Source organism: Mobula birostris, chromosome 8 (assembly GCF_030028105.1).
Source record: "Mobula birostris isolate sMobBir1 chromosome 8, sMobBir1.hap1, whole genome shotgun sequence".
Taxonomy (NCBI): domain Eukaryota; kingdom Metazoa; phylum Chordata; class Chondrichthyes; order Myliobatiformes; family Myliobatidae; genus Mobula; species Mobula birostris.
The window spans coordinates 124,101,196-124,173,284 of record NC_092377.1 but is presented as its reverse complement, the minus strand read 5'-3'; the positions used below and the strand labels follow the sequence as shown (position 1 = coordinate 124,173,284).

Sequence of the window (72,089 nt, the reverse complement as noted above, 5' to 3'; positions counted from 1 at the left end):
GGAGGCCCAGGGAGAAGGAAAAGGGGAAGGGGGGAAAGCCCAAAGGATGGGCAAGGGGTATAGTCAGAGGGACAGAGGGAGAAAAAGAAGAGAGAGAGAGAAAGAAAGAATGTGTGTATATAAATAAATAACGGATGGGGTGCAAGGGGGAGGTGGGGCGTTAGCGGAAGTTACAGAAGTCAATGGTCAAGACAAATGCTGTTGCGCATAGAATATGAAAGAGTGTTGCAGGGGTACAGTCGCTTTTGCCCACAATGCTGTATCGAACAAATTAAATTAGTAAGCAAATGGTCAATAAACTAATTCCTTCTGCCTGCACATTGAATTCCCTCACATCCACGTATCAATCCAAACGTCTCCTATAAGTCCTTAATGCTACTGTCTCTTCCACCATCCGAGCAGCACATTCCAGGCACCCACCACTCTTTGTCTTAAAAAAAACTTCCCACTCATGTCTTCTTTGAAATTACTCCCTCTGACTTTAAATGTATGTGCTCTGATATTTCAACATTTCAACACAGAACAAGATAACGATTCTTCCCTATGCCTCTTATAATCCTATAAATCTTTATCAGATCTAAAGACATTGAAACGTTAAATATTTTTGAGATTTAAATGCATATTAAACATCGAAAGCAATCTGTAATCAATAAGGGACGATAGTATATTTGCATAAAGTGAATGTGGGATCTGTACAGAAATGACGGTTTCCACTTGACATGTACTTGAGCGGGAAGGCTTCCTAGTGCTAAACGGTGAGGTTTAAGATAAAGGAAGATGGGAAGCTCAGTGCCAGTACACTTAGTGGAGAGGTTGTGGAGACTCATATTGTTACGACCATAAACAAAGCCAAGAATCAAAAGGCTGAGTTGCGTATATTTCAATGCAAGAGGTATCGTAGGAAAGGCGGGTGAGCTCAGTGAGGCCCTGAACCAGAATGGCTTTCAAAGGCAGTTTAACATTAAAGACAGTATCCGGAATCTTGAATCTTCAACGAACCAGATGTAACAAATGGATGGGCTAATAATAATAAAAACAAAGTTGGAGGAATTCAAATTTGCGTTCGAAAAACATTAGCAGTAAAAGTGAGTGGGAGGTTCCCAATGTGAAGAAAATAAAATAATAGAATTGATCGAAATCAGCTGGGCTTCATAGCTGCAAAGTGCATTACATCACAGAACAGGCATTTGGGCCATGCTGTTGTTCTGCATGGTCGGCCGCAGCTGGATCGGAACACACCAACACCATCCATCCAATTGCTTTTAGAGTCATAGAGTCATAGAAAAGTACAGCACGGAAACGGGCCCATCGGCCCATCTAGTCCGTTCCAAACCTTTTAAACGGTCTACTCCCATCTGCTTACAATAGGATCATGAACTTCCATACACCTGCCACCTATGTACCTATACAGACTTCAGTTAAGTGTTGGAATCGGGCTCGCATTCACCTCTCACAACCCTGTATGTGAAGCCGTTTCTGCTCATGTTCCCCTAAAGCTTTCACCTTTCACCTTTAACTGCCACGGGGACCGTGAAATCCGCAATCTGGCTCACGGTCCGGTCCGTGAATTCCGTATTCTGGCTATTCCTTTTTTCCATTGTTCCTTTGGGTTCCTTAATTGAAGCAACTGATTCTCGTTTCGGGCTGGCAACGTAAATAGCTCCGGGGTCCAGTGATTCCATGCTGAACCGTACTCGTCAGCAACCTCACCAGCATCCTCGCCGGAACTGGTCAGTCAAGTTAACGTTCTGGAGTGATCAAGAATTGCTCTCTGTAATTCTGGGGCTTAATGGAGAGCTCACCGCTACTTGGAGCCAATTTATGCCAAGATAAAAGAACTGTCTACTGTTGTGTGGTTTTGTCTCTTCGTGTCCTCATCTCCACTGGGTAGGTTCGGCCGTTTGCCACTACCCTGAGGGGAGAACGGTCTCAGTGTTTTGTGCCCTCTGTCTAAGAAAAGTCCCGGCTCTATGTCCTGTGTGCAAGGAGGACCCCCGCCTCAGTGTGCTGTGTCCTGTGTCTAAGTCAAGTCTGAGCCTAGTCCAAGTCAAGAGTCAAGTTCCAAGTCAAAATTTAGAGCCAAGTTCAATGTCAAGTCCGAGCCAACTCCGAGTCTAGTCAAAGCCGAGTCCAAGTCCAAGCCAAGACCCAAGTCTATACCCAGGGACCGAGTCCCTGCCGAGACCCGAGTCCCGAAACATGACCCGAGTTCCCTGTCAAGTTCAAGTCCCAAGTCCAAGTCCAGGTTTTCCGGATTGTTGCTCTTCGTCTACCTTCGTGTTATCATTTTGTCCTCGCTTCTTGGCTTCCCTAGCATTCTTAATAAACATAGTGTTACATACCTCAAGGAGATCTTGTGACTTTCTTGTGAAAATGATGTAATGGTCTTCTGGAGGTCACCTGATTAATTTTCCCGCCGATGTGAGGTCACGTGATGTCATGTTCACCACGGGTATAAAAGGGAAGACCTCCGATGACGCAGATAGTTTTTTCAGCTGAAAACGTTAGTCAGGGTCTCTGTTCCGTTGCGTGTTTGTTTTGTGACGCAGTTTCACTTTTACAAGGAGTTTTACGTCCTATTGTAAGGTACGATATTGCTGGACTGGCAGTTTACTCAATTTCTGCCAAGTTTGTTGATGTTCCTTTTCAGTAGCATTGGAGAGTGAAGAATTTATCGAAGTACAGGATATGAACGATTAAGAGAAGTCGGTAATGTTCAGCAGTTTAACAAAGGATCGACCTTATTGGGTCTTCGTTGAAGAAGTAGCGACCTGCATCGTAGATAACTCCTGCCAAAAGAGCAAGGAAGTTCATGCAAGGTTTGCTGTCTAGAAATAAAGGTCAGTTGTTTTAAGCCGTTTATTTCCTTCATCGTGGATCCTTTGGACGAAACCAGCAGGAAAGTCGCATCTATGAAGAAATCCTTCTCCAGAGAAGTCTCTCCCAATTGAATATATAAATCTGTTGGACTTTCGAATTTACTTCTTTAAGAACTGTGTTTGACTTTACCGCTTTAAGAACTGTTTTCGCATTTATCGCTTTAAGAACCAGTACCGAGAGAAGGTTTGTTGAACGGCCGCATAGCGTTTAATTTCCGGTTAAGGTTTTCGTTTGTTTTTTTATTGTTTATCGATGTTTAATAAATGTCTGCCCTCAATCTTCTGTTTTCCAAGGACCAAGTTCCAAATTTATTCTTCTTTCTTTGTACTCTTTCAAATTTATTTACATCTTTACCGTAGGTAGTTGACCTACACTGCCCACAATACTCCAAATTAGGCATCACCGGCGTCTTATACAACAGCAACATAACATCCCATTTCCTATACTCAATATGTTGATTTGTGAAGGCCAATGGACCAAAAGCTTTCTTTGCATTACCTACCTGTGACGCCACTTTCAAAGAATCTTGTGGCTGTGTTTTTAGATCCCTTTGTTCTATAGCACTCCTCAGTACCCCACTGTTCACTGTGTAGTCCTGCCTGTTTGCTCCTACGGAAGTTCAACACCTTGCATTAAATTAGGTTGCCATTTTCAGCCCATTTATTCAGCTTGTCCAGAACCCGCAGGGAGCACTGATAGTGTTCTTTGCCGTCAATTTAGCGCCCAATCATGGTGTCATCTGCAAATTTGTTGATACAGTTAACCACATTATCATCCAGATCGTTGATATGAATGACAAACTTTAAGGGACCCAGCACCAATCACTGTTGCATTATAATAGACACAGGCCAGTCAGAGAGGCTACCATCTACATCCACACTATGGCTTCTTCCACAAAGCCAATGCCTTATCCAGCTTAATACCTCATCTTGAATACCGAGCGACTGAACGTTCTTGACAAATTCCCCGTGTGGGACCTTGTCAAGTGCCTTGCTTAAGTCCATGTAGACAACATATAATGCATTCATTTCATCGACTTTACAGGTAGTTTCCTCGAAGGAACACTGTAGGATTGGTTAACATGAACTACCACGCACGACGCCATGCTGACTATATCTAATCAGTCCATGTCTATCCAAATGCTTATGTATCTGGTCCCCTAGTATATGTTCCAATAACTTTCCCACTGCTTATGTCAGGCTCTTCGGCTGATAACCTGTTGCTAAGAATGATTTAAATATCTCTTCTAGGCAGCCTACAATTTCTGCACTTGCCTCCCACAATCATTTTGCTCATAACATACCTGTAGAATCCTTGGGATTCTCTGTCACCTTGTCTGCTAAGGCAACCTCATGTGTTCTGTTAGCCCTGCTGGTATCTTTCTTAAACGTTCTCTTGTATTTCTTATACTCCGTAGGTGCTTCATTTGTTCCTGGCTGCCTATACCTGCTGTGCACCTCCTATTTTATTCATAACCACGGCCTAAATATCTCTAAAACTAAAGTCGCTAAACGTGTTATTTTTACTTTTTATTCTGACATTTAAGCTTTATACAATCAAATTTTCATTTTTCGAGGCATCCCACTTAACAATTACCCCTTTGCCAGGAAACAGCCTGTTCCAGTCCTCACTTGCCAGATTATTTGATGCCATCAAAATCGACCTATCTCGAATTTAGAATCTCAACCCATGGACCAGACTTGTCTTTGTCCATATTTACTTTGAAACTAATAGTATGATGAGCAGTAGATGCAAAGATTTCCCATACACAAACCTGTGACCTGCCATGTCTCATTCCCTCATCGCAGTTTGGATGTTGCACAGTGTCTTGCTGAGAGTTCCAGGTACTGATTAAGGAAACTTTCCTGAACATGTTTGACAAACAGATTCATCTAGTCCTTTTCGAAGCACGAGAATGTTTGTATATGCTGGAAATCCAAAGCAACACATCACAAAATGCTGGAGTAACTCAGCAGGTTAGGTAGCATCTATGGAAATTGATAGACAGTCAGCATTTCGGGACGAAACCCTTCTTCAGGACTGACAAGGATCTTGACTTGAAAGGTTGACTGTTTACTCAATTCTATGCATACCTCCTGACGTTCTGAGATACTCCAGCATTAACTGTATGGATTATTTAGCCCTTTTAGAGTATGGGACTCTCGGAAAATATGTGGTAGGTTCAAATCGTCTCCTGTAACAACCTTATGTTTCTTGCAACAGTTAGGGATGTGTATACAGATGTGTTCCTCTAAGTCCCATAGACTTTTGGGTGGTCAGTAATATATCTCCGTTAATGTGACCACCTCTTTTTTCCTTCTCGCTTCCACCCATAACATCTCACTAGACTGATTATCCAATCTAATTGACTGAGCACTGTCGGGAAATTTACCATGATTGGTAACACCACCCCTCCTGATTTAATCTCTCCCACTCTGTGGCATCTAAAACAACGGTACCCTGGAATACTGAGCTGCATGTCCTGTCCACTCCAGGACATTAACTTTGTTGTTTTAAGCCATTGCTGTTCAGCTTGGGGCTCTTTACCTGCTGGGAAATCAATCATCTTCCAATTTTCGTTCAGACTGCTTCAGGTTTTCCTCCAGAATTTCCTTCCATTTTGCTGCATTCATTTTACCCTCCACCTCCACAAGCCTTGCCAAGCCTGCTGCAGTGAAGCATCCCCAGAGCATGATGCAACCAACACCATGATTCCTGGGAGGGTTGGTATGTTTTTAATGATGTGCTGTGTTTAGCTCACATTTGGTTTCGTCAGAACTTTCTTCCAGGTGACTTCAAATTTTCCTACATATCTGCTGAGTTTTTTTTTCCACCAGTGACTTTCTCTTTGCCAATCTCCCACAGAGATTGGACTGGAGAAGCAGCCAGGCAACGGCTGATGTAAGCATAGTCTCTCCAACAGCAGCTACTAAAGCTCGTAACTCCTTCAACGTTGTCATAGGTCTCTTGCTGGCCTCCTCACTCGCGCCCTTCTTGCACAGTCACTCATTTTTAAGGACGGGCCGCTATATGCAGATGGACAGCAGAGCCATATTTAATCCATTTCTTGATGCAAGATTGATCTGTACCCCAGGTGATATTCAGTGACTTGGAAATTTTCTTAAATCGATCTCCTGACTTGTGCTTTTCAGTAACCTTTTTGCGGAGTCGCTTGGAGTGTTCTTTTGTCTTCGTGATGTAGCTTTTACCAGGATACTGACTCTCTCGCAGCTGCACCTTCCAAATACATGTGTATTCAATTGAAACACTTTGACTGCACACAGATATCCATTTAACTAATTATGTGACTTCTAAAACCAATTGGCTGCCCCAGTGATGATTTGATGTGTTATGTTAAAGGAGTGAATACTTAGTAATCAGTTATTTTGTGTTTACATATTTGTAATTAATTTGGATCATTTTGTTCACTGATCATTCTGCTTCACTTTGATACGAAAAGCAAATCTTTTTCTGGTGATCAGTGTCAGAAAAAGCAAATCAAATCCACTGTGCTTCAATGTTGTTGAAGAATAAAACATGAAGACTTTCGGGTGGGGTGGGGATGAATGCTTTCTGAAAGTCACTATAAAAGCTAAAAGACGGGTATATAATAGAGCAAAGGAATAATGGAAAGTTAGAGGTTTTGGAAGCTTTTAAAACCAAAAGAAGGCAACTAAAACGTCATCAGGAAGGAAAAGATGGAATACTAAAGTAAGCTATCTAATCATATTAAAGATGATGTCAAAAGTTTCCTCTGATATATAAAAATAAAAGAGAGGTGAGAGTAGATATTGGGCTCAAGTGGTTGCGAAGATGTTGAGTCGGTTGTTAAGGATGTGGTTCCGGTGTACTTGGAGGCTCGGGATAAAAGAGGCCAAAGTTAGAATGGTTTCCTTAAGGAACTGTTGGAATTATTTGAAGAAATAACAAACTGTATTGACAGATGAGAATCGGTGGTTGTTTGGTTTTCAGAAGGCCTTTGATAACGTACCGTATTTGAGTCTACTTAATAAGTGAAAGCACATGATACTACGATATGACAGTAGCATACATAGACCATTGGCTGATTGGCAGGAGGCAAAAAAATGAGAAGAAAAGAAATATTTTTCGTGTGACTGCCGGTGCTAGTGGTATTCCACGTGTATCTATGTTAAGGCCACTTTCTTCTACATAAGATATTAATCCGAGTAATGAACTATCAAACGCAAACAGGAATTCTGCAGATGCTGGAAATTCAAGCAACACACATCAAAGTTGCTGGTGAACGCAGCAGGCCAGGCAGCATCTGTAGGAAGAGGTGCAGTCGACGTTTCAGGCCGAGACCCTTCGTCAGGACCTGACGAAGGGTCTCAGCCTGAAACGTCGACTGCACCTCTTCCTACGGTTGCTGCCTGGCCTGCTGCGTTCACCAGCAACTTTGATGTGTGTTGTTTAATGAACTATCAATTCAAGTTCCCTTTGATTTTTTTTTTACTTTCCACCCTTAAACTATGACCTGAAGTTCTATTTCCACCCAACTTTAAAGAAAAAAAAAACAACCTGTCTCAATTTGCCTTATCTATACCCTTCATAAATTTATATACCTCTAACAAATTTTCACTCATACTCTTTATGGGGATGTCGAAGCAGATTTAACCTTTCCTTATAAGTCAGGTCATCCAGTCCCAGAAACATCCTTGTAAAAGTCCTTTGTGTTCTTTCAAACTTATTGACATTGTCCTCCGTCGCTCCGCCGCTGGTGAAGCATAATTGGTGCATTGTATACAGTTTAGGTCACCTACCAAGAGGAACGTTATAAATAAATTTAAAGTGTACAGAGAAAATTTGCAAGGATGGAAAACCTGAGTTACAGTATAATGAAAGATTGAATAAGTTGGGACTTTAATCTTTGGAAGGTAGAAAATTGTGAGGAGATTTGAGAGAGCTGTACAAAATTACGTGAGGTATATATACGGAAAATGCAAGCAGGCTTTTTCCACGTAGGTTAGGTAGGAATACAATTAGGGGCTATGGGATTAGGCGGAAAGGTGAAAACGTAAGTTGAAACGTCTTCTCTCGGAAGGCCGTGAGAGTGTGGAACGCGCTGCCTGCGGTGCATGTGAGCACGATATCAATGTTTAAGAGAAGTTTGGATAGGTACATAGATGGCAGGGGTATGGAGGGTGATGGTCCGGGTGCAGACCGATGGAACAAGGCAGCTTAAATGGTTCGACAAGAGCCTGTTTATATGACCCTATGATTTTCTAACTCTGGAACTTGAGGTCCTACTTTTCAAATTCCTCCCCAGCTTCCTATATTCACTAGAGTACTTTATCCCTTTCTACGTATTTCATTGCCACCAAGCTGTACCGCGACTTCTTATCGATCAGTTTCGTGTTTTTAAATGTGTGGATCCGTTCTGAGAGTCCCCTACTGATAGCACCCGGGAAACAGCATATCATTTGGCAGTCACTTTCCCGTCACAGAATCCCTTGCCTGTTTCCTGAACATCTCCTTTCCTCATCGTTCTCCTCTTTTCGCTAATTTCCTTCTGAACCGCATTTGCAGACTCTGCACCAGACACCTGGTCACTAATGGCCATGAAGCACATTCTGATCTTTGTTTATTGAAGCCGGAATATTTCCGCTGACCTCTCTTTAAGCTCTCTCATATTCAGTCATTGCATGCACATGCATTAACAAATCGATAACGGCTTTGTTGTACAACTTTGAACTATTATCAGCTGTTCAAGCGTTACAGCCCCAAACCAAGACAACCGCCCTTATATTTCAACCAGATATCCGCTGTCGATACCCAGAAAGATGCACGGATTACTCCAAATGCAGTGCAGCTGCACCGGGCAAAATAACGCTGTGACATTGGACAGTTAATGCTAGTGAACAGGTGGCTATGCAATGACAATATCTAATATTGAACTTAAACAAGGATTTCAAACTGTGACAGCAGCTACCAGAATCCCAACAGCTGAAAGAACAGCATAGAAAGTATCTTCTATCAGCCAAGAATCTTCTCTTGAGTTATGGTAACTTCACATGCTTAATGACCCCAAACATATGGAACTTCCAGCATACTGCTAGTGTTGCCCCGTGCAGAATGACTCAAAACTCTGATTCAAATCATCTGCCATTTCCTTATCCTCCATTACTACCTCTCCTGCAATGTTTGCCAGTGGTCCGATATCCACTCTTTCCTCTCTTTTACACTTTATGTATCTGAAGAAACGTTGAATATCATGTTTAATTTTATTGTCTAATTTACTTTTCCTTCTTCATAACTTATTTATTTGCCTTCTGTTGTTTTTTTTTTAATGCCTCCCAATCCTCTAACTTCCCAGCAGCTTCCCTGTTATATGCCCGCGTTTTGGCTTTTATGATGGCTTTGACTTCTCTTGTTAGCCACGATTGCATCATCTTGCCTTCAGGATTGTTCTTACTCTTTGGGATGTATCATCCTGTACCTGCCGAATTGCATTCATAAATTTTAGCCTTTGCCACTCTTCCGTCATCCCTGGAAGAGTTCTCTTCCAAACAAATCTCGCCAACCCCTCTCTCATACCTCTGTAATTCCCTTTACGCCACTGTAATACTGATACATCTGACTTTAACTTCTATTTCTCAAATTTCAGGGTGAATTTGATCATATTATGATTATGTTCTCCTCAGGGTCCTTTTACCTTAAGCTCTGCAGTGAATTCTGGTTCATTCACAAAAACCAGTGCAGAATAGTTGATCTCCTAGTGTACTCAACCTCTCCTGGAATCCATCACCAAACATTTTTTCCTACTCTACCTATGAACGGCATCCACTTGCTCATTTTATCTATTCTGCCCATCATTTCTTCAAAGAATTCCAACAGATTTGTCAGGTAAGATTTCATGTTTGTTTCCGTCTATTTTATCAAATCCCTCCAAGTAACCCAAAACCTTATGCTTAACATTAGACTCTCTTAACAAACATTTAATTTACGCGAACTGGCCTATAATATCCTGTTTTTAGCTGTAAAGACTGGAGTGACTTTTGTGGTTTTCCAATTCTCAAGAACAATTGTACAATCAAGTGATTGTGTGAAGATCAGGAGGGCTATAAGGGGCTCTAGCATATGAGATGAAGAAATCCAAAAGCATCTACAGACATAGTAAGAACAAAAAGATAGTAAGGGACATAACTGGTCAACTTGAAGAGTAATCACTTATGCATGGCGCAGAAAGAGACGGGGAGGGACCTTATTTACTTGATCACATATAGAGTCAATAACAGTGCAGGCAATAGCGGTGAGGTTATGAATAATATATGGATTAGAGGAAGAGATGCTTGCTGTCTTGACGCAATCAAGCCCCCGGGATGGGCAAGTGTCGTCTCCGCCCTTGTGGGAGGTTATTAAAGAAATTTCTGGGACCCGAGATCTTCGAGGAAGTTTTCTGGAAGGCTGATGCAAAAAGATTAGAGGGTGCTGCCTGTATGAATTTTCAGGGCCTTTGACATTCAAGATGATGCTCTAAATTGGATTAAACATTGGCTTCGCGGGACAAGCAAGAGTTTGGTAGTAGTTCGATGCCTCACTCACTGAAATCCTGTGTGTCACAAGTATTGCTGCTGGGTCTGGTGCTGTTTGCCATCTGCAGTATATTAATTGTATGGACGATGATGTGGGAAACTGGGTCATAGATTTGCGGATGTCACAGAGATTGGGGATATAGTGGAAAGTGATGAGGGCTACCAAAACTTGCATCGGGATCTGAACCCACAGGAAAAATGGACTGAAACTGGCAGATGGAATTTAAGGAAACTAAATTTTATGGATGAAGGTTCGTTTCAACATTTAAGAGAAGTTTGGATAATCATATAGATATGTATAGGGGTATGACGGGTTATGGCCCTGGCGGTGTTTGATGGGACTATGCAAAATAATATTTAGGCACCGATAAGACAGGCTTAAAGGTCTTTATCTATGCTGTAGTGCTCTATGATCCACGATGACAATTTTATAGAAAAATGTGCCAACTGTACAGAAAATACGGCAATATTTGGAGAGGCAAGCATTGTGCAGAAAAATGGATAAAGAAGTGTCAGATGTAATATAGTCAGTTCTGATGAAGGGTCACTGTTTTACTCTTTTCCAGAGATGCTGCCTGGCCAGCTGAGGTCCTCCGCCAATTTCTGAGTGTTGTTTAGATTTCCCAGTATCTGCAAATTTTCTCTTGCATGCAATGTAATATGGTGTCGGGAAATTGTGGTCATTAAAAGGAATATAGGTACAGACTACTTTCTAAAATGGGAGAATATTCAACAACCAGAGGTACAAGGAGAATTGGGAGTCCTGGTGCAGGATTCACCAAGTATTATATTGCAGGTTGAGTCGGTGGTAAGGAGGTAAAATGCAATGTTAGCCATAATTTTAGAAAGTAAAAGCAACAATGTAATTTGAAGCTTTATAAAGCATTCAGCAGACAGTACTCAGAGCATTGTGTGAGGTTTAGAGCCCATTATATGAGTAGGATTGTGCTGGCATTAGAAAGGGTATTAAGGATGTTCATGAGAATGATTCCAGGAATGAAAGGTTTAGCGTTGAGGAGCGTTCGATAGCTTTGGGTCTGTACTTGACGGAGTTTAGAAGAATGAAGAGAAATCTTATTGAAACCTATCAAATATTGAAAGACCTGGATAGAGTGGATTTGGAGAGGATGTGTCCAGTAGTGGGTAAGCATAGACCCATTAGACACAGACTCAGAAAAGAGCGACGTTCATTTAGAGCAGAGATTAGGAGGAACATCTGTAGTTAGAGTTTGATGAATTTGTGGAATTCATGGTCACAGACGACTTTGGAGATCACATCTTGGGTATATTTAAAGGGAAGGTTGATGGATTCTTGATTGGTAAAGGAGTCAACGGTTACGGGGAGAAGACAGGAGAATGGAGTGCAGAGGCAAATAAATGTGTCATTATGGGGTGGAGGAGCAGAATCCATACACTGAATGGCCTGATTCTGCTCCCAAGTCTTCTAATCTTATGGTGTTTTGGTCTAATCACAACTAACGCCTCGACAGTCTCTTAGCGTACCTCGTTCAGAAAAAAAACATAATTCATGTTTTTGGATTAACTATTTGGAAATTATCCTATGAAGAACTTTCTAAATTCATCAGATTTAATTTACATTAAAAAAGATGGATTATCGTTGTTTACCTTTCTTTCAACAGTTTTTGACGATGAACAGAGTGACCTAAAGCTCACACACAGGGTAAAGGCAGTCCGTCTTGTTTATGTCCTATGTAAGACCAAAAGCCACAGTAGCAGAATGCGGTAAATCATCTTATTTGCATCTTAAAGGAGCGTCCTTTTATTCTGAGGCTAGGCCCTCTGATTTTATACTTTCGCACAGTAGGAAACATCGTTTCCACGTCCACTCTAACAAGGCCATCTATATTCGGTGGATTTCAATAAAATCCTTTTGCGTTCTTTTAAACCCCATTCTCTTAAAGCCATCGAATGCTGATCATACATGATAGAGACGAATATAATTCCAAATCTAAAAAAAATGATTAGCTACATGGGTAGAGAAGTTGCAGAGATACATAGGCAAAACGCTGCCACGGAGCAGTCACTCGGATAGACATCTTGGTAATCCTGTGTGATTGGAGCCAAATGGCCTCTTTTCGTGCAGTAAAATTGCATTACACTGTCTGTGTATTGAGGAATACGAGTTTTCCTGCTGAAGGAAAGTTATCAGAGTCATTCCGTGCAAAATGAGTAATGTGGCATGATATCGCAATGAGCAAGGTTATAGCGAATAGCACGCCCTCTCTACTTTCTCACTGAAATTGCTTATTCAGGAGATTGTTTCTTACCTACAAAGTAATAGAGCTTTGACCAGAGACCAATCCAAACATCATAACTTTGAGAGGAGGAGGGGTGACTTCAGAAAGCGAAATTTTAAGAGTATAAACCTTGTATGCTCGTGTCAGAATAAAAGATAAACATAACAAGTGCAGGGTACCTTGGTTTTCAAGATGTATTGAGGCCGTGGTTGAGTAAAAGCAGGTGCATGGTAAGTATAAACTTGTGGAAACAAATGAGGTGCTTCTGGAGTACAAGAAATGGAAAAGAATATTTAAGAACAAAATCAGGAAAGCCAAAAGAAGGCATGATATTGCTCTAGCAGACAAGGTGAAGGGAAATCCTAAGGGAATGTTAAGATAGAAGGATTGAAAGGGAAAAGGTTGGTCCTCTAGCAGACCAGAATGTTAATCCATTACTGGAGCGTAAACAGACGGGAGAGATCTCAAATGTATTCTATACTTGGGAACTGATACAGAGTTTATCGAAGTGAGCTGTTACGATCTGGCTGGAGGGTGCTGACTCTGCTCTTCAGCACCAATTCCAGCACACAGACTGGAGCATGTTTGCTGCCCATGCCACCACAAACTCTCAGATTAACATTAACTTATATACCAACTCTGTCCTTGAGCACATCAACAAGTGTGCAGATAGAGTGACATCACTAAAACAAATAAAATCTTTCCCCAATAAGAAATCGTGGATGAACAGAGAGGTTCGCCTCCTGCTCAAAGCCAGAGATTCGGCCTTCAGGTCTGGAGACCGGGAGACTTACAGCTCAGCCAGGGCCAACATGGGGAGGGGAATCTCTCAGGCTAAACACATATACAAACAGAGAATCGAGGAGCATTTCAACTCCTCAGACCCCAGTGCATGTGGCATGGCATACAGGTCATTACAGACTTCAAATCACCAAGTACTGTGCCCCCTTCCAGCTCTGCTTCCCTCCCTGATGAGCTCAATTACTGCTACGCTCGCTTTGACTGAGAGAACAAGGAGGTCACCCTCAAAGCGGATCTCCCACCTGGTGAACTGCCTCTCTCACTTTCCACCTCTGATGTTTGCGCCACCCTGAGCAGGGTGAATGTACGGAACGCAGCTGGTCCGGATGGAATACCTGGCTGTGTGCTCAGTCTGTGCAGGGCAGTTGGCCGGGGTCTTCACTGATATTTTCAATCTGTCCCTGGCCCAGGCACTTGTCCCCACAAGCTTCAAGATCACCACCATCGTGCCAGTGCCGAAGCATTCCACTGCCACGGGCCTGAATGACTTCCGCCCAGTTGCACTCATCCACATCATTGCAAAGTGCTTTGAGAAACTGGTTCTATCACATCTGAAATCCTATCTTCCCACTGCCCTGCACCCCCATCAATTTGCCTATCGCACCAACAGGTCAACAGCGGACGCCATCTCCACGAACTCTGCCCTGACCCACCTGGACAGCCCCAACTCTTACATCAGAATGCTGTTCATTGGCTTTAGTTCGGCATTCAATACTGTAATCCCCTGCAAGTTGATCGCCAAACTTCGCCAGCTTGGTATCAGCTCATTCCTCTGCAATAGGACCTTGGACTTTCTGACTAACGGACCCCAATCGGTTAAGTTAGGCAACCTGTCCTCCTCCACTCTCACCCTGAACACCACCGTGCCTCAAGGCTGTGTGCTGAGCCCTCTTCTGTACTCCCTTTTCACCTATGACTGCGTTCCTGTACATGGGTCTAACTCCATAATCAAGTTCGCAGACGACACCACGGTGGTTGGCCTGATCAGAGGGGAAGTGCAACGGCTTACAGGGACGAGGGCCAGCAGCTGGCCGCGTGGTGTGCCAACAACAACCTGGCCCTTAATTCCCAGAAGACCAAGGAGATAATTGTGGACTTCAGGCATGCTAGAGGCCACACTCACGTCCCCATCTACATCAATGGAGCTGTGGTGGAGCGTGTATCAAGATTCAAATTCCTTGGTGTCCACATTTCTGAGGATCTCACCTGATCCCTGAACTCCTCCATCCTGATCAAAAAGGTGCAATAGCGCCTTTATTTCCTGCGGAGCATCAAGGACGCTCACCTCTGTCCCAGGATACTGACGGACTTTTACTGCTGTACCATTGAGAGCATACTCACCAACTGCATCTCAGTGTGGTATGGCAATTGTCCCATATCGGACCTCAAAGCACTCCAGCGTGTGGTGAAAACTGCCCAGCTGATTATCTGCACCTAATTGCTCACCGTTGAGAACATCTACCATAAACGCTGTCTGGGAAGGGCGAAAAGCATTATCAAGGAAGCATCTCACCCTAACCATGGACTTCTCACTCTTCTCCCATCCGGTAGGCGCTATAGGAGCCTCAGCTCCTGCACCAGCAAGCACAGGAAGAGCTTCTTCCCTGAGGCTGTGACCCTGCTGAACCTCATATCACAGTGCTAAGCAGTATTGCACCCATATTGTACTGTCTCAGTACTTTGGTATTTGTGTACTGTAGCACTTACTTTTTATTCGCAGTTATTTTGTACATAACACTATACTTTGCATTTCTGGTTAGATGCTAACTGCATTTCATTGGCTTTGTATCTGTACTAAGCACAATGACAATAAACTTGAATCTAATCTAATCTAATCTAAAGCAGCATCAACTTCATGGACCTCTTCACAGCTTTTGAAGGAGGGGGTGTCTGTTACTCTGAGGCAAATCAAAGTGGATAAATCCCCAGGGCCTGACAAGATGTTCCATCGGACCCAACGGAAAGCATGTGCAGAAATTACCGGGGTCCTAGCAGAGATATTTTAAAAATCCATAGTGACAGGTGAGGCAACAGAGGATTGGCAGATAGCCAATGTTGTTCCACTGATTAAGAAGGCTCTTCACAGAAACCAGGAAATTATAGGTGTTAGTTGTGGGAAAGTTAATGAATGGTATTTTAAGGGACAGGATGATTAAGTATGTGAATAGACATGGAGTGATTACGGATAGTCAGCATGGCTTCGTGCATGATAGGTCATGTCTGAACAACCTTATAGAGTTTTTACTGCAAGTTACCAATGAAGTGGATGAAGGCAAGGCAGTGGATGTCGCCTACATGAAATTAGTATTGCATTTGGTAAGGCCAGTCAAGAAGGTTCAGCTACCCAGAATTCAGGATGCGTTAGTAAATTGGATTAGGCTTTGGTTTTGGAGAGGAGCCAGAGAATGGTGCTAGAGGCCTGGAACTAGTGTACCCTACCAGAATCGCTGCTGGATCGTTTATTGTTTGTTATCTCTATCAATGAATTGGATGATAATGTGAATAACTGGATCTGCAAATTTTTGGATGTCACCAAATTTAGGAGTATGGTGGACAGTAAGGTTAAGGCTATGAAGGCTTGCAGAGGGATGTGGAGCAGCCGGTAAAAAAAAAAAGGCTGAAAATGGCAAACGGAAGTTAATGCAGACAAGTGCGAGGATTTGCACTTCGGTAAGACCAACCACAGTAGGTCTTATACAGTGAACTGTCGGACATTGAGGAGTGCGGTAGAACAGAGACCTGGATTACATGTGCATAACTCGTTAAAAGTGGCTCAACAGGTAGATAGGACTGTAAAGAAAGCTTTTGACACATTGGCCTTCCTAAATTAATGTATTGAGTGCAAAAAATGGATGTTATGCTGAAGTTGAATCAGAAGTTTATGAGGCCTAATTTGGATTATTGTGTGCAGTTTTGGTCACCTAAAAATAGAAAAGATGCAATCAAGATTGAAAGAGTGCAGAAAAAAATTACGAATATGTTGCCGCTTCTGGAGTTCCTGAGTTATAAGAAAGATTGAAAAGATTCGGACTGTATCCCTTAGAATGTAAAAGATTTAGAGGAGGTTTGATAGAGGAACACCAAATTATGAGGGGTATGCTTAGGGTCAATGCAAGCAGGTTTTTTCAACTGAGGTTGTGTGCGACAAGAACCAGGGGTCATGGCTTAAGAGTAAAAGGTGTAAGGTTTAAAGGGAACCTGAGGAGAAACATCTTCACTGTCATGAGGGTCGTGCGAGTGTGGAATGAGCTGCATGGAAGCTCGATTTCAACGTTTAAGAGAAGTTTGGATAGGCACATGGACAGTAGAAATATCGGGGTTTATGTTCCCGATGCAGGTCTACTGGAATAGACAGTTTAAATTGCTTCGCCGTGCACTAGATGTGCCAAAGCGCCTGATTTTGTCCTGTACCTCTCTATGACTCTCTGACTCTATCCAACCTGATAACCTCCAGCGAGAAAGATGATGGGACTGAGGCACCTTCGTCGCTGAGTGGTCCAACTCGTTTCGAGTGTCCCATGCTCACCGGAAAAGATATCACTGGCGCTTCATACTCATTGGGCCTGAATTTTGAGATTACTTCATCACAGGGCTGCAGTGATTCATGATGTTTCTCTTCAGTAGCAATTTAAAGTTGGAAATGAATGTTGACTTCATCAATAATATCTTCCCCCGGGAATAAGAAACATTTTGTTAGACATCTAATAACATGAAATGAGTTCAATGAATATCTCCTCCGCTGCCGACAAGAGATGATTCCAGCAGGATTTTATACTCAGTTGCAAACATGACAAAATACTTCAATCACTCTCTGGTTTACTGCCTCTGACGATTCATTGCTTGAAACTAAGGGGTTCAATGAATGTTTCAATTATAGGGCAGAGGCCTTATGTTTGCAACCTCTGTATCCAGGAACTATTTTTTTTATCTGCACTTTAAATGCTGACAGGGAATACAACAACGAATATTCAACCACGCTCATCAAACAAATGGTAAGTGTTGCACCATCTTTCTGAGTTGCCGCTAAGAAACAACGTTGTGTCATCGCAGGGTCTTGCTGTAGTGTGACTTCACTGATGTCGAAAGGTTGCAACTGAAGGGGATAGAGGTGAGGAAGCCAAATGGGATGTTGGCCTTCTTCAGACGGGGCAACAAGTGTAAGAACATGTCATGACTTTAAACTACACATTGGTTGGATCGCACTTGGAATACTATGTGTAACTCTGGTCATCGATCTGTGGGATTGAGTTGGAGAGAGTACTGGATTCTAAGGTTACATTTCTTGGGGAACTACTGGGTAGTCTGGAGTGGGTGGAGCTGTCCGGGGTGTGTACTGATGGAGGTGTTTAATATTGTAGGAAAGCCAGATAGCATAGACTATCGCATTGCTTTACCCATAGTGTGCTTCCTTAAAACAAGAGAGCACAAATTACAGTTGAGAGTTAAAGAGGCTTGGGAGTATCACAGTTGTCTCACTCAGTGTAATTGATACCTAGAACATAATCACAGAGTGGCGTGGAGGCAGATACTATCCCAGTTTCAGAGGCACGTTGTAGAATCATGCGGACCTAATGAGGGTTCGTCTGAATAGGCGCAGCTCTCGTCGTAAACGTGGTTGGCCAAAGTGCCCATTTCTGTGTTGCACTACTGTTGACTCTAACAGTAAATTAAAAATAAATACAGAATCTGCAAAAGCCGTACATTGTCCGGAAAACAGAACAGTGGAAGTGAAACCATTAGCTGCTCACAGAGTCAAAGTCAGCCTGCAAACTTCTGCTACTTCATTCCTGAGGAAATAACAGCTTCTCCGATCACATGAATCCAACTATGGTGCATTTCCCTTTCTGCAGTTTCACAAGTTTCGTTGCAAAATTACTTCAACATTAACTTTACTGTTGCAGAATCTTTAACTAAGATTTTGAGAGCATTTTTTTTTTATCAATTTAAGATCCACAGAAATCAAGAAGTCGGGACATCTGAAGCTATGGCTTCAGGCAGACATTCCTATCCAGATTCAAAATCACAAATCTGACTAAAGCTTTAAACATGGAATTGAAGAAGTCCTGCACTGTTAGACATGTGACTATTCACATCAAACCACAATCATAGCACGGGCAGTTTTTAAACACCCCCCCAAAAAAAAAACAGCAACTACTCTAAACCTACGTTTAGGCAACACCTAAGCAGAAAAAAAAAACAGATTTAAGGATTCTGGTCAAGCACCTATTAAAACAGATGCCGTTAATATACAAGGGCTGTTCGATTTTGCAGAGAGGATGACGTGTGGAGATTAACAAAAGAAATCCTGCAAATGCTGGAAATCTAGAGCAACGGAAATAAAATGCCGAAGGAAAACTATCCTAATGAATGGTCTTGGCCTGAAACGTCGACTGCTTATTCATTTCACAGGATGCTGCCACACCTGTTGCGTTGCTCCAGCATTTTGGGGCGTGGAACTAGCAATAGGGATCTATGTGTGGGTTGAGAATGCTAAAGTTGTCCACCAACTTCTGCCGCTGCTCAATTGATAAACAATACAAGATAGCGCTTAAAAGAAAAAAAAACAATAAACACAAAGGGCGATGGGCAGAGAACGGAAACGAATTCTGAACTGAAAAGGAATGCTGAAATTAGCCAAGCAGCTTCTGCCCGCAGAGGAGAACGGAGTCAGTCTGCATGGATTTATTAAAATTAACAAACAGAAGCCATATCAGTACAGTACAGGAAGAGGCCAGTTCCACCTCGACCCACAATGCTGAACATGAGATCAGTCTCAACTAATCCCATCTGCCTGCACATGTCCTGAGCCCCTACAATCCCGTACGGTCGTTCGCGTGCCTGACTGAAGACCTCGTTAATGTTATTAAATCCCGAGAAGTGTATTCTAGGTACTTCCTAAGCTATGCAATCATCTGAAAATTCATCCTATTCATACCCTCACTGGTGCATGACACAAGCAGCAATCTAGCGATTGATGCCTCTGTGGAGGTCCTGCTATCCAGCTTTCTACTGAGTTCCCTAAAATTTCTCATCAGGACCTCCACTGTTTTTCTGTCCATGTCATTAGTGCCAAAGTTACCAGGATTTCTGGCTTCACACACTCCCCATTTACAATGTTTTGGAGCCAATGTGAGACGTCGCTGATAGAAGCATAGAAAACATAGAAAAACATAGAAAACCTACAGCACAATACAAGCCCTTCGGCCCACAAAGTTGTACCGAACATGTCCCTACCTTAGAAATAACAGGGCTTACCCATAGCCCTCCATTTTTCTAAGCTCCGTGTATTTATCCAAAAGTCTCTTAAAAGACCCTATCGTATCCGCCTCCACCACCGTTGCCGGCAGCCTATTCCACGAACTCACCACTCTGCGTAAAAAACTTACCCCTGACATCTCCTCTGTGCCTACTCCCCAGCACATTAAACTTGCATCCTCTGACTATCCACACGATCAATGCCTCTCATCATCTTATACACCTCTATCAGATCCCCTCTCATCCTCCATCACTCCAAGGAGAGAAGGCCAAGTTTGCTCAGTCTGTTTTCATAAGGCATGTTCCCAAATCCAGGCAACATCCTTGTAAATCTCCTCTGCACCGTTTCTATGGCTTCCACAACCTTCCTGTAATGAGGCGACCAGGACTGAGCACAGTACTCCAAGTGGGGTCTGACCAGGGTCCTATATAGCTGCAACATTATCCGTCGGCTCCTAAATTCAATTCCACGATTAATGAAGGCCAATACACCGTATGCCTTCTTAACCACAGAGTCAACCTGCGCACCTGCTTTCAGCGTCCTATGGACTCCGACCCCAAGATCCATCTGATTCTCCACACTGCCAAGGGTCTTACCATTAATCTTATATTCTGCCATCATATTTGACCTACCAAAATGAACCTCCTCACACTTATCTGGCTTGAACTCCATCTGCCACTTCTCAAGCCATTTTTGCACCCTATCAATATCCCGTTGCAACCTCGGACAGTCCTCCACACTATCTTCAACACCCCCAACCTTTGTGTCATCATCAAATTTACTAACCCATCCCTTCTACTTCCTCATCCAGGTTGTTTATTAAAATCTCAAAGAGTAGGTGTCCCAGAACAGACCCGAGGCACACCACTGGTCACCGGCCTCCATGCAGAATATGACCGGTCTACAACCACTCTTTGCCTTCTGTGGGCAAGCCAGTTCTGGATCCACAAAGCAATGTCCCCTTGGATACCAGGCCTCCTTTCTTTGTCAATAAGCCTTGCATGGCTACCTTATCAAATGCCTTGCTAAAATCCATGTATACTACATCTACAGCTCTACCTTCATCAATGTGTTTAGTCGCATCCTCAAAGAATTCAATCAGGCTCGTAAGGCACGACCTGCCCTTGACAAAGCCATGCTGACTATTCCTAATCATACTGTACATCTCCACATGTTCATTCTGTCTCTCAGGATCTTCTCCATCAACTTACCAACCAGTGAAGTAAGACTCACTGGTCTATAATTTCCTGGGATATCTCTATTTCTTGAATAAATGAACAACATCCGCAACCCTCCAATCCTCCGGAACCTCTCCTGCCCCCATTGATGATTCAAAGATCATCGCCAGAGGCTCAGCAATCTCCTCCCTCACCTTCCACAGTAGCCTGAGGTACATCTCATCCGGTTCCGGTGATTTATCCAACTTGATGCTTTCCAAAAGCTCCAGCACATCCTCTTTCTTAACATCTACATACTCCAGCTTTTCAGTCCGCTGCAAGTCATCACTATAATCACCAAGATACTTTGCCATAGTGAACACTGAAGTGAAGTATTCATTAAGTACCTCTGCTATCTCCTATTCTTTCACGTCTTGCTCCTCACATACTTGTACAATGCCTTGGGGTTTTCCTTATTCCTGCCTGCCAAGGCCTTCTCATGGCCCCTTCTGGCTCTACTAATTTCCTTTTTAAGCTCCTTCCTGTTAGCCTTATAATCTTCTAGATCTCTAACGTTACCTAGCTCTCTGAACCTTTTGTAAGCCTTTCATTTCTTCTTGACTAGATTTATTACAGCCTTTGTACACCAAGGTTCCTGTACCCTACCATAACTTCCCTGTCTCATTGGAACGTACCTATGCAGAACTCCACACAAATATCCCCTGAACATTTGCCACATGTCTTCCGTACTTTTTCCTGAGAACATCTGTCCCAAGTTAAGCTTCCAACTTCCTGCCTGATAGCCTCATAATTCCCCTTACTCCAATTAAACGCTTTTCTAACTTGTCTGTTCCTCTCTGCCTCCAATACTATTGTAAAGGGGATAGAATTATGATCACTGTCTCCAAAATGCTCTCCCACTGAGAGATCTGACACCTGTCCAGGTTCATTTCCCAATACCAAATCAAGTACAGTCTCTCCTCTTGTAGGCTTATCTACATATTTTGTCAAGAAACTTTCCTGAACACACTGAACAAACTCCACCCCATCTAAACCCCTTGCTCTGGGGAGATGCCAATCGATATTTGGGAAATTAAAATCTCCCATCACGAAAACACTTATTATTACAACCTTCCAGGATCTGTTTCCCTATCTGCTCCTCGATATCCCTGTTACTATTGGGCAGCCTGTAAAAAACACCCGGTAAAGTTATTGACCCCTTCCTTTTCCTAACCTCCACCCACAGAAACTCTGTAGACAATCTCTCCATGACATCCACCATTTTGCCTCCCTCTCTGTACTTTCTGAAACATCTAATTCCGGCACTTGAAGTAACCATTCCTGTCCCTGAGCCATCCAAGTCTCTATAATGGCCACCACATCACAGCTCTAAGTACTGATCTATGCTCTAAGCTCATCCGCTTTGTTCACCATACTCCTTGCGTTAAAATAGACACATCTCAAACCATCCGTCTCTATCAGCTACCTTTCGTCCCTCACACACTGTCTCCAAGCTTTCTCTATTTGTGAGCCAACCGCCTCTTCCCCAATCTCTTCAGTTCGGTTCCCACCCTCTAACAATTCTAATTTAAACTCTCCTCAGTAGCATTCGCAAACCTCTCCGCCAGGATATTGGTATCCCGGGATTCAAGTGCAACCCGTCCTTTTTGTACAGATCACACCTGTGCCAAAAGCGGTCCCAATGATCCAGAAATCTGAATTCTCCCCCTGTACCAATCCCTCAGCCACACATTTACAATCCACCTCATTCTATTCCTATACTCACTGTCGTCTGGCACAGGCAGTAATTCCGAGATTACTACCTTTACGGTCCTGCTTCTCAACTTCCTTCCTAACTCCTTGTAGTCTTTTTTCAGGACCTCTTCCTTTTTCCTACCTATGTCATTGGTTCCAATATGTACCACGACGTCTGGTTGTTCTCCTTCCCACTGCAGGATATCTTGGACGCGATCTGAATCATTCCGGACCCTGGCACATGGGAAGCAAACTATTATCCGAGTTTCTTTCCTGCGTCCACAGAATCGACTGTCTGACCCCTAACACTACGACCTTCCTCTTCCTTTCCCTATCCTTCTGAGCCACAGGGCCGGACTCTGTGCCAGAGGGATGGCTACTGTTGATTCCTCCGGGTAGGCTGTCTCCCCCCCAACAGTACTCAGACAGGAGTACTTATTTTTCAGGGGGACAGCCACAGGGGTACTCTGTAGTACCTGACTCTTCCCCTTCCCTCCCCTGACTGTTACCTACTTGTCTGTCTCCCGTGGCCCCGGTGTGACCACCTGCCTATAACTCCTTTCTATCACCTCCTCGCTCTCCCTGTCATCGAGCTGCATCTCCAGTTCCCTAACGCAGTCCCTTAGGAGTTGCAGCTCGACACACCGGATGCAGATATGGCAGTCTGTGAGGCTGGGAGACTGTAGGACTTTCCACATCTGACACCGAGCACAGAAAACCGGCCTCACACACATACTACTTCTTTTCCACGATTAACACAGGTAAATCTATCTCGCCTTGTTACCGCCTAAGCTTGTTGAGCCAAAGCTCTATCACTCTGTTACCTCTCAGTCCGCAGCCCGCTCCGAACGCTGCCCGCTAGATATGGCGGTCTTCTTTTTAAACTTTCCCCGCTGTACTGGCTGACGTCATGCACCTGCGCAGTCTTGCCTCTCTTTACCCCGAGTAGTAAAAATGCCTTCACTCCGGAAATCCTTAGCCGTTCACTCGCAGCCTTCTTGCTCCAAATCAAATCTTGCCACCCGCAGGCAACATACCATCTGCGTGTCTATGTCGCATCCACAGAATCTCCATAAGACTATAAGATACAGGAGCAAAAATAGGCCACTCGTCCCATCATCCACTCCGCCATTCAATCATGGGTTGATCCAATTCTTCCAGTCATCCCCACTCCCCTGTTTTCACCCCATAGCCTTTGATGCCCTGGCTAATCGAGAACGTATTTATTTCATCCTTAAATACACTCAATGACTTGGCCTCCACAGCGGATCGTGGCAACAAATTCCATTGATTTACTACCTGCTGACTAAAAAATTTCTCCGCATCTCAGTTCTAAAAGAGCGTCTTTCAATCCTGAAATCGTGCCCTCTTCTCTTAGAATCCCCTACCATGAGAAATAACTTTGCCATATCTAATCTGTTCAGGACTTTTAACATTCGAAATGTTTCTATGTGATCCCCCCTCAATCTTCTGAACTCCAGGAAATACAGCCTATGAGCTGTCAGACTCCCAAGTCCCTTTGCATCTCTGCATTTTGAATTCTCTCCCCATCTAAGTAATAGTCTGCCCATTTATTTCTTCCACCAAAGTGCATGACCATACACTTTCCAACATTGTATTTCATTTGCCACTTCTTTGCCCATTCCCGTAAACCCTCTAAGTCTCTCTGCAGGCTCTCTGTTTCTGCAACACTACCCGCTCCTCCACCTATCTTTGTATCATCGGCAAATTTAGCCAGAAATCTATTAATCACATAGTCTAAATCATTGACATACATCATAAAATGCGGCGGTCCCAACACCGGCCCCAACTCCACTGGTAACCGGCAGCCAGGCAGAATAGGATCCTTTCATTCCCACTCTGACCAGCCAATACTCTACCCACTCAAGTAACTACCATGTAAATCCATGGGGTTTTATCTTGCGAAGCAGCCTCATGTACGGCACCTTGTCAAATGCCTTCTGAAAATCCAAGTATACCACGTCTACAGCATCTCCTTTGTCTACCCTGCTTTGTAATTTCCTCAAACAATTGCAGTAGGTTAGTCACACAGTATTTTCCTTTCGGAAACCATGCTGACTTTGGCCTATCTTGTCATGTGCCTCCAGGTACTCCGTAATCTCATCCCAAACAATCGATTTCAACAACTTCCCAACAACTGATGTCTGGCTAACAGGTCTATAGTTTCCTTTCTGCTGCCTCCCACCCTTCTTAAATAGCGGAGTAACATTTCCAATTTTTCAGTCATCTGGTACAATGCCAGAATCTATCGATTTTTGAAAAATCATCGTTAATGCCTCCGCAATCTCTCCAGCTGCTTCCTTCAGAACCCGAGGATGCATTCCATCAGGTCTAGGAGATTCATCCACCCTCAGGCCATTAGGCTTCCTGAGCATCTTCTCAGTCATAATTTTCACAGTACAAACTTCACTTCCCTGACACTCTTGAGTGTCTGGTATACTGCAGAGCTCTCCCAATGTGAAGACTGATGCAAAATACGCATTAAGTTCCTCCGCCATCTCTGCAATTCTCATTACGATACCTCCAGCGTCATTTTGTATTGGTTCTATATCTACCCTCGGTTCTCTTTCACCCTTTATATACTTGAAAAAGCTTTTAGTATTTTTTTTTATATTAGTCGCCAGCTGCCTCTCATAATTAATCTTATCCTTCCGAATGACCTTCTTAATTTCCTCCTGCAAGTTTTTAAAAGCTCCCCAATCCTATACCTTCCCACTCGCTCTGGCTTCCGTGTATGTCCTCTCTTTTACTTTGGCTTGTCAGCCACGGTAGTGTTCCTCTTCCATTTGAAATTGTTTCTTATTTGGAATATATCTGTCTTGTATTTCCCTCATTTTTCACAGAAACTCCAGCCATTGCTGCTCTGCTGTCCTTCCTGAAAACATCCCTATCCAGTCAACTTCGGTCAGTTGCCCTCTCATGCCATTGTAATTTCCTTTATCCCACTGAAATACCGACATATTGTGATCACTGTTCTCTAAAGGTTCCTTAACCTTAAGCTCTTTTATCACCTCCAGATCATTGCAGAACACCCAATCCAGCACACCCGATCCCCTCATTGGCTCAACAAAAGCTGTTCTAAAAATCCATCTCTTAGACATTCTGCAAATTCTCTCTCTTGAGATCCAATACTGACCTGGTTTTCCCAATCCAATTTCATGTTAAAATCCACAACGATTATCATGACATTGCCTTTCTGACACGCCTTTTCTATCTCCTGTTGTAATTTATAATCCACATGCCGGATGCTGTTTGGGAGGCCTGTATACAACTGCCATTAGGGTCATTTTTCCTTTACCATTTCTTAATTCAACCCCAAGACTCTGCACCTTCCAATCCTATGTCATTTCTTTCCAGTGATTTAATATTATTTCTTATACACCCGACCACACCACCCCCTCTGCCTACTAACCTATCTTTCTGATATACCGTATATCTTGGACATTGAGCTCCAATGGCAGCCATTCTTTAGTCAAGTTGAAGAGATGACCACAATGTCATATTTGCCAATCTATAGGCTGAATTTCAATACCGTCCATTGTATTCCTTATGTTATGTGCATTCAAATACAACACTCCTAGTCCAATCAACACACATCAAAGTTGCTGGTGAACGCAGCAGGCCAGGAAGCATCTCTAGGAAGAGGTACAGTCGAAGTTTCGGGCCGAGATCCTTCGTCAGGACTAACCGAAGGAAGAGCAAATAGGAGATTTGAAAGTAGGAGGGGGAGGGGGAGATCCAAAATGATAGGAGAAGACAGGAGGGGGAGAGATGGAGCCAAGAGCTGGGCAGGTGATTGGCAAAAAGGATATGAGAGGATCATGGGATAGGAGGCCCAGGGAGAAGGAAAAGGGGGAGGGGGGGAACCCAGAGGTTGGGCAAGGGGTATAGTCAGAGGGACAGAGGGAGAAAAATGAGAGAGAGAGAGAGAAAGAATGTGTGTATATAAATAAATAACGGATGGGGTACGAGGGGGAGGTGGGGTGTTAGCGGAAGTTAGAGAAGTCAATGTTCATGCCATCAGGTTGGAGGCTACCCAGACGGAATATAAGGTGTTGTTCCTCCAACCTGAGTGTGGCTTCATCTTTACAGTAGAGGAGGCCGTGGATAGACAAATCAGAATGGGAATGGGATGTGGAATTAAAATGTGTGGCCACTGGGAGATCCTGCTTTCTCTGGTGGACAGAGCATCGGTGTTCAGCAAAATGATCTCCCAGTCTGCATCGGGTCTCGCCAATATATAGAAGGCTACATCGGGAGCACCGGACGCAGTATATTACCCCAGCCGACTCACAGGTGAAGTGTCGCCTCACCTGGAAAGACTGTCTGGGGCCCTGAATGGTGGTAAGGGAGGAAGTGTAAGGGCATGTGTAGCACTTGTTCCGTTTACAAGGTTAAGTGCCAGGAGGGAGATCATTGGGAGGGATGGGGTGTACGAATGGACAAGGGAGTCGCGTAGGGAGCGATCCCTCTGGGAAGCGGGGGCGGGGGGGCGCGGAGGGAAAGAGCTTAGTGGTGTGATCCCTTTGGAGGTGGCGGAAGTTACGGAGAATAATATGTTGGACCCGGAGGCTGATGGGGTGGTAGGTGAGGACCAGGGGAAGCCTATTCCTAGTGAGGTGATGAGAGGATGGAGTGAGAGCAGATGTGCGTGAAATGGGAGAGGTGCGTTTGAGAGCAGAGTTGATGGTGGAGGAAGGGAAGCCCCTTTCTTTAAAAAAGGAGGACATCTCCCTCGTCCTGGAATGAAAAGCCTCATCCTGAGAGCAGATGCGGTAAAGGTGAAGCCACACTCAGGTTTGAGGAACAAAATCTTATATTCCGTCTGGGTAGCCTCCAACCTGATGGCATGAACCTTGACTTCTCTAACTTCCGCTAATGCCCCACCTCCCCCTCGTACCCCATCCGTTATTTATTTATATACACACATTCTTTCTCCCTCTCTCTCCTTTTTCTCCCTCTGTCCCTCTGACTATACCCCTTGCCCATCCTCTGGGTCCCCCCCCCCCGCTTTTCTTTCTCCCTGGGCCTCCTGTCCCATGATCCTCTCATATCCCTTTTGCCAATCACTTGTCCAGCTCTTGGCTACATCCCTCCCCCTTCTGTCTTCTGCTATCATTTTGGATCTCCAACAACACCCCCCCCCCCCACCCCGCCACACTTTCAAATCTCTTGCTAGCTCTTCCTTCGGTCAGTCCTGACGAAGGGACTCGGCCCGAAACGTCGACTGTACCTCTTCCTAGAGATGCTGCCTGGCGTGCTGCGTTCACCAGCAACTTTGATGTGTGTTGTTTGAATTTCCAGCATCTGCAGAATTCCTCATGTTTACACTTATAGTCCAATATTTGTTTCGTTCTGTTTTAAGTGCACCACGCCTCTATTGCCCTGTAACTCATGCCACTGGCTTTGATTCAGTCTCATCTCCTGCCTGTACTTTCTATATTCTCTGTTGCACGCTATCTTTGATTTATTTCTGTTTTCCACCTCCTCAGCCCTATCACTCCGATTCCCATCCTCCTGCCAAATCAGTTTAAACTCTTCCTAACAGCTCTATTAAATGTGGCTGCTAGGAAACTGGACCCCTTTGGGTTCAGTTTTAACCCGTCCTTTTTGTACAGGTCGTACCTCCCCCAGAAGAGGCCCCCGTGATCCAGGAAACTGAATTCCTGCCCCCTACACCAGTCTGACAGCCACACATTAATACGCCTGATCATGCTATTCTTGCACTCGCCAGAACGTGGCACAGGCAGCAATCCTGAGATCACTACCCTAGAGGTCCTGCTTTTCAGCTTCCCAGCTAACTCCCTGAATTCTCTCTTCAGGACCTCCACCCTTTTTCCACCTATATCATTGGTACCAACATGTACGACGACTTCTGGCTGGTCACCCTCTCCTTTCAGAATACTCTGCACCCGGTGCGAGACATCCCGTACCCTGGGAAGACAACATGCGAGTATCTTTGTCAGGCTGACAGAACCTCCTGTCTGTTCCCCTCACTATGAAATCCCCTGTGACTATCGCATTCCTCATCTTCCTCTTTCCCTTCTGCATCACGGAACCAGGCTCAGTGCCAGAGACCCGATCGCCGTGGATGTCCTGACAGGTCATCCCCCTCAACCGCATCGAAAACAAGATCACTCTTACTGAGGGGGATGGCCACAGGGGTGCCTTCTACTATCTGAGCTCTTTCCCTCTCTTCCCTGACCGTCACCCACTTATCTAACCCCCGCAGCCTCGGGGTGACTAATTCCCTGTAGTTCCTATCTATCTCCTGTTCACTCTCCATAATAAGCTGTAGGTCATCGAACCGCAGCTCCAGATCCCTAAAACTGTCTCTCAGGAGCTGCATCTTGGTGTACCTGGGGCAGATGTGGCCATATGGGAGACTGGAAGATTCCCAGAACTCCCACATCTGACACCCAGAGCAAAATACTAACCCTGACTACATGCTCGCTATTCCTCAAAAAGAAGCAAAGAAAAACCAAAAAGGAAATCCACTTACCCACTTACCGTGCCGAAGCCCCCTTTCGCCGAAGCCTGAATGAGCAAAAGCCTGCCGCTGGGGGCTTCGGCCGAAGTCTGAATGAGCAAAAGCCTGCCGTTTCTACTCTCGCCACTGGCCTACTCCCGACAATGGCCGCTCCGCTTTTCCCTTCTGTACCTTTATTTAGTTTTCAGCTCACTTGCCGCCGCTGTTAGGCTCTGTACAATGGACTAACTCCCGCGAAACTCTCGTTTTAAATCGCCGACTCTGATCTGCGAGAAACACTTCTCTACTCTCCTATCTCCTATCTCTACTACAGTCCTCTTGTCCCGCCTTCCATTCTGAGACACAATGCCCAGATACCTGGTCGTTCCGGTTCCCACTGGTCGGTCGTCCTTCCCCTACCTCTTACCACCCACCACCTTCACCGCCCCCCCCCCCCTCCGTTTCACAACTGCATCCAAATTGTTAATGTTATTCAGTGAAAAAGCCACAGGTGTACACTGTACTGGCTACCCATTCCCCCTCCCTCTCCTGACAGCCACCCAGGTACCTGCCTTCTGTCACTTAGGGATGACTGCCTCACTGCAACTTTTATCTATCACCTTAGTTTCTCGTATCAGCAGAAGGTAATCGAGTTGCAGCTCCACTTCCTTAAAACTTTCTCTGAGGATTTGCAGCTCGGTGAAGCTGGTCTAGATGTGGATATCCAACAGACTGGGTTTCCCAGAATTTCCACATCTCACACAAAGAACACAACACAGCACCTGCAGCCACAGTCACTACACCAACTATGCACTACCAAACGAATAATGAAGAAGGGGAAAGCTTACTAGATACTTACCTCGCCCAAGCCTTGTGGCAAACACTCCCGATTCTAACACTGGTCCGCTCACATAATATTCTCTTATCTTGTTCCTGCTTCATTTCATTTGTCCTTGCCAATGAATTGGACCTTGATTGGACCGTTGAACAACGCCGAATGCCCGCGAACGCTCAATTTAAAACCTCTTTCATTTACTTTTATCTCTAACGGTTAACTTGCATGTTGAGGTGTTAGTAAGGAAGGCAAGTGCAATGAAAGGGATAGTATATAAAAACAAGGAGGTAGTGCTGCGGCTTTAGAATGCATTGGTCAGACTGCTCGGTATATTCTGAGGAACTATGGTCCCCTTTCTAAGAAATGACGTACTGGAATTGGAGAGAATTCAGAGGAGGTTCGCTGGAATTATCTGGGAATTAAAACCCTTGATGGCTCTGGGCCTGCACTTGCTGGAGGTCAGAAAAATAAAGTAGAACAGTCTCATTTCAACAAAGGCCTAGATAGACCGGACGTTGAGAGAATGTTTCCAATATTACAGAGTCTAGGACCAAAGCGTACAACCTCGGAATAGAAAGCATCCTTTCAGAACAAAGATCAGAGGGAATTTCTTTAGCCAGAGAGTGGTGAATCTGTGGAATGTATTGCCATAAATGTCTCTGGAGGTCAAGTCATTGGGTATATTTCAAGCGGCGGATGGTATTTTCATGATTACTAAAGGCTTTGAAGAGTACGGGAAGAAAGCAGGAAAATGTTATTGAAAAGAGAAAATAAATCGGTCATGATTGGTCACTGAAAGGCAAATTTCACCACGATGAAGTTCTTTTGCAATGTGATTGCACATTGTTCTATTCCACATTGTTCACATGTCATTTACCTTCCAATTTTTCTCTGTCTCCACCTCAGGGAATAGATATCTGACCAATATTAACTTCAAGGCCATAGATTTCCAATGCTATTTCGGCAATTCTTCTTCCGCTGCTACTTCCTGCATTAACCCACGTTACCTACCTATGTCTCTGAGGTACTTACTGCATTACCCTCAGTTATTTATGTCTCTTGTGTACCCCACGTTACCTTTGGCTTTGAGCTACTTCAAGTTATCAACGTCTCTGAGTTACACTGCCTGCATTAATTGAAATTGAAATCTCATTCCGATGAGAAGTATACGCGTATGTCTTTTCAGTTTTTCTTTACCGTACCATTTTGTGGGGACCACTTCCTTCCTGGCTTTGCTTTTGTATCTGCATTATTTAGGAACTTCTCCACTTTTCCAGTAACTTTCCCATTACCAATGTTAGTTTCACTGTTCTCTTATCACCACAATTTTCAATACTGTCTTCCATGAAGGATTGTCTTGGCAGATGGGGGTGGGGGGGGGGGGGATATTGTACAATCCCACTCACCTGGAACATCAGTTTTGGCAAGCTAATTGTTAATGGATACAACATAAATAAACCCAATTTCTGGTGGTGTCACAAAGGACAATGAGATTTATTGCTCTTGATAGAGGTAGTGCATTTTTCTCCTGTCCGCAGCTCTAAGCCCTTGAAATAAGTGATTTGTTGACAAATAAATAATAAAAACAACAATGCTAGGTTATTACTGGGATTATGAATCTGCATAAAGACAACACAGCCCCGCTTCCAATTTGAGATAATCTGGAAAGTAATTCTGGATTTATTTCGCAGTGTCAGTCCATTTATATATTAAAGAATCGCAGCAGCATAGGCGTGAGTTGCGGATGTCCGATAGTGTCCTTAGCTTTAAGCGATTGCCTCATAATAAGCAGGCCGAATCTAATCAATGCTTAAATCAGCAACAACTGTTGCTTCTTGGTTACGAGCTTCTTTGCTTGAAGAACTGGCATTGTCTACAACCTTAACGTTTAGAGTCGCTAAAACAGCAAATTCACGGTCCTGTTTAGAAAAGAAAATACATTGTGAATGCAGAGTACTGACAGTTAATGAATGAATAAATTGTTGATTAGTGTCTCGAGCGTTAAATCGGCCACGATTCATGAACAATTATGAGTAACGCAGATATTTCACATTAGTCAATTTCGGTTTGTCTTTTCTACTATTAGATTAGACGGAAACAAATTTCTGAATCAAAGAAAACGTTTTATTCAAAGCTCTCTAAATGAGCTGTGTCGTATTCCCTCACTGTGTCCTTTCCACTTAGCTGTGTAGAATATTTCGGGCAGATTGGCAGCATTTAGGGGAAATGCTAAGTCCTTATTTTGATGGAGATATTGGAGACGCTTGAATGAATCATTCAAAATTGACATTTTCTACAAGCACAATGAGAGAACTCATCGGAATGTCATCTATTTGCAGTGAAAATATAACACATGCTCATGACAGACGTTAACCTAGAACGAGGCTACACTCGCCTCCATGACAGGTATGCTCACCAGAGGGTTTCCGGCTAGTTGCTAACTATTCAACAGCCGCTCCGTCCTCCACCCTGGTGAAGAATTAATTCTACTCCATGTTGAAAACCATTTAAAAGAACGGCTGATGCAGATTATACAGTATTCTGGTTGGGAGATTCGAATGATCGTCGCAAAGAGTGGGTCGGTCACACCGTAATGAACGAGATAGCGCACTGCTGCAATATTGCCTCTCTGAAAGGTGGAGAGGAAGCCATGAGAGATATGTCGTGACTAAACTTAGAGTTGTTTAAATGGGAAGGTCTATGATCAGGTGACGCAGGCGCAGAATAGCGGGGTGTAATTCTGGAACGGTGATGAGGAGGAATCTATGGAATTCATTTTCACAGGTAGTTGTGGATTGATTGGTCAGGGCATGAAGGAATTCGGGGAGATGGGGCAGGAGTTGGGGCTGAGAGGAAAATCGGATTAGCCATGATAACATTGCGGAGCATGCTCGCTGAGCCAAACGGCCTAATTCTGCTCAAATATTATGGTTTTATGGTCTTATCTGAACAGACTGCAAATTCATACGGCATCTCAGTCCGGGTATCCATGAGGCAAAATAGGTCAATGGCTACAGCGGAATTGCAACATCATGGCCCGATATATCGCCCTTCCTACCATGACATTCAAATTAGCACTACCTACGCAGCGCCGTGGGTCACTCCCTGTACATAGAGTCAGTCTTTACATGTTATTGTTACTTTAACATTGCGTTTTATACGATTGTGTATATATTTATAATCACTGTGTTTTGGTTAGCCATTTGTGTTTAGTGTTACTTATGCTTATTCGGTTTCTACTTGCTGCATTTCAATAGATACGCGTTAACAATCATTTTTGTTGTCCTTTCGCTCGTGTACTGAAGAATGAAAATCAACAATGTCGAATCTTGATATCTGAAAATATTAATAATTTTCAAGAGTATAGCCAAGACAACCCACAACCAACGGAGCGGGTATAAGCGCTGCTGCCCCGTCAGGTCCAGTCGGAATAATCGACAATTGAACATTTCTATGGAAGACTAGGCTGATAGTCTTCAGGAAGGCTACACAACGATGGAGGGCCCGAACCCGTCCGTGCTCAAGAGAAAGCCGAGATTCCTGCAATAGCCTTCATCCAGAAATAATGGGTACATGATCCACCTCAGTCCCCTACAGCTGTTCCAGCATGATAGATGCCTGTCTTCGGCCACTTCTATTAACACCACTCGAATTTTCTAAAGATACCGGATACAGGAAGGCCTTTTGGCCCTAACAACATTCCGGCAGTGGTACTGAAGTCTTCTTCTCCGCAGCATAGTCAAGCTGTTTCAAGCGAGTTACAGTCATGACATCTACCCAACAACGGAGCATTTTTCAGGCACCCAGTGTGTACAAGAATCAGGGAAAATCTATTCCAGGCAATTTCCGCCTCCTCAATCTATAGTCTATTATCGACCATTGGCAAAGTAACAGAAAGAATGATCTCAGAGCTCAGCATAGGTTTATCCATTTAGCCCTTCATCTCATTGCTACATCACAGACAAGATGATGGACACCAGAGTTGAAGTGAGACTAACTGCCCTTGACGTCATGGCAGATTTTGGTCGATTATGGCATCAAGTGTCTTGGTTAAACTGGTGTTAATTGGAATTAGTGTGAATTTGGTTGGAATGACACCACGCCGGAAAAAAAAAAGATCTTTGTGGTGTTCCACATCAATTTCAGCTAAAGGACAAAGCCGCAGGAGTTCATCAGGACTGTAACCTAGGACCAGTTTTAGTCGTGAGTTCAGAAGTAGGGATGTTTACTAATATTTGAACAATGAAACATTAGTATATCCAAGTGCAGCATGACTTGCATAGTGTCCAGACTGCGCTAATGGTTGAAAAATAACATTCGCACCACACGTGACAGTCAGTGATGATGTCTAACAGAAGAAAATCCACATATCACCCCCTGATGTTCAATTGATTTACCATCACTTAATCTCCTGCTGTCACTATCGTTTGGCTTGCCATGGACTGCAGTAGTCATATGCAAATTATCGCTACTAGAGCATGTCAGAGGCTAGGAATCCCGTGATAAGTAATTCACCTCGTAACTCCCCAAAGCATGGTTACTATCTATAAGGCTAAAGTGAAGAGTTTTATTGAATATTTTCCATTTGCCTCGAAGAGTACAGAGACAAACGACGGGGCGGACACCGGGCACCGCTACAGCTGCCCTACAAGGGGCCGCTTAAGGTGATCAGGAACAACGGGTCCACGTTCATGCTGGACATTGGGGGGAAAGGGGAGTTTTTCCACGGTGGACAGACCCAAACCGGCCCATGTGGACTTGGCGCACCCAGTCCAGGCTCAGGCACCGCGGCGCAGGAGCAGACCTCCCAAACAGAGGCCGATCCAGACTGTGGACATTGGGGGATGTATCGCCGGTTCTGGGAGGTGGGAAGTTATGTGGCCACCCACTTTCTAGCACACACGAACTGGCTCACGAAACAGCGCGCGCCGGCAGAGAGGCCGGCCCCAAAAAGGGTGCCAGGCCATCTTCACCAGCAGGGGGAAAATCCCGCGCGCGGAAAGTGTCTGGGAATATGCATTCCCCACAGCAGTCCCACGCAGGGAGGGCGGGAACAGGAAGGCTTTAAAAGCAGGCCGCGAAGTTTGAATAAATCTCTTTTATCGCAACTCCAGCTCACCGACTCCGTGTGGTTATTCTAGCGCTGTGTGTAGCACACCGCTACATTTGGCATTCTACGCGACATTGCAGCATTTTTAATCGGCACCCTATCTACTTATGCAATCACTCCAGCACCGATACACAGCATCATCTAAAGGAATCATTGCATCGACACAGTAAGAATCCAGAGCCAATACTTTCCAAACTGGCAATTGCTACCAACTAGATTGTCAAAGACATTAACAAAATGGGTGCACCACCTGGATGTTCCTTTTTAAGTCACACACAATTCTGAATTGGAAATATGAAGGACCAATGATCAAATTTGTTCATTATATACTTTTACGTGTAGTAGGAATTTACTGTAGTCTGTTGGTCCGAAACTTCATGCAATAAAAACAACAACGTTCAACAATTATAAAATATTATTAATGTCACAAGTGGGTGCTGGGAACGGACCCAAATGTAAGACACAGTCACTGAAGTAAAAGTAACAGGACTTGACTAGAGTAAGGACGTGACAGGATTCAGGCAAGGAGCAGGGACAGGAGCGTAGACTTGGGCTAGGGAAAGCGGGACCAGGACTAGGAACCATGGACTAGGAAACAAGGCTTGGACTCCGAGCTCGAGACTGGACAAGGACCAGGGTCTTGCCTCGGGCTTGGATCCGGAACGAGGCAAGGACATGACATGGCTTCAGGACAGCACGTGGCTGGAGTCTAGAGCACTGAGCTTGGAGACAAGACAAGGCTCCGACTACGAGCCCGAGACTGGACAAGGACCCAGAACCTGGGTCTTGCCTCGGGCTCGGCCCCAGAACCAGGCAAGGTCATGACATGGCTTGAGGCTGGGGCTTTAGGTCTTGAGCTTGGTTTAGGATCATCGAAGATTGGGGTCTCGGGTCTTGAGCTTGGCTTGGGATCCTTGAGGCTTGTGGTCTTGGGTCTTGAGCTTGGCTTGGGATCCTCGAGGCTTGGGTTCTTGGGTCTTCAGCTTGGCTTGAGATTCTTGAGGCTTGGGGTCTTGGGCCTTGAGCTTGGCTGCAGGCTTGGGTCTTGGGTCTTGTGCTTGGCTAGGGATCCTCAAGGCTTGGGTTCTTGGAGCTTGGCTTGGGATCCTCGAGGCATGGGGTCTTTGGAGCTTGGCTTAGGATCCTTGAGGCTTGGGGTCTGGGGTCTTGGGTCTTGAGCTTGGCTTGGGATCCTCGAGGCTTGGGGTCTTGGGCCATGAGCTTGGCTTGGGATCCTCGAGGCTTGGGGTCTTGGGCCATGAGCTTGGCTTGGGATCCTCGAGGCTTGGGGTCTTGGGCCATGAGCTTGGCTTGGGATCCTCGAGGCTTGGGGTCTTGGGTCTTGAGCTTGGCTGTAGGCTGGGGTCTTGGGACTTGAGCTTGGCTGGGGATCCTCAAGGCTTGGGTTCTTGGAGCTTGGCTTGGGATCCTCGAGGCTTGGGTTCTTGGAGCTTGGCTTGGAATCCTCGAGGATTGGGTTCTTGGAGCTTGGCTTGGGATCCTTGAGGCTTGAAGTCTTCATCTTGAAATGTGGAGGCTGATCACTCGGAGACTGAAGCTGAGAGTCAGACTGGGAACTGAACATCAACACCGAGCCGGGACTTAACCTTCGACAATCCAGGACTCATCTTTAACACAACACAAACATGAGACAGGACAGAACATAGATATAGAGCCGGGACTTATCCTACGAAAAGCCGGGACTCAACTTTATCCCCACACCAAGGTGGGACAGGTCTCTCAGTCAGGTAATGGCAGAATGGCCGGACTTACCCAACAGAGACAAGGACAAGGCAAGACATGTCTCCCCCACAGGGCAACGGCAAAACGTCCTGGCTTACCCCACGGAGGCAAGAACAAGACAAGACAGATCTCCCTGGAGGGCTGTGGCAAAACAGCCTGGCTTACCCCACAGAGGCGAGGACAAGAAGAGACAAACACCAAAGAACAACATACAGTTCCATCTCTGCTCCGGGGAAGCTCCGAGTCTCAGTTCGGCCAGCAACCTCAGCTGGTTACGGAAACAGCCGGATCCCTACCTAACTTGGAGTGGCTGGCAGCCACTCAGCTGGCCCAGGAAACAGCCGAATCCAGACCGCAAAGACCACTCCAACGAGTGGCAACGAGTCTCCATGAAGCAGTGGTCCTACAACCAGGCCTAGAGATCACAAATGGTTTCACTAGCCTTCCATCAGCAAGTTGCTCCAAGGGGGACTGACGAGACAAACCAGCAGCCCGCACTCAACCCTAAGGCTACTGATATTGCAAGCCCAAAGATGGGAATCAGGTGCGTACGATTAACTCAATCAAGGGTCAGCTGGAAGACCCGGACTCCCAAGTCCACGGACCTGACTGTGAACTAGAATGCGAACTGCACGGACCAGATCATGAGAATTAAGAAATAAGTTAAAAGTTTAAGTATGGATATGGAATAAAGTATACATGTATACCTAAATACCAGCATATGCTTACAATGACATCAAAAATATAGAAAGTGGTTTAAAGTGTTTACAGTGCAATGTAGTGAAGAGAATAGTAGATAGTGGGAGTGGGGCATGTGTTGGTGAGTCCATTAACTGTATGGAGAAAGATACGTTTAAGATGGTGTTAAGATGTTGTTTACATCGCCCAATAGTGTTTCTCAGAAGGAAACGTCTGGAAAAGGCAGTTTGCAGGCTGGGTAGTGTCACAGTTACATATTCCTGTCCCTGCAGAGTCCCCAAGCCAAAATTGTTGAACTCCCTCCCTAACTGTATTATGGGTGCTCTCACACTTCAGGCTCTGCAGCAGTGGAAGTCATCAGCTCACGAACACCTTCTCAAAGGCAAAGAGGGATGAACAATTAATTACGGACTTATACGACAGGGCTCACACAGCTCGGCTAAGTATAAGGGCAGTGGCAAAATCAGATACCTAATTTGAAATCAGATGAAATGATTGCTCAGTTTCCGAGACCACGGTCTCAATTGTTAATGTCAACTTACGTTTGCTGGATGAACTTTTACTTCTTTTCTGGTGGCTGTGTGAAAAGAAAAGATTACAATAAGCTTTCAATCGGAGACATTCACTTTTAAACCACATCACCTCAATATCCTTAGAAGTATTGTTTCAGTTGATTTGATTTTCTCGAAAACCAATAAAATTAATCTCCGGGGAAAATAACAATATATTGAATTGACTTTATTTCTTACGTCTTTCATATACATGGGAGTAAAAAATCTTTACTTTACGCCTCCATCTAAATGTGCAATGTGCAATCATAGTAATTTATAATAATTTAATATAAATAGAACAGTCAATGTAATACAGGTACACTCAAATCAGCGTGAATTCATCAGTCTGATGGCCTGGTGAAAGAAGCTGTCCTAGAGCCTGTTGGTCCTGGCTTTTATGCTGTGGTACCGTTTCCCAGATGATAGTAGCTGGAATAGATTGTGGTTGGGGTGACTCGGATCCCCAATGATCCTGCGTGCCCTTTTTACACACCTGTCCTACAGATGGCCTGAATCATGGGAAGTTCGCAACTACAGATGGGCTGGGCTGTCCGCACTACACTGCAGAGTGCTGCGATTAAGGGAGGTACAGTTCCCACACCAGGCAGTGATGCAGCCAGTCAGGATGCTCTCAATTGTGCCCTTGTAGAAAGTTCTTAGGATTTGGGTCCTATACCAAACTTCCTCAACTGTCTGAGGTGAAAGGGGTGATGCTGTGCCTTTTTCACCACAGAGCTGGAGTGTACACATCACGTGAGGTCCTCAGTGATGTGGATGCTGAGAAACTTAAAGTTGTTTACCATCTCAGCCCCAGATCCATTGATGTCAATAGGGGTTAACACGTCTCCATTCCTCCTGTAGTCCACAACCAGCTCCTTTGTTTTTGTGACACTGAGGGAGAGGTTCTTTTCTTGATACCACTGTGTGAGAGAGATGACGTCTTCCCTGTAGGCCATCTCGTTATCGTTTGAGATAAAGCCAATCAATGTAGTGTCGTCGGCAAATTTAACTAGCAGATTAGAGATGTAGGTGGCGACACAGTCATGGGTATACAGGGAGCGACGATTACAATGAATGAAGCTGCTATCCCAGTTCGAGAATCTGCCTTGTTATCACATCTCAAACGCCGGGTGTGTGCATGTAGAGTTTGCACGTACTTCCTGCAAGCTTCTACACTGGCCCTGGAGCTCTGGCTTTTCCCTGCATACTAAAGATGCCTAGATCAGTCAGGTTTAATTGACCTTTGTAAATCCATGCTTGAAGTAGAGTGTCAAGGTTAGAGTCTTTCATGAGAGAAGAAGAAAATGGAGAAAAACAGGCCATAAAAGAGAGGAGCAGAAGTAGGCTACTCGGCCTATCGAGTCTGCTCTGCCATTCAATCATGGCTGATCCAATTCTTCCAGTCATCCCAACTCCCCTGCCTTCTCCTCATACCCTTTGATGCCCTGGTTAATCAAGAACCTATCCATCTCTGCCTTAAATGCACCCAATGACTTGGCCTCCACAGCCGCTGGTAGCAACAAATTCCACAGATTTACCACCTTTTGACTAAAGTAATTTCTCAGCATCTCTGTTCTAAATGGACGTCCTTCAATCCTGAAGATGTGCACCCTTGTCCTAGGATCCCCTGCCATGAGAAATAACTTTGCCGTATCTATTCTTTTCAAGCCTTTCAACATTCGGAATGTTTCTATAAGATCCCCCACCCTCACTCCCTCATTCTCCTGAACTTCAGGGAATACAGCACAAGAGCTGCCAGACGTTCCTCATACGGTAACCCTTTCGTTCCTTCTCTGAAACCTCTCTCATGTCAGTATATCCTTTCTAAAATAAGGAGCCTAAAACTGCACACAACACTCCAAGTGTGGTCTCACAAGTGCCTTACAGAGCCTCAACATTACACCCTTGCTCTTAAATTCTGTACCTCTGGAAATGAATGCCAATATTGCCTTTGCCTTTTTCATCGCCGACTCAACCTGCAGGGTATCCTGCACAGCAACTCCCACATCCCTTTCTATCTCTGCATTCTGAGTTCTCTCTCCATCTACAAACGTAAATAATAGTCTGCTTGTTTATTTTTTCCACCAAGGTGCATGACCATACACTTTTCAACACGGTATTTCATTTGCCACTTCTTTTCCCATTCCCCTAAACTATCTAAGTCTGCCTGCAGGCTCTCTGTTTCCTCAACACTACCTGCTCTTCCACCTATCTTTGTATCATCGGCAAATTTAGCCACATATCCATTAATCGGATAGTCCAATTCATTGACATACATCGTAAAAAGCAGTGGTCCCAGCACCAACTCCTGTGGAACCCCACTGGTAACCGGCAGCCAGCCAGGATAGGATCCCTTCATTCCCACTCTCTGCTTTCTGTCAATTAACCAATGTTCCACCCATGCTAACAACAGGAATTCTGCAGATGCTGAAAATTCAAGCAATACACATCAAAGTTGCTGGTGAATGCAGCAGGCCAGGCAGCATCTCTAGGAAGAGGTACAGTCGATGTTTCAGGTCGAGACCCTTGGTCAGTACTAACTGAAGGAAGAGTTAGTAAGAGATTTGAAAGTGGGAGAGGGAGGGGGAGATTCAAAATGATAGGAGAAGACAGGAGGAGGAGGGATGGAGCCGAGAGCTGGACAGGCGATTGGCAAAAGGGATATGAGAGGATCATGGGACAGGAGGTCCAGGGAGAAAGACAAGTGGGGGGGAAACCCAGAGGATGGGCAAGGGGTATAGTCAGAGGGACAGAGGGAGAAAAAGGAGAGAGAGAGAAAGGATGTGTGAACATAAATAAATAACGGATGGGGTACGAGGGGGAGGTGGGGCATTAGCGGAAGTCAGAGAAGTCAATGTTCATGCCATCAGGTTGGAGGCTACCCAGACGGAATATAAGGTGTTGTTCCTCCAACCTGAGTGTGGCTTCATCTTTACAGTAGAGGAGGCCGTGGATAGACATGTCAGAATGGGAATGGGATGTGGAATTAAAACGTGTGGCCACTGGGAGATCCTGCATTCTCTGGAGGACAGAGCGTAGGTGTTCAGCAAAGCAGTCTCCCAGTCTGCGTCGGGTCTCGCCAATATATAGAAGGCCACATCGGGAGCACCTGTCTCTTGCAAAAATGCCATCCCCTTCTCGCAATTCCTCCGTCTTCGCCGCATCTGCTCTCAGGATGAGGCTTTTCATTCTAGGACGAGGGAGATGTCTTCCTTTTTTAAAGAAAGGGGCTTCCCTTCTTCCACCATCAACTCTGCTCTCAAACGCATCTCCCCCATTTCACGCACATCTGCTCTCACTCCATCCTCCCAACACCCCCCTAGGAATAGGGTTCCCCTGGTTCTCACCTACCACCCCACCAGCCTCCGGGTCCAACATATTATTCTCCGTAACTTCCACCACCTCCAAAGGGATCCCACCACAAAGCACATCTTTTCATCCCCCCCCCCTGCTTTCCACGGGGATCACTCCCTACGTGACTCCCTTGTCCATTTGTCCCCCCCATCCCTCTCCACTGATCACCCTCCTGGCACTTATACTTGTAAGCGGAACAAGTGGTACACATGTCCATATACTTCCTCCCTTACCAACATTCAGGGCCCCAAACAGTCCTTCCAGGTGAGGCGAAACTTCACCTGTGAGTCGGCTGGGGTGATATACTGCGTCTGGTGCTCCCGATGTGGCCTTCTATGTATTGGCGAGACCAAATGCAGACTGGGAGACCGTTTTGCTGAACACCTACGCTCTGTCCGCCAGAGAAAGCAGGATCTCCCAGTGGCCACACATTTTAATTCCACATCCCATTCCCATTCTGACATGTCTATCCATGGCCTCCTCTACTGTAAAGATGAAGCCACACTCAGGTTGGAGGAACAACACCGGATATTCCCTCTGGGTAGCCTCCAACCTGATGGGATGAACATTGACTTCTCTAACTTCCGCTAATGCCCCACCTCCCCCTCGTTCCCCATCTGTTATTTATTTATATACACACATTCTTTCGCTCTCTCTCCTTTTTCTCCCTCTGTCCCTCTGACTATACTCCTTGTCCATCCTCTGGGTTCCCCCCCCCCACTTGTCTTTCTCCCCAGACCTCCTGTCCCATGATCCTCTCATATCCCTTTTGCCAATCACCTGTCCTGCTCTTGGCTCCATCCCTCCCCCTCCTGTCTTCTCCTATCATTTTGGATCTCCCCCTCCCCCTCCCACTTTCAAATCTCTTACAAACTCTTCCTTCAGTTAGTCCCGATGAAGGGTCTCGGCCTGAAACGTCGACTGTACCTCTTCCTAGAGATGCTGCCTGCCCTGCTGCGTTCACCAGCAACTTTGATGTGTGTTGTTCCACCCATGCTAGTAACTCCCCTGTAATTCCATTGGCTCTTATCTTGCTAAGCAGCCTCCTTTGTGGCACCTTGTCTAAGGCCTTCTGAAAATCCAAGTACACCACATCCACTGCATCTCCTTTGTCTACCCTACTTGTAATTTTCTCAAAAGAATTGCAGTAAGTTAGTCAGGCAGTGTTTTCCTTTCAGGAAACCATGCTGGGCTTGGCCTGTCTTGTCATGTGACTCCAGGTACCCCATAATCTCATCACTAACTACCGATTCCAACAATTTTCCAACCATTGATGTCAGGCTAACAGACCTATAATTTCCTTTCTGTTGCCTCCCACTCTTCTTAAATAGCGGAGTAACTTTTGCAATTTTCCAGTCATTCGGTATAGTGCCAGGATCTATCAATTCTTGTAAAGTCATTGCTAATGCTTCCACAATCTCTCCAGCTACTTCCTTCAGAACTCGAGGATGCATTCCATCAAGCCTAGGAGAGTTATCCACCTTCAGACCATTAAACTCCCTGAGCACCTTCTCAGTCGTAATTTTCACTGCACATACTTTACTTCCCTGACACTCTTGAATGTCCAGTATACTGTAGATGTCTTCCACTGTGAATAATGTAAACAACTGGATTAGCTTTCGAGGGAACCTAGATACAATGGACCTAAATAGCTTTCCAAATAAAAAAAGACCCATTGAAAATTGGAAACAACGATGTGATTCTCTCGAGGAGCTCATTAAATGGGTCACTAGATTCGACTGTTTCATTATCGCCATTGAATGATCATTTCGCATGCTGTCTGAGGATTTCCATATCAACTGGTCAAGTAGCCAATCCCCATATGAATTCGACTTGAGCAAACAATGATCAATGTCTTCTGCTCTAAACAGCTTAAGTGATTTGATTTTGGGATGATGCAGAATTTTGATTGACATATAATAGATATTTCCATCATATTACACGTCCTCAGTTTTTAATATCAGAAATCCTATCGCAGCTATAACATTGGTTGGGGTTACTTTAAACCACGAGAGTGTAAGAAAGTGCAAATAGTTTCTTACACTGATGGGAGAGTGAAAACAATGACTTGAGATCTTACAGAATCTGCAAAACATTACTAATATATTTTGTAAGTCTTGGTTCGATCACATTTATAACAAACTCCAGAGGTTCTGTGATACTGGAAATGCTGAGTAATGCACACAAAATGCTGGAGGAACTCAGCAGGTCAGGCAGCATCTATGGAAAGGAATAAACAGTCGAGGTTTCAGACCAAATTCCTTCAGTGGTCCTAAAGGGACTATAACCAGGAACAGCTAATTGAAACGATAAAGCTCCTTTGCCATTGTTATTTTATTTTTCGAAATATTGCAAATGGGGGGTGGGCTAGATGTTTCCAGGTGAAACATTGAACAAATTGGCCGAATTGTCCTCCAGTATTTTATGATGTTATGGTCTTATATTGGGACATGCGAGCAAATACTGGAAGAAGATTTGAGAAGAACATATTTGGTTATAAGGAATCTCAGGATGTAGGCCGTAGAGCACACTTCAGCCCCTGGCATTGAAATCTAAAACTCAATCATTTCCGCCATCAGCTGGTGTGGAGAAGAATGGAAGGAAGGACAAGGGCTAGGCCAGGGGGCCAGAGTCACATGGGAGTAGGGGTGGTGAGGTGGGAGAAGACGGACAAACCGAGAACCAAGAAAGGGAGGGCGAGAGACAGGTGTCGATGCAGAGGCGGGGTGTGGGGAGCAGAGATGTGGAGATCAGAGATGTGTAACAGAGTCAGGGGTGGGCACAGACAGGGAACAATTTAGAGAGGGATAGGGGAAAGGGATTAGTATAATTTAGCGCCACGGGTACTAATATGTTGAACCGCTAAGCTATACTGCCCTGTGTTCTAAGAAAGGGGAATGAATGGGAATATGCAGAAAGAAAGGGAAGCAGTGGGTGGGGTACATAGGTGTTAAGGCTTAGTGCCTTCATGGACAGTTATCAACGGAAAACGAAACCGATTCCCATGGGTATTCCTCCAATATTCAAAATGGTTCCCAGAACAGTTCCTGCCACTTACCACTAGTCGCCCGTCTTGTTTTCATTACCAGTATGGTTATTAAGGCAACTATGAGCAGCACTGTGACCAGCGTTCCTACGACAATATAGACCAGGGTGGAAGCAAAAAGCTGACCTATAAAATGAACCGCATCAGTTTGTAAATTACCGTGATAGACAGGACAGTTTCCATTAACATCAGCATCATATACTTATACACATAGATACTTATCGATGCCTACGTCCAATAACGAGATAGAGACATACATGAGCACGCACGCGGACCCACATGCTTTTCACAAAGGTCAGTGTTCTATAACCATACACAACTGCCACACAGACGCCAGCTTCTTATAAAATCACACAAACAATTTTCATCAGTCCCAGCATCCCAGTCAAATACCAACTTACACAGATAGCTGTTTATAGTCCTGATGAAGGGTCTCGGCCTGAAACGTCGACTGCACCTCTTCCTACAGATGCTGCCTGGCCTGCTGCGTTCACCAGCAACTTTGATGTGTGTAGCTGTTTATATATTATCTCGAACTTCCTATCACCACGGACGATCACACAAAAAGTTTTCATCACTGATAGACATAATTTAGATCACCCCCAGCTTCCTTCTCACATTGACATACTCACACATATAGTACAAGATCCTCAGCAGTGCATATTTCCTCTATTAGACTATAAGATATCGGAGCAGGAATAGATCATTTGTCTCATTGCGTCAGCTCTGGCATTTCATCATGGCTGATCTGTCCCTATCTTCCACCTTCTCCCCGGAACTGTTCATGCCCTGACTAATTAAGAATCTATCAACTCTGTCTTAAAGATACCTAATGACTTGACATCCACAGTGGTCTGTGGCAATGAATTCCAGTTTCACCACTCTCCGGCTGATTTCCTTCTCTTCTCCTTTCTAATTGTGTATCTTTCAATACTGAGGCTGTGCCCTCTTGGCTTAGATTACCCCATCATAAGAAACATCATCTTCACATCCATTCTATGGGGGACTTGCAACATTCCATAGATTTCAATGTGATCCCCACTCATTCTTCTGAATTCCAGTGAGTACAGGCTCAGAGCCATCAAACACTTCACATGATAAGCTTTTCAATCCCGGAAGCATTTTTGTGAACCTCTTTTGAAATCTCTGCAATGTTAGCATATCTTTTCTTAAAGAAGGGACTCAAAACTGCTCACAATACTTTAAGTGAGACCTCACCAGCGCTAACAGCCTTAACGTTACATCCTTGCTTTTATATTCTAATCCTCTCAAAATTATTGCTAACATTATCTTTGCCTTCCTCACCACTGACTCAATCTACAATTTAACCTTTAGAGAATCCTACACAAGGACTCCAAAGTCCATTTGCACCCCTGATTTTTCTTTTAATTTTCTCTTGATGTAGAAAATAGTCTAAGCTTCTATTTCTTCTACCGAAGAACATGACAACAGACTTCTAGACAACGTATTCCATCTGCCACTTCTTTGCTCATTCTCCTAATTGGTCCAAATCCTTCTGCATCCTTTCTGCTTCCTCAACACTGCATGGTGGTCCACCAATCTTCGTACTGGCCACAAGTTTGGCCACAAAACCATCAATGCCCTCATAATCCTTGACATATAACGTAAAAAGATGCGGTCCCAACACTGACCCCTGTCAAACACCACTACTCACTGGCAGCCAAGCACAAAATGTTCCCTTCACTCCCATTCATTGCCTCCTGCCAAGTAGTCAGTGTTCTTTCCTGTAATACCACGGGATCTTAACTTCTCAATTAGCCTCATCTGTGGCACCTTGTCAAGGGCCTTTTGAAAACCCAACTACACAATATCAACCAATTCTCCTTTGAACTTCCTGCTTATTAGTAATTTAATAACTTTCAATGGATTTTAGCAAGTTTTCCCTCAATGAAAGCATGTTAACTTTGACCTATTTTATCATATGCCTCCAAGTTCCCAGGAGCCACATCCTTAACAATTGACTACAACAAATGCCGGATGACTGAGGTCAGACTAACTGGCCTATAATTTCCTTTCTTCTGCCTCTCTCCCTTCTTCAAGAGTGGAGTGATTATATATACCTAATACTCTCTCAGAGAGAGAGAGAGAGAGAGAGAGAGAGAGAGCTATGGTGGCTCTGACATTTGCACAGTATTATAGTTGTTAACGTGGAGCAGAAAAAAAAATTATATAAATCTGGCGGGAGCAAAGGATGTTGGGAATGGCAGGGAGTGGCACCACGAGAGGGGTGTGGTACAGGTGACAGAGAAGAAGTAGCACGGGTGTTGGGGAGCTCATGCAGAAACACCGGCCAAGTTGACTTGATTCCAAACAATTGGTTTATGATCATTATCGAATGTCACTGTGTTGCTTCCTACACTCTCCCCTCTCTTGACCCGTTTTCCCGACCATGACTCCCCTGTCCCTGTTCCTTTCCACTTTCAGTCCATAAGAGATCCATCTCAGTATCAGTTTTATCATCATGCACATATGTCATGTTTTTTTTTGCAGCACCAGTACAATATAATCCATAAAGACCGTGAGATATAGGAGCAGTATTAGACCCTTAGACCCGTCGAGCCTGCTCGTTTATTTCATCAAGGCCGATCCATTTTACCTCTCAGCTCCAACCTTCTACTTTACTCCCATATCTGGTCATGCCCTAACCAATCAAGAATCTACATAAAGACTTGACCTCCACAGCTGACTGCAGCAATGAATTCCATAGATTTACTAATCCCTGGTTGGAGAAATTCCTTCTCATCTCCATCCTAAAAGGACGCCGGTCAATTCTGAGGATGTGTCCTCTGGTCTAAGACTCTCCCACCATAGGAAATGCCCTCTCCGTGTCGACTCTATCAGGGTATTTCACCATTCGATAGGTTTCAATTAGGTAACCTCTCATCTGAATTCCAGTGAATACAGGTCGAGTGCCATCAAACCGCTTTTCCTATTGCGAGCTGTTTAATCCCTGAAATATTTTCGTGAATCTCCTTTGAACCCTCTCTAGTTTAAACGCATCCTTTCTAAGAATAAGGGCCCAAACCTGCTCACAATACTCCAGGTGAGGCCTCACCAGTGCTTAATAAATTTTCAAAATTACACGCCTTATTTTTATATTCTAGTTCTCTCGAAATGAATGCAAACATTGCATTCGGCTTTCTCACCACTGACTCAACCTAGAAATTAACTTTTGGGACTCCAAACTCCCTTAGCTCCTCATTACCTCTGTACAGTGTAACTGTCTAAAGTATCCAAGCTAAACTATATGTCAACATGCCGTATTTTGGTGCAGTACCGTACATATCCCCTCATCTCCCATTAATATCAATTTTGTAATTAATCACAGTGAATGGTTAAGGGTAACTGCTGAGGTGTACCTGCAACTCTTGAGTCCATCTCTTTTACCACAACTGAAATTTCATTCCTTCCTTTTCCAATCACATTTGTTGCTTCACAGATCCATGTGCCATTAACAGAGTAATCGATCTGTGTTATAAACAGGTGATTATCTTTGACATGAACGGTAGGAGGCAAGAACCCGGTCGACCTGCATTAAAAGAGATAATCGTCTGTTAACAACACTTCACCTCTTTCAGAATATGATAGACTGAGAGAATCGTTGGTCTGTGCAGTATACAAACTGCCCTTTGGCCAACCCATGACTTATTGTTGGACCATTGATATGAAGCGCGCGTTCGCATTGTGCCCGTATCCTTCCATGAGTGGTCAATTCTTGTTCCTGTTTAAATTGTCTTAGGCATAAGAACTGTATCTGATTCCCCCATCGTTTCTGGCACCATGTTCTGGATATCAATCAATATGTGGAAAAGCTTCCCTAGCAAATTCCCTTTAATAATTCCTCCGTATCATCTTAAGCCTGAGCTTTCTCTTTCATGTGCCTAACAAGGAAAATCAATTGCATGTCTTTACCATTTCTGTCCATCCCATATACACTCAGTCACTTTCGCTCTGGAGAAAACATGACCAACCAGTCAAATCCGTCCCCATAACCAATGTCCCCAATGCAGGCAACACCACAGTGAGTCCCTTCTGCAATCTCCCCAAAGCAGCCAATTGTTTTCTGCAGTCTGGCGACCTGCGCTGTACACATTACTTTAAGAGCTTGCTAAACAGTTACAGCAAAACCCAGCTGTTGTATGGTACATCGCAGTCTATGACGGAAACTATGTCATATGTATTCTTCAACATGTCACACACTTATGCCATTGGTAGAAAAATACAAACTTGAACCTGAAGTCATATTCATCAAATCTCTATCACTTACTGATGTAATGTCTCATTTGATCTCCAACTTTGCTCCTGTCTGCGTTAATACTAATTTCTCAACACTCTGCCAAAGTGCCATAGTTTCCTACTATGTTAAAACCTGCTAAAATTAAAACGGTTTGTTTTATGTAAAGCTTTTGCTGTGATCCGATTAATTTTAAAGCTTTTCCCCGTTGATCGTAAGCATATATAATGATCATGAATTACATTAGTATGGTTTAGAACAAGTCAACTTACATTGTCCAGTGGTAGCTCGTAACTGGAGGATTTGCCTTGGCAAGGCATTCCAGGCTATGGTTAGAACTCTTTACATACCAGTTGCCATTGTACCCTCTAATTGTTACTTCTGGTCGGTCTGAAGGTAAAAAAAAAAGAAGCAAAAATGATTCCCTATCAGAATTTCATGCCGCCAATTGAAACAAATAATATGCAAAATAATGCCCTATGTAGAAATTTGAATAAGATCAACTTGATCTGGAGAAAATTCCTGCCATGGAGAATTACTCAACTTTTAACTGGAGGCAGGGATCAGGCGGAAGATATTGGAATTTATTATCAGAAAATATCGAAAGTGTTTTCAGAAAATAACATTTCCGTTGTGTTGTCGTTTCCAGGCACACAATGTGACTTCTTTGATGACTGGATTTCCTGTACATTTAGCTGAAATATGTCTTCCTTTTCCCTTAACTGAGGATCCCTCAAAGACGGTGACCACGTCTCAGAAACGTGCTGCAAGGTTTCTTCTCACACTACCAGGGGCCATTAGTCTGAACTATGATAGCCTCCGCAATCAATGGAAATTCTCCTGCAATACAATCTGATAGTGATTTAACTACTGTCATACAAGCAACAACGCAAGTGTCTTATCCTCTGTAAATATACCTGCACACTAGGAAGTATATATTTTCTTCAGGTGCATTGCAAGGAGCTAATTATACTCAGTGGCCACTTGACTTGGTACACTTCTACACCTGCTCGTTAATGCAAATAGTTAATCAGCCAATTCTGTGGCAGCAACTCGATGCATAAATGCATGCAAATATTACGAACAAACACTTCTTGCGCTATTAGCCCAATACAGGTATTGATTTTAACTGACGTTTCGATGACAAGGTCTTCCATCGTCATCAAGGATGATGCCTAGGCGTGTCTAGTCCGATAGGATATATACCCCAGTCGTGATATATAGCACCGGATTAGACGTGTCTTGCCATCATCCCTGATGAAGAATGCAAAGTTTGTCATCGACAGGTGGGTTAAAAGCGATACCTGTACTCCAAGAAGAGTTTATTCGTCATATACACCGGGAAGGCGCTATACCTTTTTTCATGCAGATTTTGTCAGGGGGTTCAATGGTTGTTCAGACCAAACAACAGGAACTGTGCCCTAAGTGAGCAAGACCGTGGAATGATTGTTGGTATCTCGGAAACTGCTAATTTCCAGGGATTTTCACGCATGACTGCCTCTCGACTTTACAGAACATAGTGCGAAGGAGAAAAAAAAAACATAGCATCCTGCGGGTCGCAGTTCTGCTGGGGAAAACGCCTTGTTAATGAGTGAAGTCAGAGGAGAATGGCCAGACAGGTTCAAGCTGACAAGTAAGGAACATTTACTCTAATAATCATGCGTTTCAACAGTGAAGTGCTGAAGCATATCTCTGAACCGAAAATGTGTCGAATCTTTAAGTGGGCGAACGTACAGAAATGCACCCAGTGGTCACTTTATAGGTACCTCATGAACGTAATAAAGTAGCCACTGAGTCTATAATGTCGTTGTGGGCAATACAAGAGAAAGAACAATGTCACAGAAATACTCCACCATTATACTCTTTTCACGTCTTTGATAAGTGGATATGCTTAATACTGCAGATGAAATTTTAATTATTTATTATTTTATCAATTGGCAAGACTTACACCTAATTGACAACGCCACAGTCAAATCCATTACGTTGGTGAATGCGTTGTGCGATACAAGGCAGGTCACATTCTTCCCATCGTCCATCCTGGTTGGCATGATTCTGTACTGGCTGAGAACGGTCACCGTTCCATTTGCGTTTTCCATCCTTATAAACGTGGCGTTCCCTGGAATTCTGTCACTCCAACTTATAACTGCGGCTGGTTTCCCATTGGCTGCCGTACAGTGGGCGACTGGTGCTTTGGAGAATGAAGCAACTGCTGGGACCACTAACAACTCAGTCAAAGGTTTCACTGAGGATAGAAGAGTAAAGTGATAAATCGGGTTATTGTACTTACATGCACAGAGGTACAGAGAAAATAAATATTTGGTCTGCCACTAAACTGAAGATTCTTGGGAAACAGAAAGGTCTGAATGTAGATAACTCACTTGGACGAGATAGATTACAAAAGGTAGCTGGAGAGATTGTAGGAGGATTGGTATTGATCTTTCAAGAATCACTGGATTCTGGAATGGTTCCGGAAGACTAGGAAATTGCAAATGGCACTCCACTCTTTAGAAAGGAGAGATGCAGAGGAAAGGAAATTGTAGGCCAGTTAGTCTGAACTCAGTGATTAGGAAGATGTTGGAGTCGATTGTTAAAGATGTGATTTCGGGGTACTTGGAGGCACATGATAAAAGAGGCCATAGTAAGCATGGTTTTCTCAGGGGAAAAATCTTGCTTGACAAATCTGCTGGAATTCTTTGAAAATATAAAAAGCAATATAGACAAAGGAGAATCGGTTTACGTTGTGTACTTGGAATTTCAGAAGGCCGTTGACAAGGTGCCACACATGAGGTGCTTAACAAGCTGAGAGATTATGGTATTACATGAATGATTCTAGCATGGATAAAGCAGTAACTGATTGACAGGAGGCAAAGTGTGGGAATAAGGGGAGTTTTTTTCTGGTTGACTGCTGGTGACTAGAGGAGTTGTGTTTAACTATGTTGGAAGCAATTATTTTTACTGTACGTTTTATGTCACTGATTTCGATGATGGGACTGATGGCTTTGTTGCAAACCTTGCAAAGGCTGTGAAACTAGGTGGAAGGGCAGGTAATTTTGAGGAAATATGGGTGGGGTCTTTTGAAAGATAGACAGATTTGGAGAATGAGCAAAGAAGTGGCATATGGAATAGAGTGCCGGGAAGTGTATGGTTATGTACTTTAGTAGAAGAAATGAAAAACAGAGAGAAAATACAAAAATCTGAGGTGCAAACGGATTTGGGAGTCCTTGTGCAGAATTCTCTAAAGGTTGCTTTGTAGGTTGAGTCTGTTGTGAGGAAGGCAAATGCAATGCTAGCATTCATTTCAAGAGGGCTAGAAAATAAAAGCAAGGGTGTAATGTTGACACTCGTGTGATCTCATTTTGAGTATTGTGTGCGGTTTGGGGCACTTTATCTTAAAAAGAATGTGCTGGAATTGGAAAGAGTTCCAAAGAATTTCGGGAAAATAATCCCAGGATTAAATGGCTTGCAATCGGAGAGCGTATGATGGCTCTGGACCGGTGTTCACTATAATTTAGAAGAATAAGGTGACCTAATTGAAGCCAATCAAATTCCGAAAGGCCTTGATAAACTGGATGTGCAAATGATGTTTCCCGTAGTGGGAGAGTCTACAATCAGATTGCACTGCCTCAAAATAGAGTGGCGATTTGTTAGAACGGAGATGAGGAGTAATTTCTTTAACCAGAGACTGATGAATCTGTGGAATTCATTGCCACAGGCAGCTCTGGAGACCATGTCTTTATGTGTATTGAAGGCAGAGGTTGGTAGGTTCTTGATTGTTCAGGGCATGAAGCGATACGGGGCAGGGTGGGGGAGAGGAGGCAAGAGATTGGGGCCGAAAGGAAAAATCGATCATCTAGAATGAAATGGTGGAGCAGCTTCGATGGGTCGAATGACCTAATTTTACTCCTATATCTTATAGAACATGGAGCATAGAAAACCGACAACACAATATCGGCACTTCGGGCCACAATGCTGTGCCAAACATATGCTTACTTTAGAAATTACCTAGGGTTAACAATAGCCCTCTATTTTCCTAAGCTACTTTTATCTATCCAGCTGTTTCTTAAAAGACCCTATCATATTCGCCTCCACCACCGTCGCCAGCAGGCCATTCCACACACTCACCACTCTCTGCGTAAAAACTCTACCCCTGATATCTCCTCTGTACCTACCTCCAAGCACCTTAAAACTGTGCCCTCTCATGACAGCCATTTCAGCCCTGGGAAAAACCTTCTGACTATCCACACAATCAATGCCTCTCATCATCTTATACACCTTTATCAGGTCATTTATCATCCTCCATCGCTCCAAGGAGAAAAGGCTGAGTTCACTCAACTTATTCACATAAGGCATGCTCCCCAATCCAGGCAACATCCTTGTAGATCTGCTCTGTACCCTTTCTATGGTTTCGACATCCTTCCTGTAGTGACTTGACTGGAACTGGGCACAGTACTCCAAGTAGGGTCTGACCAGGATCCTATATAGCTGCAACATTACCTCTCGGCTCCTAAACGTATTCCCACAGTTGATGAAGGCCAATGCACTGTATGCCTTCTTAACAACAGAGTCAACCTGCACAGCAGCATTGAGTGTCTTATGGACTCGGACCTCAAGATCCCTCTGATCCTCCACACTGCCAAGAGTCTTACCATTAATACTATTTTCTGCCACCATATTTGACCTACCAAAATGAACCACCTCACACTTATCTGGGGTTAACTCCATCTGCCACTTCTCAGCCCAGTTTTGTGTCCTATTGATGTCCCGCTGTAACTTCTGGCAGCCCTCCACACTAACCACAACACCCCCAACCTTTGTATCATCAGAAAATTTACTAACCCATCTTCATCCAGGTCATTTATAAAAATCACGAAGACAAGGGGTCCCAGAACAGATCCCTGAGGCACACCACTGGTCACCAACCTCCATGCAGAATATGACCCATCTACAATCACTCTTTGCCTTCTGTGGTGAAGCCAATTCTGGATCCACAAAGCAGTGTTCTCTTGGATCCCATGCTTGCTTACTTTCTCAATAAGCCTTGCATGGGGTACCTCATCAAATGCCTTGCTAAAATCCATATGCACTACATCTACTGCTCTACCTTCATCACTGTGTTTAGTCACATCCTCAAAAAATTCAATCAGGCTCAATCAGGCCTTTGTCAAAGCCATGCTGACTATCCCTAATTATATTATGCCTCTCCAAATGTTCATAAATCCTGCCTCTTCGGATCTTTTCCATCAACTTACCAACCACTGAAGTAAGATTCACTGGTCTATAATTACCTGGGCTATCTCTACTCCCTTTCTTGTATAATGGAACAACATCCACAACCCTCCACTCCTCCGGAACCTTTCCCGTCCCCATTGATGATGCAAGGATAATTGCCAGAGGCTCAGCAATCTCCTATCTCGCATCCCACAGTAGCCTGGGGTACATCTCGTCCGGTCCCGGACTTGATGCTTTCCAAAAGCTCCACACAACCTCTTTCTTAATATCTATATGCGCAAGCTTTTCAGCCCCCTGGAAGTCATCCCTACAGTGGCCATGATCCTTTTCTGTAGTGAATACTAAAGCAAAATATTTATTAAGTATCTCTGCTATCTGCTCCGGTTCCATACACACTTTTCCACTGTCATACTTGATTGGTCCTGTTCTTTCATGTCTTATCCTCTTGCTCTTCACGTACTTGTAGAATGCCTTGGGGTTTTCCATAATCCTGCCTGCCAAGTCCTTCTCTTGGTCCCTTCTGGCTCTCTTAATTTCATTGTTAAACTCCTTCTTGCTAGCCTTGTATTCTTCTAGATCTCTATCATTACCTAGTTTTTTTTTTAACTTTTCATAAGCTTTTCTTTTCTTCTTGACTAGATTTTCAGCAAGCTTTGTACACCAATGTTCCTGTACCCTACCATCCCTTCCCTGTCTCATTGAAATGTTCTATGGAGAACTCCATGCAAAGATCCCTTGAACAATTGCCATATTTCTGCCATACCTTTCCCTGAGAACATCTGTTCCCAATGTATGCTTCCAAGTTCCTGCCTGATAGCGTCAAATTTCCCCTTACTCCAATTAAACACTTTCCGAACTTGTATATTTCTATCCCTCTCCAATGTCTATGGTAAATGAGGTAGAATTGTGATCACTATCTCAAATATGTTCTCCCACTGAGAGATATGACACCTGACCAGATTCATTTCCCAATATCAGATCACGTACAGCCTCGCCTCTTGTTGGCTTATCTCCATATTGAGTCAGGAAACATTCCTGAACACACCTAACAAACTCCATCCCATCTTAATCCATTGCTCTAGGGAGATGCCAATCAGTATTTGAGAAATTAAAATCTCCCACCTGGACAACCATGCTATTATTACACTCTTCAAGAATCTGTCTCCCTATCTGCTCCTCGATGTCCCCGTTACTATTGGGTGGTCTATAAAAATAAACCCATTAGAGTTATTGACCCCTTCCTGTTCCCAGCTTCCACCCACAGAGACTCCGTATACAATCCCTCCATGACTTCCCCCTTATCTGCAGCCGTGACTCTATCTCTGATCAGCAGCACCACGCCTTCACCTCTTTTGCCTCACTCCCTCCCTGTCCTATCTAAAACATCTAAAGCCTGGCACTAACCATTTCTGCCCCTGAGCTATCCAAGTCTCTGTAATGGCCACAACATCACAGCTCCAAATACCACGCCCTAAACTCATCCGCTTTGTTCATAATTCTCCTTGCATTAAAATAGACACATCTCATAGAATTGATCTGAGCGCGTCCCTTCTCTGTCACCTGCCTGTCCTCCCTCTCGCACTGTCTGCAAGCTTTTTCTATTTGTGAGCCAACCGCCCCTTCCTCCATCTCTTCTGTTCGGTTCCCACCCGCTAGCAATTCTAGATTAAACTCTCCCTAGTAGCCTTAGCAAACCCCCTCGCTAGGATATCGGTCCTCCTCAGATTCGTGTAACATGTCCTTTTTGTACATGTCACGCCTACCCCAAAAGAGGTCCCAATGATCCAGAAATCTGAATCCCGGTCCCCTGCTCGAATCCCTGTGCCACGCATTTATTCTCCACCTCACTCTATTCCTGTACTCACTGTCACGTGGCACAGGCAGTAATCCCGAGATTACTACCTTTGTGGTCCTGCTTCTCAGCTTCCTTCTTAACTCCCTGTAGTCTGTTTTCAGGACCTCCTCTCTTTTCTTACCTGTGGTCCTATCATTTTATTAATTTCACTTCCATTTTCTTGAGCCTTTTGTCAAACCAGGCAATCAAGAATGGAATTGTTCTCTGTATTCTTCTCTGTAGAAACTAATAAAAATATTGGAAAGGGAATGGAATTGCTATTTTTCATTAATGTACTTAATAAACCGATAAATACGAGTACAGTCTCTACATGAATGAATGCACCACGATTGTCAGGAACCGTATAAAACAATTCATTCAGAACAACTCTGCATTCAGAGTTCCCCAGCCAGAAGATCTCAATGATCTACGAGATTCGCAAATGCTGAGGGCATGATCCCTGACCTGGAGGACTGACACTCAGAATAAAAACCGACGCTGCAGACTCTAATAACGTAACAACGGCTGTCATTCTCCCCTTTCGCTGTAAAAATGGGTAAGATATCTCTGTCTCTTGATGGTGAGAGAGAGAGAGAGATCCAGGGGTGTGTTGAACTGTCAGGTAAAGATTATTTTTTTTTTGGCTACAAATCATGGTCTCTCTTTGGGGAGCTTTGCTGTTGCTTAGTGGGTGGTGGCGCTGACGCCTTATGCCGAAACGGACGTGGGGAGGAGGTGGAAGTTGCGTTGCGTTGATGCTTGCTGTTGCTTGCGCAGGGGAGAGGGGAGAGGAGGCTATGGAGTTCTATCTTTTTTCTGTCGTTTATTCTTTTGGAGTTCTGTTTTTCATGGATGTCTGCAAAGACAAGTATTTCAGGTTGTATACTGTATACATTGAACTCTCACAGTCCTGAACACCCTGTGATTTCAGTCTTTGAGACAGAACTGAGGTACGGTGAACCCACGGAAAGCATCCGGCCAAGATGGGGTGCCTGACCGAATACCAGAGATCGGTACTGATGAACTGGATGGAGTGTTCACGGATGTCTTTGACCTCTTGCTTCGGCAGTCTGAGATATCCGCCTGCTTTAAGCAGGCTTCGGTTATACTGCTGCTCAAAAAGAACATGGTACCCTGCCTCAATAACTATCGTCCAGTATCATTTACATCTAGTACGATGAAATGCATTGAGAGGTTGTAATGAAGCATATCTACAGCTGACTTGGATCCGCTCCAAGTCATAGCAGGCCTACAGCAGATGTCATTTCATTGGCTCTTCTCTCAACGCTGGAACAGCTGAACACCAAAGGGTATACTTCAGGATTCTCATTATCGACAACAACTCGGCATTCAATACCATCATCCACTCAAAACTAACCAATAAGCTTCAAGACCTCGACCGCAATATCTACTTGTACAATTAAATTCTCGATCACGCATATGCAGACCCAAATCAGATTGGCAACAACATCTCCTCACAATCTCCATTAACGAAGTGCACCGCAGGGCTGTGTGCTTAGCCCCCTGCTCTGCTCGCTTTATACTTCATGAGTGTGAGGCTAAGCACAGCTCCCATGTCATATTTAAATTTTCTGACGACACGACTGTCGATGAATGAATCAAATGTGGCGACGAATCAGCACATTGGAGGAAGATTGAAAATCTGGCTGAATATTGCCACAGCAGCGACCTTTCACTCGATGTCAGAAAGACCGAGAAGCTGCTTATTGACTTTAGGAGAAGGAGTCCGGAGATCCATGAACGTCCTCATCTTGGGGTCAGAGATAGAGAGGGTCAGCAACTTTAAATTCCTCTGCGTTACCACTTTAGAAGATCAGCGCGAAAGTGCAATAACGCAGAAAGCATAGCAGTGCCTCTACTTCCTCAGGAGCTTGCGAAGATTCAGCACGGCATCTGAAAGTTTAACAAATTTCTATAGATGTTTGGTGGAGAGCATATTGCCTGGCTGCATCACAGCCTGATATAGAAACAACAATGCCCTTGCAATGGAAAGCCCTAAAAACGTAGTCGATACGGCCCAGTCCATAAAGGTTAAAGTCCTCCCCACCACTAAGCTCATCTACACCGAGCGCTCTTACAGGAATATACATCATCGGGGACCGCAGCCACCCAGACCTCGCTCTGTTCTCGCTGCTACCATCAGGAAGAATGTATATGGGCCTCAGGGCTAACACCACCAGTTTCAGGAACAGCTGTTACCCTCAACCATAAAGCTCTTGAAGCAGAAGTGATAACTTTATTTAACTTCACTCGCCCCATCACTGAACTATTCCCAGAATCTATCGGCTCAGTTTCAACGACTCTTCATCTCATATTCTGGATGTTTATAGCTTGTTTGTTATTACTCTTTTATATATTTTCGCAGCTCAAGTTGGTAAAACCTGAGGTATGGGCATAGCCAAGCACAGTCAGCTCTCAATTACTAAGACACTTTCGGAATATTCTAATTGTTTTTAGTATTGTGGTTTTCTAAAAATTTACATAAATGGTGCTGTGTAGTCCTAACTGTTTAGTGCTATTGCGTGGTGTCTTTGGGATGATATCAGTTGTAGATATCACTTTCGGAACAATATATACCCTGTTCATGTTCCAAAATCTTTCAATTTTCTCTTTCAATTATTATTATTGCAACTGTTTTTTTTCTCCGTTCTAGCTGGTAAAACGGGAGGTAAGGGCATAGCCAAGCCCACTCATTTCTCAAATGCTAGGAACTATCGGACTATTCCAGAGGTTTTTAGTATTGTGGCTTTCTGACGATTTGCATAGACATCGCTGTGTAGTCTTAATTATTTAATCCTATTGGGCAGTGACTTTGGGATGACACCATATGTAGAAATTACAAATGGGACAATGTATACCTTGTTCATGTTCCATAGTCTTTCAATTACCTCCTTTAATTCAGCATATTTCAGGTGTTTTTCACTTATTGATTTATGTATTTGATGTATGTTTGGAATTGGTGTATCTAATAAGTTGTTCTTGTTTATTTTGTACTATTATATCCGGACGGTCATTATGTATTATTTCTCGTTCGTAGTTCTACAGTTTGTTTTGCTTTGTGCATGGTTTCTCCACGCTGTTGGTTGTAGTCCTTCATTGATTCTATCGAGTTTCTTGGATTTACTATGTATTCCAGCAAGAAAACTAATCTCAAGATTGCATATGGAAAATTATACGTACTTCGATGATAACTTTATTTTGAACTTTGAACTTTGAACATGTTTACAATCCCATTATAAACTGTGTTCATTGACCGCAGTGGGAAAATAGCCCAGCCGATTCACCAAATCTGCGGTAAGTATTAGGCATCCATCTGCTCTTCTCCTACATTCCTCGCACACCATCATCTCATCATCTCTCCACTCACTTGTCCCACGGCTGCCCTTTCACCGATTTAACACCATGGTCAAGTATCTTTACACCATGAAGGCAACCGGAGCGCCAGCAGAAAAACAAATCTCCACAGAGACAAGATGAATATATTTTTCTCTTACTTGTATTCTTTACACGAGAACATAAATGCAGCGGCAAGAAGAACAATTTTAACTCATTAATTCAAAGAATGGGAAGAGGAACACTGCATTTTCTTCATCAAATACTCATAAATGCATTTTTAAAACAATATATATCAAACGTGGAACTATTTTACCAACGTTTATGGGATATAGACATCACTAGAACGACGAGAATTTACTGCGCATCTTAATTGCTTTTGAGTAAACGACAGTCAGCTAATAATTTGAACCGGTGCAGTTGGCTGTCGAAGGTTCCCCAGTAAAGACACATGTGCTTTTCTATGGTCAGACCTAGTGACGTTGAGGAAGAAACAAAAAAATTACCAAGTAGGGTATGTGTTAATTAGATGAGGAAGGACAAAGTGGACGCCATTCAGCTGATAGAAGGCGCAGGGGAACACTGGGCGTTGCTGCCTGGGGAGTAAGGGCTGTGCATTTTGTCCATCGTGAGAATGGGCATTGCACTGCTAGCAGAGGGAATAAATATTTAGGCTGTTTGATAAATTGGTGAAAGAAACGTGCTCTGTTTGAATGATGTTAGAACTGAACTCGCACAGCAGAAGATCACTCGTAACCTCTGCCTCGTGGATGGTAGAAATAGTCTAGGTTGTCAGTTGATTATTGTAACTTACCCTGCATCTGATCCGCCTACATATCCATAGTGTTTATATGGCAGGCCAAACTGAATTGCTGGTCAATGTTTAACCCTCCAGAGTTTGATGGCATGGAACTCGGCTGCAGCAATTTGTATTGATTTTCCAGCGGAGTCGATTAGACACTTTGTTGAATCTGGCAACGCAATGGGGCGAATGGTGCATGCCTATATGTTACTGAGTTGTGCCTGCATAGGGAAATTGGCTGTTGTATTGACCCGTCACAAATATTTTGCGAATGAAATGTAATACTATGCAGTTATCAGCTTACATCTCTACCTCAGATGAATCAGTAGAATATGATCATGTCAAGGCCATTGATCCATAGAACTCCTACAGTGATGTCTTAGGCTGACATTATAGACCAGAGCTACACCCCTGCTACTCTATATGAGGTGTAAATCCAAGTACTGGGGTATTTTCTCTCAGATTATCTGAAACCACAGAATTGGTGCAAGTACCGCCCCAACGAGATATAAGTACAGAAAGGAATTGTCCTATCCGACTCCCAAAATGGTCTGACAGTAACAACTTCTGGCCATAACCTCCCTCATTCCCTTGGTTTTCCAATGGTCACAGTCTCTCCGTCTCCTTCCCCTTCCCCTTCCCTCAAAGAAATAACGTTACGTCTTATACCCGTTGATCCGTTATAACCTACAGCTCAGTTATAGATTCTCACCCCGGGGAAACATTCTCTTCAAGACCAAGATCATATGTTTGTCCCAGTCACGTGACATTTTATAACGGGAGTAGTACTATAGACTATTCTAAATAATAATAAATATGATATAATATTCCATAATTATAAACGGCAACACTTTGTTAGTTGCTCCTAATTACCAGCTGTTACGCGCTGTAATATTTTGCAAATGATGCTCCAGGACCCGTCAAAGCCTTGCAGGTTCAGAACATTGTAATCTTTCGGGAGTTACATATCGTATTCTTTTGATTTTGAAAGTTACCAACACATAGGATATTTCCCACAAGGTACTCAATTTATTCGATATTCATCCACTGAAGTCAGCTATCAATATTCATTTGAATCGTCCATATGTGCTTGGTACAGTTTGGTAGCTGCGCTACCGGAAAAAGTAATGACCCTAAGTTCTCCGCCTTTCTCCAATAAACTGTAAACTGTATAGTGAGCACCCCTGTGGCATTCGGCTAAATAGTGTACAGCTGCTTAGAACTATTATTCTCTCCTCGTCGATCGGCATTTGACTAAATTAATTACGTTTGCAATTGTGCATTATACTGAAAGTTTTCTCGAATGTGGGCAATGGTTGAAACTTAAAAGGAGGGAGTTAACTATTTCATTTCCCTTGACTACTTTTATTAGAACCGGAAAGAGAGAATTATAGTTCTCAGTTGTCATCTATAATTTGATTCCTACCTAGAACAGTCAGATTTGTTTTGGATTCATGCTTGCCGCTGGGAAATGTATTAACCTCGCAGTAGTAGAGGCCTTCGTCGCTCAGCTGCAAGGGGTCGATGGTCAGCGTGCAGTCTGCAGGAGTGGTATTGGTCAAACTAAATCTGTTCGAGCCATCGGGATAACTAGTCCCAAACTGTGGGTTGTACACAGCCAAGTTCACGTTCCCGGTCTCAGCTTTCTTCAACCACGTGATCTGCACCAAATTCAGGTTCCTGGTGTCAGAGGTAAAACAACAAGGCAGCCGGACTTCATTCCCAGCGATTCCTGTTATAAAATCCTCCACCTTAACCATCTGAATTCCGAGAACTGTGGAAAAGAGAAATTAAGGAAAGTGATTCTCAGGACAACTCAGCAACTTTTTTTTCCAAACGAACCCGAGATGACATCTGTTTATTAAGCAATTAGCCATTTGATTATCATTGGAGTTACCTAAATCGACATCACTTTTTCAGACGTACAGCACAGAAAGGAGGCCTTCAGCGTCCATGCCGACGAAGTTGCCCTTTTCCGACTTCATTTATTTGGCCTGAACCCCAGCAGTTGTTTGAATGCCTTAATATTATAAACCGCACTGGCCTTTGTCGCTTCCTCTGTCAGCTTGCTTCATTACACCCACCACACTCTGTATGAAACAGATGTCCGTCGGGGACCCTTTATATTCTACCTTCTCACGTAAAATCTACGCTTTCCAATGTCGGACTCCACCACCAACTCCCACCCACCACCCCCCTACTCTCGGGAAAAACAATGTGACCATCCAGCTTATCTCTGCCCCTCGTGATTTCATAAACAAATAATAAGGTCTCCACCTTAGCACCTATGCTCCAGAGGGAATAGTCCCAGCCTATTCAGTCTCTCCTTATAATTGAAATCTTGGCAATATCCTGATGAATACTTCTGCACTCTTTACAAATTAATGACATTAATGCTATACCTAATTACCGGAACTGCACACAATATTCTCAGCAACGCCCAACATAGCTGCTATATCACATTCCCGAAAGATAGTTGTTCTGTCTGTTTGGATGGGAAACCTCAATGCGGGAGGTTGAAATTATTCTTGCTTTGGATTGCCGTATGTGGGCCCTTTTAGGAATTTCGAGTCAATTCTTCCATACTCAAAAGACTAGTAAGCGCGTCGCGCGTTTATAAACGCCTTTGAAACATAGACTCAGGCGGCTGACAGAATTGCTCGTCGAAGTTAGGCCGACTGACTGTCGACGGCCCTGCTGAAATCATGAATAATTACAGTAAATAGTAGGAAAGTTCAGTAAGTCAGCCAACATCTGTGTGAGGAAGTGACCGATTCCACTCCCCCCCCCCCCACACACACACACCCCACCCCCACACACAACCCCGGGAGCCTAGGTCTAAACGAATGCAGATCACGTCTCATTAAACCGACTTCTCTTTCAACAGATGCTCCCCGACTTCCCAAATTTTTCCATATTTTTTTGTTTATGTTCAGATTTCTTGTAGTTTTTAAAAATTCAATTTATTGACAAAATCAATGTTTTTGGAAGTGCTCGAGAATGAACCTCGGAGTCTTTGATCTGTGACGCAAAAATATGAATTAGCTCATACCTAAACAGGTAGCAACCTTTAAAGCATTCAGCTCAGATTAAACGACTAAAGCAGCCATTGTAAACTACCCTGCAGTATCCATGACAAGTAAATCCGCTCAGACGTTAAAATTAACGTGAACCGTTGTCCTGGTTTTCTAAACGTACCTCCGAGAAAAGTGAACTGAAACAATATCCAACATAACTGAAGCATTCCCGATCCGATTTCAGCATTGGCAAAGAACGTTTCCTTTGAGTTGTTGAAATTAAGCCTTGAACTTCGGGCTCTAGCTGACGTTCAGTTTCTGCATCGCTCTTATTTGTGGTTACTGCTCACTTTACACAAGAAAAGTGGAATTGAACATGGTTCTTGGCGCACGACCTAACAGCCAATCATGATGGATCTCTTAGATCCAAACAGCACTTGCAGAATTTTCATAAGTAACTGGAGTAAAACACGGATTCCTCCTAGCCAATCGTCTGCCTGCCGATTTCATTTCTTTCAACTTGCAGACATAGCTGGATTAGTTTTGTTTGTTAGAATTTCAGGAAGGCAGAACGTAGAGAAACAATTTGTTTGACGCATATTTACGAATGATTTTGTTCCTCCGGTGTTTTGGGAGAAAAATTCGGAAAACATTAGTTCCTTTTTCATAGGGTAATAGAGAAGTACAGCACAGAAACTGGCTCTTGGGCCCATCTAGTCCATGCTGAAACCTTTTAAACTGCCTATCGACCTGCACCGGGACCCCTGCACCTGCACCTCAATACCCCTCCTATCCATGCACCTATCTAAACTTCTCTTAAACGTTGAAATCAAGCTCTCATGCACAACTTGTGCTGGCAGCTCACTCCATGCTGTCATGCCCCTTTGAGTGAAAAGGTTTCTCCTCATCTTCCACATAAAGTTCTCACCTTTCTCCCTTAAACCAAGACCTCTGGTCTAGTCCCAGCCAACCTCGGTGGGAAAAGCCTGCTTCCTTTTCCCCATCTATACCACTCATAATTTTGTCAAATCATCTCCCAGTTTTCTATGTTTAAAGAATACATTCCTAACTCATTCAATCTTTCCTTATAACTCAGGTCCTCCAGACGTGGCAATTTTCTCTGTACTCTTTCAACCTTGTTTGCATTTTCCCTGTAGGTAGTTAACCAAAACTGCACACAAATCTCCAAATCAGGCCTCACCAACGCCTTATACAACTTCAATATTACATCACATTTCTTGTACTCAATACATGGATTTCTGAAGGTCAATGTGCCAAAAGCTTTTTTTTAAACGATCCTAACTACCTGTGCTGTCATATTCAAAGAATTGTGTGCCTGTATTCCCAGATCCCTTTGTTCTACCACACTTCTCAGAACCCGACCGTTCACCGTGTAAGACCTACCCCCGTAGGTCCTACCAAAGTGCATTACCTCGCATGTTTCTGCATTATATTCCATCTGCCATTTTTAGTCCACTTTTCCAGCTGATACAGATATCCCTGCAAGCTATGTAGCCTTCCTCAGTGTTCACTACACCCCTAATCTTGGTGTCAGCGGCAAATTTGTTGACCCAGTTAAACACCTTATCGTCCAGATCATTGATATAGATGGCAAACAAAAAGGACACAGAACCGATCCCTGCGGCCCACCACTGGTTACAGACCTCCTGTGAAAGAGGCACCCCTCTACTACCACCCTCTCGCTTCTTCCACAAAGCCCATGACTAATTGGATTTACTTCCTCACGTTATTTTAAGTTGACCTGACAAATATTGAAGTTGTAATAAGACAAGTAAACTAAATTCATTCGACAATTTTTAGTACATGAAATGGAGGCAGCACAGTGCCGTGGCTGGTAGAGCCTGGAACTCATCGTGGTAGAGACCCGGGCGCGAACAGTGCGTTGAGTTTCCACGTAGTTCTTCTGACAGCGTGGATTTCTCTCCGGGTGTATCAGGTTTGCCTAATGTCCGAAAGCTCTCTGTAAATTGCTCTGTGCGGGTAAGCGGAAGAGTATGACGTGGGTAGTGGGGTTGATTTTAATAAAGAAATAATATGGATTAGAGTAGGAATGACGCAGAAATGGATGGTTCGGGCGATTTGAAGGACAAAATAAGTCACAATGTTACTATTTTCCCTGCTAATATTAACACTGTTGATATACGGGCAGCGAAGAAATTTATCTAAGTTAGCAACAGGATCTTGATCAGCTGGGCTAGTCGGCAGAGGAATGGCAGGTGGAAATTTATTCAGCTGAATTATGGTGAAACAAACAGGGCTGGGCCTACACAGTAAATAGTACGGTGCTGGAGAGCGTTGCAAAACACAGATACCTAACAGTGGGTGTACATGGTTCCCTGAAAGCGGCGGCACATGCAATCTTTTGGCACGCTTGTGCTTTCATCAGTTATACCCGAAAATCCAGAGATGGGAGGTTGTCTTACAGTTCTTGAGGAAGTCAGAAATGCCAGGTTTGAAGTGTTGCATGCAGTGATGGTCTGCCTAAGGGAAAGATGCCATTAAACTGGGTCAATGGGCAAATTTATGTCCAGCTTATCAATTTTTTTAAAACTTTTCCCCTTTCATTTTCAACAGACGTCCTCTAGAATTTGACAGTCGTACCCAGGTTAAAGAATTCAAGTTCAAAGTGCATTTATTATCAAACTTTGTATACTCTGAAATTCTGACTCGCCATAATCAATACACTCGCACACACAGCTATGGGCAGACAATGCCTTCACCTTTTTAACTGTTTAAATTCTTAACGACGTAACCGAATTGCTGGTTCTTAGCAGCGGTCAAATAGGGCAATATAAGACATTGGGGTCAACTGGGAGTAAAAACTAGTGGTCATCTATGTCGCCTGTTTCACTTTGTAAGAAGTAATAGCATTCAGGCCCTGCCTCAGCTGTCGAGCATCCTTCATTGAATCATGTTTGATTCGGAATTTCCACTTCGCACATGAGATAGCTGACCAGAGATTGTACCTGGACGTCTTGTACCTTGTATCAGACGTGAATACCACTGATTTGACCCCCAGATGAATGCGGATCTTAAAGTTCTTCATGGGCTTCTGGTTGGGAGCCTCTAAATGTTTTTCAAAACGTCGATGACAACTGTGGTGGTTTTATTCATGTTGGTAATGTATTCGCTCATGTAGCTTCTATTTTTATCGGTTAATTAAGTACAACAATCAAAGTTAGCAATTTCCTTGTTGAAATGCATAAGAAGATGGAAATGGGGTTAATGCAAACCAGCAAATATTACTTCAGTCTTTCGCTTTGTAAGGAACGTCGCATTAGCATAGTCATTATCCGTAATCCTAAACATTGACTAACCTCAAACACTGACACTGCTGTGCCAATCATATGTTCAGTAAGTATATTGCATTGAAGTGGAGAATTACCAGTCTAATTGCAGTGTGGGGTTTCATTTATTCGTCCTAGTGTTCACTTCACAATATAACTGTCATGGTCCAGTCCGTGAAGCCGGCATTCCGGTTCACGGTCTGGTCCGTGGACTCGGGGCTCCGGGTCTTCCAGCTGTCCTTTGTTTGAGTTAATCATAAGCACCTCATTCCCATCTTTGGGCTTGCAATATAAGCAGCCTTGGGGTTGAATGTGGGCTGCTGGTTTGTCTCGTCAGTCCCCCTTGGAGCAACTTGCTGATGGAAGGCTAGTGAAACCATCCGTAATCTCTAAACCTGGTGGTAGGACCACCGCTTCATGGAGCCTTGTTGCCACTTGCTGGAGTAGTCTTTGCAGTATGGATACGGCTGTATCCCGGGCCAGCTGAGTGGCCGTCTTGGAGCAACCTTGAAGTAGAGATCGATCTGTCTGTCGTTCTTTGGTGTTTGTGTCTTCTTGTCCTCAACTCCGTGGAGTAAGTCAGGCCGTCTTGCCGTTGCCCTGCGGCGGGACATGTCTTGCCTTGTCTTTGCCTCTGTTGGGTAAGTCTGGCCGTCCCGCCGTTACCCAACAGGTGGACCCGTCCCACCTTGGTGTGGAGAAGTAGAGTCCCACCTTGTCGAAGGATAAGTCCCGGCTCTATGTTGATGTTTGGTTCCCAGTCTGTCTCTGAGCTCCAAGAACCTGAGCCTCGACGATCCCGCAGCCAAGCTCCAAGAACCCTAGCCTCGACGATCCCGCAGTCAAGCTCCAAGAACCCTAGCCTCGACGATCCCGCAGCCAAGCTCCAAGAACCCTAGCCTCGACGATCCCGCAGCCAAGCTGCAAGAACCCTAGCCTCGACGATCCCGCAGCCAAGCTCAAGACCGAAGAACCCAAGCCTCAAGCCTCAAGCCCTAAGAGCTAAGGCCCCAGCCTGTCTCCAAGCTCAGGCCTCTGGACACCAGCCACGTCCTGTCCTGAAACCATGTCACGTCCTTGCCTGGTTCTGGGGTCCGAGCCCGAGGTAGGACCCAGGTTCTGGGTCCTTGTCCATTCTCGGGCTCGGAGTCCAAGCCTTGTTTCCTAGTACTGTACATGGTTCCTAGTCCTGGTCCTGCTTTCCCTAGCCCAAGTCTCCGTTCTTGTCCCTGCTCCTTGCCTGAATCCTGTCACGTCACTACTCTAGTCACGTCCTGTCTGTGTCTCGCATTTGGGTCTGTTTCCAGCACTCCCTTGTGACAATAACTCATTAAGAACCTGCACTTTATTTTCTACCTGCATCTCCTTATAAATGTAATATTTTATTCTGCGTTCTTTTATTGTTTCCCCTTGAAATTATTGGATGCACGGTTGTAATGAAGTGATCGGCATGGGTGGCGTGCAAAATATTTTTGTACCTTTGTACATGGAAGAATAATAATCCGATTTACCATTTTACTCTTAATCCTCAGTGAAGTGTTTGACTGAATTGTTAATGGTCCCAGCTACTACTTCATTGTCCGAAGTACCAGTCACCCACTGTACGACAGCCAATGGGAAACCGGCGGCAGTCATAACTTAAAATGATAGAATTCCAGGGAACACAAGGATAAACAATGTGGATGCAATAGTGAGAGTTCTCAGCCAATGCAGCATGATGCCAACCAGTATCGACGATGGGAAGAGAATAACCTGCCTTGCCTCGTACAATGAATTCATCAACGTAGTGAATTTGACTATGGCATTGTCAATTAGGTGTAAGTCTTGCCTTTGATGAAATAAAAAATAACGCAAATTGTATTTGACAATGTTATTTCCCTTATATTGTCCACAACGACGGTATACAATCAGTGGCCACTTTTTTAGGTAGCGGAAATACCTGCTAAGTGACCATTAGGTCCCTTTCTGTATGTTGTAACCATCCACTTAAAGACTCGACGTGTTGTCCGTTCAGAGATGCTCTTAAGTATACTATTGTTGTAACACGTGATTATTTGAGATATTGTCGCCCACCTGTCAGATTGAACCAGTCTGTCCATTCTCCTCTGACTTAATTATGAAAGCGTTTCGCCCACAGAACCGAAGTTCATTAGATTTTTTTTTCGCACTATTCCCAGAGACTGTCCTGTGGGAAAATCCCAGGAAATCAGCAGCATCGGAAATACTCAACCCACTCCTTCTGGCCCCAACAATCATCTCATGGTCAAAGTCACTTGTATCACATTTCTTTCCCATTCTGATGTTTGGTCTGAACAACTACTGAACCTCTTGACAACGCCATCGAGTTGCTGCGACATGATTGGCTAATTAGCTATGAGCATATGTACAGGTGTGCCGAATAAAATGTCTACTGAGCAGAATTGCAATGTACCCGAAAAAATTATAACCTTCCCAAAGTGTAAAAATATGTACAGAGGGCAAGAACGCTTGCGATGCCAATTGTAGGACCTCCGCTCAATAAAAGATATACTGCCGCCGACTATTAGATTGTATTACAGGTGAATGTCCACTGACTACGGAGGCTATAATGGGTCTGACCAATAGCAATTAAGAACAATTTGTTGCATATTGCAACGGGACCAAAACACCAAGGTAAATTCTTAATACATGTAAAGGTATATGAGTAGAAATTTGATCCTTGATATTTGCCATTTAGTATGGTGTGTGGTTTGGATGGCAACGTCCAGACGGTGGTGCCCCATGGTTTTAATATCTATGTCAAACTAGTTCGTAGAAATTGTCAGTTTGGGAAGTGCTGCCTCTGGAGGTTTGGTAAGTTGATGTAATAATTCCTGTAGATGATACTGTGTATCGGTGCTGAAGTGATTGTATGTGTGGACAGGGTGCCTATCAAGATTGATGCTATGTCCTGTAGATTGTGAGTATAAGTCTGCTTATAGACAATAGACAAAAGGTGCAGGAGTAGGCCATTCCGCCCTTAGAACCAGCACCACCATTCACTGTGATCATGGCTGATCATCCACAATCAGTATCCAGTTCCTGCCTTATCCCCATAACCTTTGATTCCGCTATCTTTAAGGGTTCTCTCCATCACTTCCTTGAAAACGTCCAGAGACTTGGCCTCCACTGCCTTTTGGGGCAGAGCATCCCACATATCCACCACTCTCTGGGTGAAAAAGTTTTTCCTCAACTCCGTTCTAAATGGCCTACCCCTTATTCTTAAACTGTGGCCTCTGGTTCTGGACTCACCCATCAGCGGGAACATGCTTCCTGCCTCCAGCGTGCCCAATCCCTTAATAATCTGATATGTTATCAGATCCCTTCTTGTCCTTCTAAATTCCAGTGTATACAAGCCCAGTCTCTCCAATCTTTCAACATATGACAGTCCCGCCATCCTGGGAATTAACCTTGTGAACCTATGCTGCACTATCTCAATAGCAAAAATGTCCTTCCTCAAATTTGGAGACCAAAACTGCACACAATGCACCAGGTGTGGTCTCACCAGGACCCTGTACAGCTGCAGAAGGACCTCCTTGCTCCTATATTCAATTCCCCTTGTTATGAAGGCCAGTATGCCATTAGCTTCCTTATAGCTGTACTCATCCAGGGAAATGGAAAGTATTCAATCATACTCTTCACTTCTGCCTTATAGATAGTGGTAATGCTTTGGGGAGTTAAGAGGTGAGTTGCTCATCACAGATTTCTTAGCCTCAGACATGCTCTGGTAGCCATGCATTGTATCTGACTACTTCAGTTCCGATTCTGGTCAGTGGTAAGCACAAGGATATTGAGAGCATGGCATTCAGCAATGGTAAATCTTCTGAACATCAGTGGGTGATAGGTGGGTTTTCTACTGTTAGATTACATCACTGACTGGCACATGTGATACCACTGATGCTTGCCACCAACCCTGGTACTTCATTATCTGAGGGTTTGCAAATTGAGCTGAACATTGTGTAAACGTCAGTGAATATCTTTACTTCTGATCTCATGGCTTCAGGAAGATCCTTGGTGAAGCATCTAAAGATGTTTGGTTCTAGGTTACAGCACTGATAAACTCTTGCAGCTTGGTCCTGTGCTTCAGACTGATTTCCAAGTATCACAACCATCCTGCTTTTGCCGAGATGAGATTCCAACAAATAGAAGGCATTCAACCTGATTCCAATTAACACCAGTTTAACCAAGACTCCTTGATGCCATACTCCATCAAAAGCTGTCATGATGTCAAGGTCAGTAAGCCTCACTTCAGCTTTGGAGTCCATCGTTTTATCCATGATACAGCAATGGATGATAAACCAATACACAGAATTGTGATTTTTTTTTTTTTTTGTATGCAAGTGAGGGTTGATAACAGAATTGATTATTCTTTCCATCACTTTGCCAGTGATCAAGGAGAGACTAATGGGTCAGTAATTGTCTGGGATAGATCCTCCCTGCTTCTTGTACATAGGAAGTGCCTGGGAAATTCGCAAAATTGTTGGGTAGATGTCATTCCTATAGCTTGATTGAAGCACCTTTACCATGCAGTGTGCACTAGAGCACAAGCCATCAATACTTGTGCTTCAATACGAGGGCCAAAACCTTTCTGTATCCGGTATCTGTAGACATTTTTTTCATATCAGTTGGTGTGAATTGAATTGGCCAAAGACAGGCATCTATTATGCTGGAACAGCTGAAGAAGCTCAGGGTGGATCATCACTTTTCATTTCAGGCTGAAAGTAATTGCAAGTACCTGGGCTTTCTCCTGAGCACTGACATGTTGAGCTCCTCCATCGTTGTGAATGGAGACTTCAGTGTAGCCTACTCTTCCACTGAAATATTCGATTGTTGACTATTCTGACTGGATGTGACAGGGCTGCAGAGCTTAGCTCTCTTCCTTTGGTCATGGGATAACTTGGTTCTACTCATGCAAACTGTTCATTTTTTTCCAGCATCAAGGTTCAGGATTGTTTATTGTCAGTTTTTAGTAAACATAAAGGAAAAGGAATGAGTGCTAATATGGATCTGATGTGATAAAGCATGAAGAATCAAAATAAGCATACATAACACAAATCACAAAAAAAATCTATAAAAGAAACTTATAAACCGCAATGTAGAGTACAAGTAACAGTTATATGTATAATCTGACTCTGTATACAGAAAGGGGCTAGATAATGAATGTGGTTCACAGAAGAAGGTGTGATTGTGATCATGGAAGCAAGTAGAATTATACTGTAGCTTTACTTGGTTAAGTCCTTATTCTCGGATGTGCCACATTTTGCTCCTAGTGTTGCACCCTGAAATTTGCATTGAGCCAAAACATATCCCCTGATTTGATGGTCAAAGTGGAATGGAAGATGCACCGGGCATGAGGTCGCAGATTGTCATTGAGTACAATTCCACTGAACTCACTGGCCCGCGGAGCCTCTTGGATATTCAGAACTGAGTTACCATATTTTTCTGCAGTTTGTTCATTTAACGTGGTGGTCGTGCCACACGAGAAAATGGAGTGAATTTTCACTGAAGACGGGACTTTGACTCAAAAGAACTTTGCAGTTTTGTCTCCTACTGATACAGTCTCCTACTGCAGTAGGTACAGTAGATTAGAACATAGAACATAGAACACTATAGCACAATAAGTGGCCATCGCTCACCATGTTGTGCTGACCGTTTAATCTATTTTAAGGTTGGTGACGACTCTTCTCTCTTGGTTTCCTCGCCCCTGCCAGAAAGCCAATACTGCAACAATGTGCTAGTTTGAGCAGTATGGTATTAGCGACTTGCTCTTGCTGATGGACATTA

At 44.0% G+C, this 72,089-nt stretch overlaps 1 protein-coding gene across 1 annotated transcript; it reads right to left on the bottom strand.

Annotated features, from left to right (window-relative positions):
* Nucleotides 1-31,457: 31,457 nt before the first annotated feature.
* Nucleotides 31,458-63,399, bottom strand: LOC140202311 (nectin-1-like). The gene is made up of 8 exons (XM_072267212.1): nucleotides 63,161-63,399; nucleotides 61,389-61,736; nucleotides 50,692-50,985; nucleotides 49,016-49,133; nucleotides 47,869-48,038; nucleotides 44,501-44,614; nucleotides 38,080-38,114; nucleotides 31,458-31,904 (listed from the first exon to the last, which is right to left on the bottom strand). Exons 1-8 carry the CDS (start codon nucleotides 63,204-63,206, stop codon nucleotides 31,785-31,787), a joined length of 1,245 nt encoding a protein of 414 aa, XP_072123313.1. The 5' UTR covers nucleotides 63,207-63,399; the 3' UTR covers nucleotides 31,458-31,784.
* Nucleotides 63,400-72,089: the final 8,690 nt, after the last annotated feature.

Coding starts and splice junctions, on each gene's coding strand:
- LOC140202311 (XM_072267212.1), bottom strand. CDS start 63,206: ATGCTTCAGTTATGTTGGATATTGTTTCAGTTCACTTTTCTCGGAG. Junction 44,615..47,868: donor GATGGACTCAAGAGTTGCAG/GTACACCTCAGC, acceptor TTCATTTTATAG/GTCAGCTTTTTGCTTCCACC. Junction 31,905..38,079: donor TAAAAGTTCATCCAGCAAAC/GTAAGTTGACAT, acceptor TTTTCTAAACAG/GACCGTGAATTTGCTGTTTT.